The sequence below is a fragment of the Oncorhynchus clarkii genome, chromosome 2 (assembly GCF_045791955.1).
Source record: "Oncorhynchus clarkii lewisi isolate Uvic-CL-2024 chromosome 2, UVic_Ocla_1.0, whole genome shotgun sequence".
NCBI classification, from domain to species: domain Eukaryota; kingdom Metazoa; phylum Chordata; class Actinopteri; order Salmoniformes; family Salmonidae; genus Oncorhynchus; species Oncorhynchus clarkii.
The window spans coordinates 84,009,794-84,081,882 of record NC_092148.1 but is presented as its reverse complement, the minus strand read 5'-3'; the positions used below and the strand labels follow the sequence as shown (position 1 = coordinate 84,081,882).

The window sequence follows — 72,089 nt, the reverse complement described above, 5'->3', positions numbered from 1 at the left end:
GAGTCTGTACATAGTCAAAGCTTTCCTTAAGTTTGGGTCAGTCACAGTGGTCAGGTATTCTGCCACTGTGTACTCTCTGTTTAGGGCCAAATAGCATTCTAGTTTGCTCTGTTTTTTTGTTAATTCTTTCCAATGTGTCAAGTAATTATCTTTTTGTTTTCTCATGATTTGGTTGGGTCTAATTGTGTTGCTGTCCTGGGGCTCTGTGGAGTGTGTTTGTGTTTGTGAACAGAGCCCCAGGACCAGCTTGCTTAGGGGACTCTTCTCCAGGTTCATCTCTCTGTAGGTGATGGCTTTGTTATGGAAGGTTTGGGAATCGTTTCCTTTTAGGTGGTTGTAGAATTTAACGTCTCTTTCCTGGATTTTGATATTTAGTGGGTATCGGCCTAATTCTGCTCTGCATGCATTATTTGGTGTTCTACGTTGTACACAGAGGATATTTTTTGAAGAATTCTGCATGCAGAGTCTCAATTAGGTGTTTGTCCCATTTTGTGAAGTCTTGGTTGGTGAGCGGACCCCAGACCTCACAACCATATGGGCTCTATGACTGATTCAAGTATTTTTAGCCAGATCCTAATTGGTATGTTGAATTTTATGTACCTTTCGATGGCATAGAATGCCTTTCTTGCCTTGTCTCTCAGATCGTTCACAGCTTTCTGGAAGTTTCCTGTGGCCCTGATGTTTAGGCCAAGGTATGTATAGTTTTTTGTGTGCCCTAGGGCAACGGTGTCTAGATGGAATTTGTATCTGTGGTCCTGGCGACTGGACCTTTTTTGGAACACCATTATTTTGGTCTTACTGAGATTTACTGTCAGGGCCCAGGTCTGACAGAATCTGTGCATAAGATCTAGGTGCTGCTGTAGGCCCTCCTTGGTTGGTGACAGAAGCACCAGATCATCAGCAAACAGTAGACATTTGACTTCAGATTCTAGTAGGGTGAGGCCGGGTGCTGCAGACTTTTCTAGTGCCCGCGTCAATTCATTGATAAATATGTTGAAGAGGGTGGGGCTTAAGCTGCATCCCTGTCTCACCCCACGACCCTGTGGGAAGAAATTTGTGTGTTTTTTGCCAATTTTAACTGCACACGTGTTGTTTGTGTACATGGATTTTATAATGTCGTATGTTTTATCCCCAACACCACTTTCCATCAATTTGTATAGCAGACCCTCATGCCAAATTGAGTCAAAGGCTTTTTTGAAATCAACAAAGCACGAGAAGACTTTGCCTTTGTTTTAGTTTGTTTGGTTGTCAATTAGGGTGTGCAGGGTGAATACATGGTCTGTTGTACGGTAATTTGGTAAAAAGCCAATTTGACATTTGCTCAGTACATTGTTTTCATTGAGGAAATGTACGAGTCTGCTGTTAATGATAATGCAGAGGATTTTCCCAAGGTTACTGTTGACACATATCCCACGGTAGTTATTGGGGTCAAATTTGTCTCCACTTTTATGGATTGGGGTGATCAGTCCTTGGTTCCAAATATTGGGGAAGATGCCAGAGCTAAGGATGATGTTAAAGAGTTTTAGTATAGCCAATTGGAATTTGTTGTCTGTATATTTTATCATTTCATTGAGGATACCATCAACACCACAGGCCTTTTTGGGTTGGAGGGTTTTTATTTTGTCCTGTAGCTCATTCAAGGTAATTGGAGAATCCAGTGGGTTCGGGTAGTCTTTAATAGTTGATTCTAAGATTTGTATTTGATCATGTATATGTTTTTGCTCTTTATCCTTTGTTAAAGAGCCAAAAAGATTGGAGAAGTGGTTTACCCATACATCTCCATTTTGGATAGATAATTATTTGTGTTGTTGTTTGTTTAGTGTTTTCCAATTTTCCCAGAAGTGGTTAGAGTCTATGGATTCTTCAATTACATTGAGCTGATTTCTGACGTGCTGTTCCTTCTTTTTCCGTAGTGTATTTCTGTATTGTTTTAGTGATTCACCATAGTGAAGGCGTAGACTCAGGTTTTCTGGGTCTCTATAATCTCTCTCTCTCTCTCTCTCTCTCTCTCTCTCTCTCTCTCTCTTTCTATCTCTATCTATCTATCTATCTATCTATCTATCTATCTATGTATTTAGTTAGCCTAGTTAGACAGAAATTATATGAAACATCTGAAATTTTCTACAGTGAATGATGAATTTGGAATGTAGAAATCTCAAGTGAGGTTTGGGTAAGACTATGGTTCCAATCATCATTTTGGTTCCAATCATCATTTTTAAGAGCAAATTAGGCTACCTGCTCAGGACATTACACACGTCTATGGATAAAAAATATATATCAATAGTTAACAACCTCATGACTCATAATACTGCTCAATGCCCAACATCCGGGTGTGAAACCAAATGTTCTTCATTTCTAGTGGTAATTTCTGATGGTGTGCTCAATCAAAAAAGTGCTGCACATCTGTACAAGGTTGTAAAAGCAGAAGATTATATTGTTAACTCTCCAGATAGGTCTACTAGCGTAGCCTAGCAAACGTGAGTAACAACATGTAAGACGTCACACAACAATGACACATTTGCATTACATGCTACTCTACAACTAGTGTTTGATAAGGTATTATCCAGTTGTAGTAAATATTTTGCCACCAGATTGCTTTATCATTGTATGATACTCATGTTAAATCATATCTGCAGATGATTGGATGTGTTTCATGTCATCTCAGCTGCTTGTACTAAAGACGAAGGCACCTTTTGTTTCCTCTATTTTTATTGTCAGCTGGCATTCAGTCACAAGTTTTCCCTGCGAAAACACTCAAAAGGTAGCTTACCTAGAGAATAAGTGTTTTCTACGAGGGTAGACAATATGACAACACCCATCAAGTTACTTTTGTTTATACTTGTTTTGAATGAAGTACCTCTAGAGAGATCAGCTATCGTTACTACGCAAATTCATGTTAGTACGTTTTGCCAGTTCCACCTTTTTTCAGTGCTCCAATTGATGGTGAGATCAAAGCACCTGATTGTTAAGGTGCTGAAGTCTAGTAAAACTTATCACTACATTACAATCACGCTGCTAAAGACGCGTCAAGACAAGGTGTGGTCTGTGGACCACTGTTTCTCAGTACAAGAACGAGGCCACTGGGAGTATGTAACCCACATCAGCAATAATAGGAGGTGAAAGTTCAATGATTCATGTTGGAATGACACTGAACTGTATTGAGTCATGTATTCAGATGGCGTTTAGTCACACGAAAGCCAGGCTGTCAGAGACAATAGGGCTGACCGTGGAGGGATCAGATGACTGGGGCGAGAGAGATCGCCATGTTCCCCTCAGACTCTCATCTTAGCGACATGATGCTTAACTTGGGGCCAGAGTACTGATGGCTCGCTTGTCATGTCATCCCACCTCCCCTCCCTTCCCTTCCCTTCCCCTCTCTGTTCTCATCACGCCAACGCAGCCAGGGCCATCCATGCCTCTCCTCTCCACACAAGGTCTTCTCTTTCAAGAGCGATCCATCTCAGTCACACACACACTTTCTCTGTAGTCTATCCCTTCTTCTTTCACTTCTTCTCATCCTTTTCACAATGGGTCAGTTTCCCACTCTCCAGACTCCAGACTACCGTTACCCTCCCTCCCTTCCATCCCTCCCCCACCCTCTACCTGTCTCTTCCCTTCCCAGCACTTCCGAGGGGGGCCGCCGTAGTCTCCATTTCAGCCTCCTGCCCAGAAAAATAAATATTGGGAGGCGGTCTGAAAGGTCTTTCACAGGAGTATTACAGCACAGCCTGGCGCTCTGATAAGCCTCTGGTTACAACCTCTCGGGACGGGGCTGGCCTGGACCCTGCTCCCCACCTGGGGGCCAACGCATTCTCTCCTGGCCGCGGGGAAGGGCTCCATAAAGGGCAAGATGTGGAACACAAGTCTATTGGTGCAGGCTATTAGTAACCTTAAACCAGCTGACCTGTGACTAAGGACCTGTACTGATTCCCACACAAACAGAGGAGAGAGGGGGCGGAGGGATAAAAACAGTTTACATTTATAAAGACCTTTGTCACACATTCAGAGAGTGGATAATGCCTGTTTTGTTAATGTATGTGCTGTCATTGGAGCGAGGGAGCGGAGTATTCAAAACCTGGCTTTCAGGACTTTCTTTTACTCCCTCTCACTGCCTGCACTGACTCCTCGGTTGCCGACACACCCACACACACCTCCACACCCCCGCCAAACACACGCCCACATACCTGGCTCAATGAATCAGTTGAGTGGGGACGAGGACTTGTAAGAGTGAGAGTTTCACACGCTTGTGCAAGAACCATCTCCATACAGTACATTCCAGGCTGTGAGAGAAAATGATCTTCTTTCCGATATGAACAGCCTTACTAGTATAATACCAGTTTTGTATTGAAATGAATATAACGTTGTAAAGTCTCCACATTAAGTCTCCATGAGCCCGTTCTCCCCAATTAAGGTGCCACCAACCTCTTATGATGCCACTTGTTTGAAATTCTAGTGATTGGTCCAAATCATACCTGTCACTTTAAGTATGTGGTCATGTGAGTAGGAAGTGGAGAGCGAAATGGCTTTGATGGAGGAATTAATGGATCTGTTATTATGATATATTATATTGACAAGATAGTCGAGTGACCGCTCTAACAAACAAAATACATGTCCTCTAAGATGGAAGGCAGGCGGGAGGAGTCGAGATCAGGCAGGACCATTCTTGCCAATGAGAGGGCAGATACACGTGTGAAAAACAGGCACAAATCCATTAATGTTTTTTTCAAAGTTGCCGAAATGTCACATGCGTGTAATTATATCAGTACATTCGTAACAACCTAAACATTACGAAACTTATCTTAGATCAAATAAGCCTCACTTAGCAAATTAACAATTGCATTTTTTGTTGACCAAATTCAACACTCTCTCATTGACCTCCATACAAAATGTTCATGGTCAGATTTTGGGTGGAGTAACCCCTCTCGCTTTGCCTCTTCCACTCTGACTGCTCTCACATAAGTACTTCCTATCATCACCAATGGTAAGATTGGTGGTAAGTGGTAAGATTGATTTCTCCCCTGGACAATTCCATACGAGATTGGCCTAAAGACATTAATGTTTTGGATCTTCCTGAAATGGAATCTATAGAATTATCCTTTGGGGGAAGGATGTTTGGCATACCTTTGAAATCTGTATTCAAAATTATTATTGAGAAATACCTACTGTAATTCAAGTTAGGAATTTTGTGACATTTTGGCCTTACGCAGGATTTCTTTAAGACAATACAACAATGTACATGCTATAAAGTCAGTCTTCTCATTTGAAACCTTACCGTGTGTTCTGAAATATGAATAGTGCTTAGAATGAAGATACAATTTCCGTGCATTCATTTATGGATAATAACAAATATAAATGTGAATATCTCAAAACATACCCTTTTAGATTTGGTTCATTTTTAGACATGTTGTTTTAAACAATACATCACTTCCTAAAAATACAGTATCATTTTTGGGTTGGAAACGACAGCTTATGTCGCTTACGCCCAGGGCTTGTGACATCCGAAAAGTGTAATTAATAGTCAATAAATGAGAAATATATATTTTTAAATTGTCTCATGAACATGTCATAGTGTTGAACATGGGCCCAATCTCACTGCTTTGACTTTGAGATATGTGTGTTGTTATAGTTGTTCTTTCACTAACTTCTTTCTCCTCTGTTTTATCCCACTATTGATTCAGTGGAACATGTGACCTGTCTTCTCTTATGAAAATGTCTCACTCAACCTGCCGAAGGGCCTTCTTCTCCATGATATGGCACCACCGCACTATACAGGTTATGCCACACCCTTTGTGTGCGTGTTGTTCTAGTTGTGTGTATCTCTACGGCTTCTACCTCCAACACCATGTACACCCAGGGTGTTAAGGTGGACATAGTCGAGTCGTTTATGTTCCTGGGGGTCCATATAAAAAGCCGGACTAGGGCACGAATACACTTCCTTACATGTTTTATGTGGGTTAAAGTAAAATCAAATCAAATCCACATACACATGGTTAGCAGATGTTAATGTGAGTGTAGCGGAATTCTTGTGCTTCTAGATCAGACTATGCAGTAATATCTAACAAGTAATCTAACAAATTCATAACAACTACCTTATACACGCAAATACACAGAAATGTAAAGGGATGAATAGAATATGTACATACAAATATATGGATGAACGATGGCCGTGCAGCATAGGCAAGATGCAGTAGGTGGAATAGAGTACAGTATATACATATGAAATGAGTAATGTATGGTATGTAAACATGATATAAAGTGCCATTGTTTAAAGTGGCTAGTGATACATTTATTAAGTCCATTTATTTCAGTGGCCAGAGATTTGAGTCTGTATATTGGCAGCAGCCTCTCTATGTTAATGATGGCTTTTTAACAGTCTGATGGCCTTGAGATAGAAGCTGTTTTTCAGTCTCTCGGTCCCAGCTTTGATGCACCTGTACTGACCTCGCCTTCTGGATGATAGTGGGGTGAACAGAGTGGCTCGGGTGGTTGTTGTCCTTGATGATCTTTTTGGCCTTCCTGTGACATTGGGTGCTGTAGGTGACCTGGAGGGCAGGTAGTTTGCCCACGGTAATGCGTTGTGCAGACCGCACTACCCTCTGGAGAGCCTTGCGGTTGAGGGCGGTGCAATTGCAGTACCAGGCGGTGATACAGCCCGACAGGATGCTCTCTATTGTGCATCTGTAAAGGAGTGTTTTAGATGACAAGCCAAATTTCTTCAGCCTCATGAGGTTGAACTTACTTTTATTTGTGACCTTATCTAATGTTTGATTTTTGAGGCATCAAATCTGTCTCACCTCCAACAGTCTTTCTCTAAGACATGAAAAGCTGGCAGCACTATAAACAAAAGCAAGTCTGTAAGCATTTTGAAAAGGTTGATCTTGTCAGCTGGAGTTCACCCTATATTCAAATTAGCCATTAGAGCAGACATCATTTAGGGAATGACTTTACAATTATAAGCCATTATTGGAGCAGGTCAGGACGAGTCCCTCAAGTGAATTATCCATCAATTCTCAGCAGTTACAATGGACATTAAGAATTGAAGAATAAATTGAAGTTATACTTCATTTGCACGTGCTGGCTGTCTCCATACGTTTTAATGTAATTTTCTCAAGTACAGTGAAAGGCCTTTCTTGCAAGCTCTAAACCCAACAATGCAGTATTCAATATCAATATGGTAAAATAACATAAGGTAGGACAAAAACATGCAAGAAATAAGAAATAACAACACGAGAAGTGAGTAAGCTATATACAGGGTCAGTTCCAATACCATATTTACAATGTGCAGGAATACTGGGGGATAGGGATAAATATGTGTGCATGTTAAGTGTATGTTGGCGTTGTTGTCAGTCTGCGTTAGTGTGTAGAGTCCTGTGAGCGTGCGTAGAGGGAGTGCAAAAATAAAATACAACGGGCCATCTCAGATAGTCCATGTACAAATGTTAGCTATTTAGCAGTCTTATGGCTTGGGGATGGAAGCTGTTCAGGAGCCTGTTGGTGTTAGACTTGATGCACCTGTACCGCTTGATGTGCGGAAGCAGAGAGAACAGTCTATGGCTTGGTTGACTGCAGTCTTTAACGGTTTTCCGGGTCTTCCTTTTACACCACCTGATTTCGAGGTCCAGGGAGCTCGGCCCCAATGATGTACTAGGCTGTACACCACCCTCTGTAGTAGAGGTCGACCGATTAACCGGAATGGCCGATTAATTAGGGCCAATTTCAAGTTTTCATAACAATCGGAAATCGGTATTTTTGGACACCGATTTTGCCGTTTTTTTAATTTATTTTTTTACACCTTTATTTAATCTTTATTTAACTAGGCAAGTCAGTTAAGGACACATTCTTATTTTCAATGACGGCCTAGGAACGGTGGGTTAACTGCCTCGTTCAGGGGCAGAATGACAGATTTTCACCTTGTCAGCTCAGGGGATCCAATCTTGCAACCTTACAGTTAACTAGTCCAACGCAATAACGGCCTCTTGTTGCATTCCACAAGGAGTGACTGCCTGTTACGCGAATGCAGTAAGTCAAGGTAAGTTGCTAGCTAGCATTAAACTTATCTTATAAAAAACAATCAATCAATCATAATCACGAGTTAACTACACATGGTTGATGATATTACTAGGTATTATCTAGCGTGTCATGCGTTGCATATAATCTGACTGAGCATACAAGCATAAAAGTATCTGACCGAGCGGTGGTAGGCAGAAGCAGGCGCGTAAACATTCATTCAAACAGCACTGTTGTGCGTTTTGCCAGCAGCTCTTCGTTGTGCGTCAAGCATTGCGCTGTTTATGACTTCAAGCCAATCAACTCCCAAGATGAGGCTGGTGTAACCGAAGTGAAATGGCTAGCTAGTTAGTGCGCGCTAATAGCGTTTCAAACTTCACTCGCTCTGAGCCTTGGTGTGGTTGTTTCCCTTGCTCTGCATGGGTAACGCTGTTCGAGGGTGGTTGTTGTTGTTGTGTTGCTGGTTCGAGCCCAGGGAGTATCGAGGAGAGGGACGGAAGCTATACTGTTACACTGGCAATACTAAAGTGCCTATAAGAACATCCAATAGTCAAAGGTTAATGAAATACAAATTGTATAGAGAGAAATAGTCCTGTAATTCCTATAATAATTACAACCTAGAACTTCTTAGCTGGGAATATTGAAGACTCATGTTAAAAGGAACCACCAGCTTTCATATGTTCTCATGTTCTGAGCAAGGAACTTAAACGTTAGCTTTCTTACATAGCACATATTGCACTTTTACTTTCTTCTCCAACACTTTGTTTTTGCATTATTTAAACCAAATTGAACATGTTTCATTATTTATTTGAGGCTACATTGATTTTATTGATGTATTATATTAAGTTAAAATAAGTGTTCATTCAGTATTGTTGTAATTGTCATTATTACAAATAAAATAAAATAAAATTGTCCGATTAATCGGTATCGGCTTTTTTGGTCCTCCAATAATCGGTATCGGTATCGGCGTTGAAAAATCAAAATCGGTCGACCTCTAGTTTGTAGCGCCATGTGATCTAGGGCGGTGCTGTTTCTATACCAAGCAGCGATACAGCCAGTCAAGATGCTCTCAATGGTGCAGCTGTAGAACAATTTCAGGATTTGAGGTCCCATACCAAACCTTTTCAACCTCCTGAGGGGGATGTGGCGCTGTGGCACCTTCTTCACAACTACGCATGTTTGTGGACCATTTATAGTGATTTGCACATGGAGGAACTTGAAGCTCTCGATCTACTCCACTGCAGCCCCCCCAATCCTGTTTCCTGTTTCCTGTAGTCCACAATCAGCTTGTTGGTTTTACTGAAGTTGAGGGAGAGGTTGTTAAGATTACTGTTGTGTTTCAGCCCCTACAGACTATATGCTAGAATTTAGTAAGAGTTGAGCTCGTATTATTGTGCATTTTGTATTGATTTCTTCATCAGCAATCAGGTTCATACAGTACATGTTACTCCATAAAGAGTGAACCATCCATCCCTATGTCCTCCTAACCAGCCTTAATAAAAACAGTAGAAAATACATGGTTCCTTCCTGCAGCGATTTGTGCAGCTGGTGTCGGTCTGTCTGTGTGTGTGTTTGTTCCATCTGTATGCTTGTGCGTCCGTGCTGTCCATGTATGTCCGTGTGCATAGAGTGTGGGAAAGCAGCAGCTCCTACCCTGACTGTGTAGTATAATACTGCACAGAGCCCTATAGGTCGAAGTGGATCCTCCAGTCATGTTTACTGAACCCAGGGGGAGTCTTCTTCCTCCCAGGGTATTTATGGAGGTATGGTCCCCTGTCTGGGAGCTTCTGCTGGGTCAACTCATATCCTGTACAGAACTGACCTGGCCCTCGCATTCACCAGGGTGACTGGGCTACGGTAGCAGTCTACTCACATTCATTTCTGTATAGCAGTTCAAGCCCCACTGCGGTGCTACCATATATTTACAGTAGAAGTGCCCATCCAAGAAGGCTCAAGGTCATTGGCCACAGATAAAATGATGGTAAATCACGTTATAGCTTTGATTGGACTGATCATGTCATCGTCATATTTTCGAAATCTTAGCTAGCAAGCTAAATAAGCAGTCATCATGACTTACGTCAGCAATCTACTGGCAAATCCTTTTCTATCCTTGTCATAGATTTCAATTGGCTCATTTATCCCCCTCCTCTCCCCTGTAACTATTCCCCAGGTTGTTGCTGTAAATGAGAATGTGTTCTCAGTCAACTTACCTGGTAAAATAACAGATAAAAAATTAAATAAAAATAAAAATATATATATTCTATAGCTAGAGGACTCCTGATATCTCCAGGAGTGATAAGTATATCTTTTTTGGTCCTAATCTGTTGTAGCTTTGGTAACTGTGTGTTTTCTATACCTGTTTGCACCTCTCCTTTTAGGCTTTACAGATTCTCCCCACCCCTTGGCTGCAATCCTTCTAATTTAGTGAACCCTGCGCGCATGACCCATATGGAATTCCGGGTCTCTGGGCAGCGTATGGAACTACCGATCTGCAGTCAAGAACGCCAAGTACATCTCAGCATATGCTGCCCTTCAGTCTCTTGACTTTTTGGCCCTGACAGAGACATGAATCACTCCAGAAAACACTGCTACTCCAGCTGCTCTCTCTTCATCTGACTATGTTATTCTCTCATAGTCCAAGAGCATTTGGTTGTTGGGGTGGTGGTACAGGGCTACACATTTTCCCTAACTGGAGATTTTCTCATTTCTCACTCAATCACCTGTCCATCTCATTTGAATTCCATGCTGTCACTTGTCCATTAAAGCTTAACATTGTTGTCATGTTTCACCCACCAGGTGCCCTTGGAAAATTCCACAATATGCTTGACACCTTGATAAGCAAATTTCCTGACGATGGCTCACCGCTCTTCGTACTTGGCAACTTCAACCTCCCTATGTCTGCCTTCAATCATTTATTTTCAACTCTATTCCCCTCCTTGCATCTTTCGACCGCACCCTTTCCCAATCCCCTCCAACTCACAAGGCAGAGGCTGTTCACCTACTCATCTCACTGCAACCCACCCTCTAGGTTTCTGATAACTTTGTTTCCTTTTCTGTGTCCCCTCTCCTCCAACCCTAGCCACTCAGCCCCTACCCAGATGGTCATGCGCCGTCACAATTTATCGCTTTCTTCCACTTCTCTTTCCTCTTAAATCCTATCTCTCCCTTCTGCTAAATCCTTCTTCCTCCTGTCTCCTGATTCTGCCTCTTCGACCCTACTCTCCTCCCTTTCTGCAACCTATGACTCGCACTGTCTCCTTTCCTCTCAGCCATCTCGGCCCTCCCCTCCTGCTCCGTGGCTGAGTGACTCATTACAAGCTTACAGAACAGGGCTTCCTCTGTATCTGCTGTTAAAGCCACTTTCTATCACTCTAAACATAAACGCTTTTCCACCTTCTCCTCCCTCCTTAATGCGGCCCCCCCTTCTCCCTCTCTACGGATTACTTTGTCAACCATTTGTAAAGAAGGTTGATGGCATCCGCTCCTCATTCACTCAGCGTATTGAGTCCACTGGTCCCACTCACAAATCAATGGTTGATTTAAGTTTAGGGTGAAGTGCAGTGAATAGTGCCACTTTTTAGGATGCCAATATAAATGAATGTATTTATGGTTGTTTGTAATTTTGTCTTGTTTTTAATCATTATGTGTGTTTTTGTTTTTACCATCGAGGACCACTTTGGAAACAAGCGTTTTAATGAATACTTTCAAGTGATATACTCTGGGTCCACATGGTGCATTTTGTTGTATATGTCTGTTACCCAAAATAAACTCAAATCAATACACAGAACTACCATATGCCTTGACCTCTCTCTCCCTCTCTCACCAGATGAAATCCTGCGACTATTGAGGTATTGCCGCCGACAACCTACCCGCTTGATCCCAGCCTCCTCCCTTCTCCAGTCCATCTCTGGAGAACTTCTCACTTCCCTCACCAACTCATCCCTGACCCCTGGCTGCGTCCCCTCAGACTTAAAAATGTCCCGAGTTGCTTCACTCCTCAATTAACCAACATTAGACTAATCTGACATCAAACTATGGACCTGTGTCCCCCTCTCTTCTTTCCAAAACACTTGAGCGTGCCGTCTCTCAACTCTCTTATTTCTCTCAGAACGATCTTTACCCTAACCAGTCAGGCTTTAAGACTGTCACTCAACCGAGACTGCTCTTCTGTGCATGGAGGTTCTCTGCACCACCAAAGCTTACACTCCTCTGTTCTCATCCTCCTAGATCTATCTGCTGTTTTTGACACTGTTAACCATCAGATCCTCCTGTCCACCCTCTCAGGGCTGGGTGTCTCAGGCTCTGCACACTCTTGGATTGCATTCTACCTGACAGGCCGCTCCTACCAGGCGCCGTGGAGTGTCTGCACCACGAACACTCACTTCTGGTGTCCCCCAGGGCTCGGTTCTAGGCCCTCTTTTCTCAATACACCAAGTCACTCGGCAAACAAGACGGAGCTGCTCTTCCTCCCAGGGAAGGCCTGCCCGCTCAGCTCTCCATCACGGTTGACAACTCCAGTGTTGCCCTCCCGGAGTGCAAAGTACCTTGGCGTGATCCTGGACAACGCGCTGTCGTTCTCTGCAGACATCAAAGCTGTGACTGGCTCCTGCAGGTTCATGCTACAGGAAGTGCCGCAGGTGCTAATCCAGGCACTTGTCATCTTCCGTCTGGACAACTACAACTCGCTGTTGGCTGGACTTCCCACTTGTGCCATCAAACCCCTGTAACTTATCCAGAATGCTGCAGCCCGCCAGGTTTTCAACCTTCCCAAGTTCTCTCATGTCACACTGCTCCTCCACACACTCCACTGGCTTCCAGTTGAAGCTCGCATCCACTGCAAGACCATAGTGCTTGCCTACGGAGCAGCAAGAGGAACTGCCCCTCCCAACCTTCAGGCTATGCAAAAACCCTACACCCCAACCTCTGGTCTTGGTGGAGGGAGAAGTTTAGCCAGTCAGCCACCTGACCATAGAACTGTTTTTTCTAAGAGTGTATCTAAAATGTAAAAGGGTTCTTCCGCTGTCCTTATAGGAGAACCCTTTTTGGTTCCAGGTATAACTATTTTGAGTTCCATGTATAACCCTTACCACAGAGCATTCTATTTAGAACCAAAAAAGGGTTCTCCTATGGGGACAGCCAAATAATATTTTTTTCTAAGAGTGTTAACCTTAGCTGAGGTCACTTAGGTCAATCCTTTCTTCTATAGTCATGGTCAGAAAAGGTACAGTGCTGTATTGCTGTTCACAGCAGCACAATAGTGTATTCATACTGACACTGACGTTGGCTCTATTTACTCATGATGAAAACAATAGTATGAGTTCAGATGCTTTAATTTAGATGATGGCATCACCCCTCAAATTAACAGTTGTTTAAATCAAATACTTTTTTAGAGGAAGGAAAGTCAGACCCTTTTTTGAATCATTTTCTGTGTTGTATTTGTTTCTGTTACAAGGTATTTGTTTCCATCAACTTTTGTATAATTATCACAAAACACAGCTCTGCCACGCTGAATATTTGGATATGTGAACTTTATTCATATCTCATCATATACATTTGTTTACATTTATACAAAAATACAGTAGTGTTGCCCAGCGTTTGCCTGGTTCGGAATGATGTTTTCTTTTGGCACCCAGATTAACTTCCTGCCTACAAGCCTGTTTGTTGCCCCTATAAGAGTGGAACACAGAATTCCAATTCTATAATTAGAAATATGGAATTCTATTTTTATAGTGGGACACTAAGCTAGAGACCAAAACCACTGTTCAGGGATCAACTAATTTCAACCAAAATTAGTAAAATAACATATATCTGATACCAGAACAGTGCTTCAGGGCTCTTGCTCTTTTCAACATGGTAGCACCCTATTATTCCATATATAGTTCATTACTCTTGGCCAGAGCCCTATGGGCCCTGGTCAAAAGTAGTGAATTATATAGGGTAATGGGGTGCCATTTGGGACAATGACTATCTCTGTGTGTTCATAGGCTCTAAGACAGACAGGAAAATGGGGGATGCCACCACATTTCTGTTCACAGCTTAAACCATGTTTCAACTCATCACAACATTCATACAATATGTAAAACACCCGCAAAACTTCTGAAGTTGACTCTTTAGAAGCTTACATACTGTTTTTGTTGTGGCAATAAAAAATGTTGAATTTTTCAATGTATCACGATGCTTATTACAAAGTCGGGCTGTCAAACGCTAAAAATAAAAAATCAAGTTAATCGCTGGATTTGCTGTGATTAATCGTAAATTCATAATTTGCTCAATTGTTATACAAAAAGCATTGTCGTCTTGATTTTGTCCAAAATAACGGTTAGCAAAATCAAGTAACTTGATAAAGCACACTTTCTTTAACCTCATTGTCAACTTGTTTTGACATCGCATTGTTTGTTTTTAGCTGTATATATTCTGTATTTTGGACGTTTTCACTGTTTTCTGAATAATTACTGACAATGCGATTAATCATGATTTAAAAACAAATTGTGCATACATTTCATTTTTTTACTCAAGTCAAGTGATTAACTCTGACAGCCCTAATACAAAGTCATTTATTTTGGGGATAAAATAATTATCTTAAAGCTTTAATACAACAAAACAACAGTTAATCACACTAAGCGTTTTCAGCTACTCATGCTGAAATTGACACTTTTGCTCAGAATTATATGAACACCAATGTGGTATTTGTTTCACATTCACTCCATTTTGCACTATAAATACTCTTCTAAGAGAAAAGTCCAATAGGCAAATTACCCAAATATACTTGATGAAATTAACAGGTTTTACCAGTGGAACCGTTTCCTATACAAAGTACAACACCTAAAACATTACATGCAGACAAGATTGCAATTTGGAGTTTGAATGCATTCTTCTGTCACATGTTATTTAGTGTAGAATTGAATTATAAGAGCTTAGTGTTGTGGAGTATTCGTGTTCAAATGAAAAGGGTTATTGCTCTAACTAATGTGTGTCCTGATATTTAAAATGGCTTTCACTTAGGCTTAGGGTCCATTTGTTTGAATTAGAGTGACAATTATGTATTGGAATAAGGGTAATGGGTTAACGTAGTGGTGATACAAAAGCCAATATGAGTACCAGGTCATTTCCATTGGTGGGAGATCATTATAACCTGTTGGGCAATGATGCAACACTCTTCTCTAGGTTTTTAGCAGACTGGTCTATCTATCCCATTGGTTCATGGTCACTGAGAGACAACCAACACCTATTGATGAGATGGTCTCTTGTTCTCCATGTTGTTTTTTTAGTCAGTGGTTTGTCGCCCTTACTTTGTTGTCTCCTGGTGAGTTTGTGAAATGTCATACACAAAATACTGTGCATAAAATGATGATCCAACTGCACAATGATCCAACTGCACTTGGATCAAACAGCATAATGATATATTTTAATGTATCACCTGTATTCATGATGGAGTCAACAACATAAATCCAAACAAGGCACAAAACCAGGATTGTACAAGGTACAAGGGGTAAGAACGCCAAATGGCGAAAGTGAGGGAATGCATGTATTGGTACAAGTACGCTTAAGCTTGCATTGGCTAACTTAATACACAAGGTTTAAGTTCTCTCTCTTTGCCAATGTATGTCAACAATAGCAGTCCATGCTTATTTGAGAGCTTGCATTTATGCAATTGCATAATGTCATGGATTGGGCAATTTTCATCATGCCTAAGATGTCAACTGAATTGTGCAAAAATGCCAATAATTTCCTACGTACTCTTCTAATTTATATAATAGTTACAGTGATACATCTCTCAATCATCGAATGCATCCTCTCTGGATTAATTGCTAGACACTCTCCTCACAGGTCATATCACTTTTCTAAATCATGGTACATTTTAGATGCTGGTCCTCTCAAAAAACGTGGTTATATTCAGGGTTTTGTATTTAGACTTGTTTGAGAAATGAATCTCTTAGTTCACTTGCTGTATAGGCTACTGACAACTATTTGAAACACAATTCAATAGGGTGCTCTATATTTTCGTAGCTGTAACATTTGATTTGGAGTGAAAAGTAAAAACATTTTTTTTTTAACTCACCTTGAATTCATAGCTTTGAGCCACCTTAACATGTTGTTGAACCGTAATACAGTTGTTTACATGCAACATACAGAATATACCTTATGGGTGGTTAAGCTGCAATATACCAGAGCCGAGTTATACTGTAATTGATGATACATGTGGTTAATCTCAGTCTCCAGAATCTGATACCGTGCTGGTTTACTTAATGCTAGTCCACCTCTTTCTTGTGCATTGAGAGCATAGAAACACATAGAGTTATCAGACCCCTTAAACCTTTTATCTAAATCAATATGGATATGTAGTATCTACCCTTGCTTGACCATTGATTGCTATAGGGAGAATTCGTAATGTATATAATGAGTAAAATGTAAGTTAGTCAAAGCAGCAATTTTTTTGTACATTTACACCTCCAACCAAAGCCTTTTGTACAACCCATTCATAAGCAATTAACCACACCATCATACATACATATGTACATCCCTCTATGGCTGTCTTAATAATATAGATAATGCACGTGTTCATACATGCTTATGTGCTGCTTATGAGGACTTAATGCATGGCAGAAGAATGGGTTATAATGCGCCCTTGTAGACCTTTTCCTGCTCATTTAGTATTTTTATAGATAAGCTGAATCATTGTCTGTTTTGTTTTTTTCAACCGAAGCAACACGGTGCTGTCAGCATTCTGAGTAAATAAATAAATATATCACACAACCTCATCCATTCGGTACATACACGGCCAAAAACATGAAACAAAACAGATGCTTAGATCTGAGAATATTTCTAGCTAACTAATTTCAACATTTGTTCTCAGGGAATGTCCAATGGAGACCCAGATGAAGATAGAAATGGAGTAGAATGCTGCTGAGAAGAAGATTAGGAAGGTGAGGGCGACTAGAGGTAGTCATTAATTTTTCAGTCCTCTGTGGAAAAGGTTCTACATGGAACCCAAAAGAGTTCTACCTGGAATCAAAAAGGGTTATTCGAAAAAAAGAAAGCCATTTGTAGGGGTTTGTTTTCTGGCCCATTCTTGAGTAGATCTGATATCTACACTCCAGCCAAACCCACACAAAGTGCAAATGGGAGTGCTTGTGAAACCAACTTTGTCCCGTAAAGTTTACTGTGTTTTCAGCAGTTATGGGTGATTTGAGTCATATTTCGACTGTTATTGGCGCCTCTAGATGTTTCCATGACAATCCGGTCTCCTTTTCAGCTTCTTCTGACAAAATTTGATAGTAGACGACGGGTTAATATTCTTGTAAGAAAAACAAAGATGTTCTATACAATGTCATTCTCTGGTTCTAGTATGTGAGGACCGGCAGTTTCTAGACAGGAAAGAAGTCTTTCGCCTCAAAAATCCATAAGAAATGCAGTTTTATGTTTGCTTGTTTCCTTTCTCTTTCTCAGACGATTCCTCTCTACACCTAAGAGAGACAAAGAAAGAAGAAGTACATTTTTGTTACGCTTTACATACAGGTAGCTAAAACAATGTGTCCTAGTTCCATACTCTTCATTGTCAAAATATAAATATTAGGAGTTGGCTAAGATGGTTCTCTGTCTCTGTCCGAGGTCACAAATTATATGAAGAAAAATATAAATCTCACCAATTTCCAAGGATTTGAATAATTACACTGTCTCAACGATGTTCAATCTGTTCCTGTAATGTACAAAACCATTATAATTAAAAACCTATTCAAAAAAATGTATACAAATTCACTTCACCTTAAAACTAGTTGATTATTTTCAGGCACGTAAACCTTTGATACATTTTTGTGTCTGATATTAAGATGAATGATTTTATAATATTCATATGCAGGAATTGATAGATTAAATATGAGTGAATGCCTTTACTTTTCAGATGGTTCCTCTAGTGGAGGTGCCAAAGTCCCTTCTGGTCCTGTGAAAAGGCCTCCTTCCACTGAGTTCCGTTCATCTGACTGATGTTGGTTCCTCCTGGATTTCACCTGTAAGATCCGAGAGTAACACTGTTAAACACCAAGGGAACCCATGACAACCAACAAGTACAAAGTTAAATTCTGTTACAAAAATACAAAACAAAAAAGTAGAATATACTGGTAAAGAAACACCCAGACAGTCAAAGACAAAACAACCATCAAAGACAAAAAAAATACAATGACTTACAATCAAAGAGATTAACAATGAACATAAACAGTACAATGTCCACAGACAAAACAACAATCTATAGACAGAGTGGCACCAGTCACGTTTTAAGTTGCAGATCCTTACACGCTTCAAAAATGGGTTCCAAAAGAGTTCTACTTGGAACCAAAAGGGTTCTACTTGGAACACTTTAAGGTTGTAGATTGGGTCAAAGGACAGCTCACCTTCCACGCAAACAGAAATACACTGGCTGCAATAGGAATGACAAGTAGTGACAGGAGGCTTCTCTCCACTACTTCTGGCAGGAATCTCAGAGGCTCGTTCCCTGTGTGGACAGACAGGTTTCTAGTCAGTAAGAATAATGGGTGTGTTCGTAAATTCAATCTGGAGTGCAGGAGTGCACTCAGAGTGCCCTCAGAGTGCGTTTGTAAATTCAGAGCGTTTCGCTCTTGGAGTATTCAGAGCTCACCCTGGACGCTCTGGCCGAGGAGTAGGGTTGATCCGAGTGTTCTGGCCTCAACGGTAGTCAAGCACTCAAGCTAATTGGTTAACGTTGGCTAGCTACTTCCAGACACAAATGAGAGAACACCTCAATCTGACCATTTTACTCGCCCTAGCAGAGCTGGTTAGACTGTTTTCATGTTATCCAGTGCGTTGATGACTGTAACTGTGTTGCTGGCAACAATATCTTTCCGATGGTTGGTGACGTTAACTGACACTCAGACAAGAGTGCTCTGAAATTGGAGTAGATAGCCAGAGCGAATTTGTGAACGCACCCAATATTGAAATGGTGCAAACTAAGAAATCATATGTAATCAGATAATTCAAATTGTTTGTATAACAAGTTTTTGTATTTGAATGCTGACTAGTAATTGTAATATAACCCTCTCTACTTTTTACTGACTCAGTCTGGGACTTTGCCCTGAACTAAACATTTATGTCATAGATATTTGCCTGACTGGGATGTTTTTTTCCCCACATGTTAAAGGAAAATAAAAACATGATTTTCTTGTGTTTTATATGGAATGAAACCATGCAAATGATGATAGTGCCCTGTTAGTATAAGAGCTGCTTGAAAATAATCTTTTTTACCATTTTAATATATCACAATCACAGCAAGGTACTTCATTGTTACCCAGAAATGATTTGATATTGAGATAAAAACGGCTACATTGATTCAATATAGCCGTTTTTTATCTCAATATCAAAACATGTCTCCTATCCATCACATGTCTCATACTGTAGCTATGATTGATGCATGGAAAATGATTGGATACAGTAGATCGTGTTGGTCAGTGATAGGGGAGACACATAACAGCTCTGGTAGAACAACAAGACATGAGTTTAAACCCAAACTGTCATGTGGAGGAATGCAATTTGCCCTGCAGCCTCTTCATAAATCAAGTGACAAAGGCTTTTAACCAATTAGCAAATTAAGGCCAGGCACCACACCCGTATAGATATTGTTTTTCTCTTAATCATTTCACAATCAACTTTTGCCTGTTTAAAGTAGACACAAATATAATACTTTTTTGCATGACACATTTTCTTAAATGTAATGCCACATGCACAAGTATAGTCAAATATGTTTCTTGCAAGCTCCAAACCCAACAATGCAGTAATCAATATAACAAAAAATAACATTAGGTGGAAATATTGTATAAAAATATGCAAATGAGGTGATAACTCATTAAATACAGTATGTGCATATTTGCATATCCCGCAAATACATTTTTCGGGACACTTAATTAAGTCATCCTAAATATTTTGGTTTCATTTAGTTAAGACACTCCAGGACCGGACTTGCTCAGAGCAGATTGTGGATAAATATTATTTTTCACCTTTCTATCTGTAAAATACAAAAATTATTTTGGACCATTTTTCTAAAGAAAATGTTATATAGAATATAAAATGTATAACATATCAACAATTCCCTCATGGCAAGTCTCAATAATATATCTCAGGATAACCACACAACATTTGGTGAATTTTGATGATTCTGAAGCTGAGGAAAATTAGTTGGCTTGTGGGAAGAGTCTGACTTTCCAGAATTGGCAGTTAAAGACAAGTACACTGAATTTAGACTACCAAACATCTATTTACACCCAATTACAATCTCTTCAAAGTATGTTACTACATATAGTCCAAGGGGCTTTTAAATCATTCATGAAATGTTGATGATGGTAGTATGATAAATAAAAACAATATACATTTTCATTGAGATTTTTGTTTCCTTTTTGAAAATACTAAAATGAAAGGACCAAATGTAATTTCAGCCTGTGGTGGCCTTAAGGGAATGCTCTCTCTCCAGGCTATTCTGCAGTTGAGCAACAGTCAAGAATAGTAGCCATGCAGCTAGTAGGCCTACACCAGTTTGACTGGTTGCATTACATTGCTACTATTTGGACACTTTCAGCAACTAAATCTATGCCACAGTTTCTTTCTTTATTTACTTACAGGTTTCGGAGTCTGGTGCTGACATGTTGAATTCTGTTCCTATGGCAGGATAGTTGACTGGATAGAGATAGAGAGAGAGAGAGTTAATGCCCAATGATGAAAACAGTTCATTGTTGACGCCTATAAAGTCACATCACAGCCACCTTTTCTTTCCTTCGGACAAAAGATTAGATCTGTCTGCATCAGGAAAGAAAGGCCAAGCGCTTGGGAAGATCTGAAGATTGCTCTGTAATCAACACTTCCACAATTGGGGTTTCAGTCCTTTTCTTCCTTTCATGGGGTCCATCAGGGGACATCTTTCTTTGGTTCTGTGACTCAGCTGCATCACTAATGTCACAATGGACCTTCCAAACACCTGGTACATTCCATGTTTTGTCATGTGAAGTTCTTTGAACAAAAAAATTGATAGAAGATTCTGTGTAGGACAGAGATAAAAAGACACGCAACCGAAACCGACACAAGATCTCACCTATAAAAAAAGACTGTTCACAAGAGGAATAGTTTAATGGAGAGGTACCGGTGCCCATACACCAAACGAGACAGATCATAGTTTTCTACTGGGCGTAGCATATGAGCACCACAGGATATTCCACAGTAGCTAACAACGTTTAAACTGAGCGCCGACTCCTATGGCGCATCAGAATTGACCACTATCAAATGAAATCTAAATGTTATTGGTCACATACACATGGTTAGCTTATGTTAATGCGAGTGTAGCGAAATGCTTGTGCTTCTAGTTCCGACAGTGCAGTAATATCTAACAAGTAATCTAACAATTCCCCAACAGCTACCTAATACACACAGATCTAAAGGGATGGAATAAGAATATGTACATATAAATATATGGATGAGCGATGGCCGAGCGGCATAGGCAAGGTGCAATAGATGGTATAAGGTACAGTATATACATACGAGATGAGTAATGTAACATATGTTAACATTATTAAAGTGGCATTGTTTAAAGTGACTAGTGATCCATTTATTAAAGTGGCCAGTCAATTGAGTCTCAATGTTGGCAGCAGCCTCTCTGAGTTAGTGATTGCTGTTTAGCAGCCTGATGGCGTTGAGATAGAAGCTGTTTTCAGCTTGACGTTGAGTGAGAGGACCAGTTGGGGCAGTAAGCAAACTGAAGTGGGTCTAGGGTGGCAGGTAAGGTGGAGGTGATATGATCCTTGACTAGTCTCTCAAAGCACTTCATGATGACAGAAGAGAGTGCTACAGGGCGGTAGTCATTTAGTTCCATTATCTTTGCCTTCTTGAGTACAGGAACAATTGTGGCCATCTTGAAGCATGTGGGGACAGCAGACTGGGATAGGGAGCGATTGAATATGTTCGTAAACACACCAGCCAGTTGGTCTGCGTATGCTCTGAGAACGCGGCTAGGAATGCCATCTGGGCAAGCAGCCTTGCGAGGGTTAACACATTTAAATGTCTTACTCACATCAGCCACAGGGGAAAGAGAGGGGGGGGGCGCAGTCCTTGTTAGTGGGCTGTGACGTGGCACTGTGCTGTCCTCAAAGCTGGCAAAGAAGGTTTAGTTTGTCTGGAAGTGTGACGTGGCTGGTTTTCTTTTTGTAGTCCGTGATTTCCTGTAGACCCTGCCACATGCGCCTTGTGTCTGAGCCGTTTAATTGTGACTCTACTTTGTCCCTATAATGACATTTCCATTGTTTTATTGCCTTGCAGAGGGAAGGACTACACTGTTTATATTCAGCCATATTCCCAGTCCTCTTTCAAAGGTTAAATGAGGTGGTTTGCGCTTATAGTTTTGCGCGACTGCTGCCATCCATCGATGGTTTCTGGTTAGGGTAGGTTTTAATAGTCACAGTGGGTACAACATCTCCAAAGCACTACCTTATAAACTCATTGATTGAGTCAGCGTATAGATAGATGTTATTCTCTGAGGCTGCCCGGGACATTTCGCAGTCCGCGTGATCATAACATTCTTGATGCATGGATTCCGATTGGTTAGACCAGCATTGAATGGCTCTAGTCACGGGTACATCCTGATTGAGTTTCTGCCTATAAAACGGTAGGAGCAAAATGGAGTCGTGGTCGGATTTACCAGAGGGAGGGCGAGGGAGGGCATTGTGTGCATTGCGGAAGTTAGAGTAGCAATGATTGAGTGTATTGCACGCGTGAGTACTGCAATCAATATGCTGATAGCATTTGGGTAGCCTTGTTCTCAAAGTTGCTGTGTTAAAATCCCCAGCTACTATAAATGCAGCCTCAGGATATATGGTTTCCAGTTTACAAAGTCCAGGGAAGTTCCTTAAGGGCCGTCGGGGTGTCTGCTTGAAGGGGTATAAACACATCTGTGACGATAACTGACGAGAATTCTCTTGGGAGATAATATGGCACGCATTTGATTGTAAGGAATTCTAGGTCAGTGGAGCAGAAGGACTTGAGTTCCTGTGTGTTGTTATGATTACACTATGAGTCGTTAATCATGAAGCATACACCCCCACCCTTCTTCTTCCCAGAGAGGTGTATATCTCTGTCAGCGCGACGCATTAAGAAGCCCGGTGGCTGAACCAACTCCGACAACGTATCCCGAGAGAGCCATGTTTTTGTGAAAAAGAGAATGTTACAATCTCTGATGTCTCTCTGGAAGGCAACCCTTGCTCTAATTTCGTCTACCTTGTTGTCAAGAGACTGGACATTGGCGAGTAATATACTCAGAAGCGGTGGGCTGTGTGCACGCCTATGGATCCTGACCCGGAGGCCGCTCCATCTGCCTCTTATGGGGCAACGTTGTTTTGGGTCGGTTTTTGGGATTAGATCCACTGTCCTGGGTGGTGGTCCGAACAAAGGATCCGCTTTTGGAAAGTTGTATTCTGGTCGTAATGTTGGTAAGTTGACATCGCTCTTATATCCAATAGTTCTTCCCGGCTGTATGTAATAACACTTAAGATTTTCTGGGCTAACAATGTAAGAAATAATACATCAAAAAATGAAATACTGCCTAGTTTCCTAAGGACTTGAAGCGAAGTGACCATCTCTGTTGGCGCTATCTTGCATTTGAAAATGAGCGAATGCAACAATGACGCTAGATAGGCTGTATCACATCCAGCGTCGTCTGTGTTTGGCCAGGGTAGGCGGTCATTGTAAATAAGAATTTGTTCTTAACTGACTTGCCTAGTTAAATGAAGGATACATTTAAAAAATAATACAAATATATAACATTTACACTTTAAAAAAACACCTCAACATTTACCTGATGTGGGGTATTGTGTTATTATTGTTGTATCCATTGTTGCTGTGGGACAGGGAGGTGGATCACATTCTTCTGGCAAATCTCTATTCAAACGGGCCGTTTTTAAAAAATCTTCCACAAAATGAAAATAGTGTCCTGTCTGCCATTGCTCATTTCTGTAGTGGCACTCAAAATCATACGTGATCGCCTCCTGCGGAGACAAAAGGGGAATAATTATCTCAATGATGTGAAATTCAAAACATAAATGATAATGGTTTATAGCTGTTGATAGACCTTAACGTTAGCTTTAGCTTTAGTCATGCAGCAAATAGTTCAAAGAACACAGATATGTTTGAGCCCAGATTTAAGACGTTATAAGTAGTAACTTCAGTCTTGTCTCTTTATTCAGGACAAGGGGAACCTCATTAACCCTGTTGGATTCAGAAAAGTTAGCCAGAATAATACAAATAATATGCTTTAAGAAGTTATTAGGTCTACATTATGAATGTTGAATGTATGTATGAGTGACTTGCGAAAGTATTCACCCCCTTGGCATTTTTCCTATTTTGTTGCCTTACAACCTGGAATTGAAACAGATTTTTGGGGGAGTTGTATCATTTGATTTACACAACATGCCTACCACTTTGAATATGCAAAATATTTTTTATTGTGAATCAAACAAGAAATAAAACAGAAAACTTAAGTGAGCATAACTATTCACCCCCACAAAGTCAATACTTTATAGAGACACCTTTTGCAGCAATTAACACTGCAAGTCTATTGTGGTATGTCTCTATAAACTTGGCACATCTAGCCACTGGGATTTTGCCCATTCTTCAAGGCAAAACTGCTCCAGCTCCTTCAAGTTGGATGATTCCGCTGATGTAGAGCAATCTTTAAGTCATACCACAGATTCTCAATTGTATTGAGGTCTGGGCTTTGACTAAGCCATTCCAATCCATTTAAATGTTTCCCCTTAAAGGACTTAAGTGTTGCTTTAGCAGTATGCTTAGGGTCATTGTCCTGCTGGAAGGTGAACCTCCGTCCCAGTCTTACATCTCTGGAAGAATGAAACAGGTTTCCCTCAAGAATTTCCCTGTTTTTAGTGCTATCCATCATTCCTTCAATTCTGCCACCACCACGCTTCACTGGTGTTCTTGGGGTGATAAGAGGTGTTGGGTTTGCGTTTTCCTTGAAGGCCAAAAAGCTACATTTTAGTCTCATCTGACCAGATTCTTTCATATGTTTGGGGAGTCTCCCACATGCCTTTTGGCGAACACCAAACGTGTTTGCTTATTTTTTTCTTTAAGCAATGGCTTTTTCTGGCCACTCTTCTGTAAAGCCCAACTCTATGGAGTGTACGGCTTAAAGTGGTCCTATGGACAGATACTCAAATCTCCGCTGTGGAGCTTTGCAGCTCTTTCAGGGTTATCTTTGGTCTCTTTGTTGCCTCTCTCATTAATGCCCTCCTTGCCTGGTCCGTGAGTTTTGGTGGGTGGCACTCTATTGGCAGGTTTATTGTGGTGCCATATTCTTTCCATTTTTTAATAATAGATTTAATGGTGCTCCGTGGGATGTTCAAAGTTTCTGATATTTTTTTATAACCCAACCCTGATCTGTACTTCTCCACAACTTTGTCCCTGACCTGTTTGGAGAGCTCTTTGGTCCTCATAGTGCTGCTTGCTTGGTGGTGCCCCTTGCTTAGTGGTGTTGCAGACTCTGGGGCCTTTCAGAAGAGGTGTATATATCATAGATCATGTGACAGATCATGTGACACTTAGATTGCACACAGGTGGGCTTTATTTATTTATTATTTATGTGACTTCTGAAGGTAATTGTTTGCACCAGATCTTATTTAGGGGCTTCATAGCAAAGGGGGTAAATACATGTGCATGCACCACTTTTCTTTTTTTTGTGATTCTTTTTTCATTTCACTTCACCAATTTGGACTATTTTGTGTATGTCCATTACATGAAATCCAAGTAAAAATCCATTTAAATTACAGGTTGTAATGCAACAAAATAGGAAAACACCAAGGGGGATGAATACTTTTGCAAGGCACTGTACTTCTTCACTCTCATAAGACTAAGAGAGGTCCCTTTATGAATACCTGATCTACCTGATAGATGTTCCAAGTCCTCACAAGACATCATTGCAGACAACTCAGATGTGAAATGATGCGGTCACTGGTCTATTTGTGCTCAGGACTTGTGTACCATGTTCATTATTTTATTATAGTATCTTGTTTTATTCTATTTCATGTAATTGAGCCAGAAAGGATTGCATGAATGGATGTGTTATTGACCACCTCCACCAGAGGCAGCTAGGTAGTACTTCCAATCAAAGACTCTATCCAACAAGACCTTTGCCAATTCAGCCTTCAATGTTTTGAAGCAGTTGAGGCCTTTAACTGCCATGTTGCACTGTGGGTGGTATTGTTATTGTCATAATTGTAATTGGTAATGACATATTGGTATGATAAAAAAATATATGTATATTTTTTGTATTTTACCCCTTTTTCAGATTTTGTCTCATCACTGCAACTCCCAACGGACTCGGGAGGCGAAGGTTGAGTCATGCGTCCTCCGAAACATGACCCGCCAAACTGCGCTTCTTAACACACGCCCTCTTAACCCGGAAGCCAGCCGCACCAATGTGTTGGAGGAAATTCCGTTCAACTGCCGTGCAAGAGCAGCCTGCAGGCACCCGTCCCGCCATAAGGAGTCACTAGAGCACGATGAGCCAAGTAAAGCCACCCCGGCTAAACCCTCCCCTTACCAGGACGACGCTGGGCCAATTGTGCGCCGCCCTATTGGACTCTCGGTCACAGCCAGTTGTGACGCCTCTAGCCCTACAATGCAGTGCCTTAGACCACTGCGCCACTCGGGAGGCCCCATATGATAAATATTCTATGTACAGTAATGCATTTCAAAGGTGCATTTTTTTAATGTATTATTTTACATGTGTCTTCATCAAAAGAAACCTGTCATAAGAGCTATCACAGTTACAATATTAGTATTAGAATCAAAGGTGCAAACGTACCAAGTTCTTCATGTGATATCTTGTCTCTTTCAGCATTTCGATCAATATGCTGATATTATATTTGTTGGAAGAAATGCTTCCAAACTTGTCTGCTAATCCTCGTAAACTGAGTTCCAAGTGGAAAACGTTTAGCGCTACCCAACACATTCCACCCTGAAAAAGAAAATAAATCTGGAAATAACAATCATGGGTAATGGACAGTTATGATATACACTACGGTTCTAAAGTTTGGGGTCACTTTGAAATGTCCTTGTTTTTGAAAGAAAAGCAATTTTTTTTGTCCATTAAAATAACATCAAATTGATCAGAATTACAGTGTAGACACTGTTAATGTTGTAAATGACTATTGTAGCTGGAAACAGATGATTTTCAATGGAATATGTACGTAGTATGCACTTCAATGCACTTCAATGGAATATGTACGTAGTACAGAGGCCCATTATCAGCAATCATCACCCCTGTGTTCCAATGGCACTTTGTGTTAGCTAATCCAAGTTTATCATTTTCAAAGGCAAATTGATCATTAGAAAAGCCTTTTGCAATTATGTTACCACAGCTGAAAACTGTTGTCCTGATTAAAAGCAATACAAATGGCCTTCTTTAGACTAGTTGAGTATCTGGAACATCAACATTTGTGGGTTTGATTAAAGGCTCAAAATGGCCAGAAACAAATAACTTTCTTCTGACACTCGTCAGTCTATTCTTGTTCTGAGAAATGAATGTTATTCCATGTGAGAAATTGCCAAGAAACTGAAGATCTTGTACAATGCTGTGTACTACTCCTTCACAGAACAGCGCGAACTGGCTCTAACCAGAATAGAAAGAGGAGTGGGAGGCCCCGGTGCACAACTAAGCAAGAGGACAAGTACATTAGAGTGTCTAGTTTGTGAAACAGATGCCTTAAGGACTTGTGAGGCGTCTGTTTCTCAAACTAGACACTCTAATGTAATTGTCCTCTTTATCAGTTGTGCACCGGGGACTCCCACTACTCTTTTTATTCTGGTTAGAGACAGTTTGCACTGTTCTGTTACGGGAGTAGTACACAGCGTGGTACGAGATCTTCAGTTTCTTTGCAATTTCTCGCTTGGAATAGCCTTCATTTCTCAGAACAAGAATAGACTGACGAGTTTCAGAAGAAAGTTATTTGTTTCTGGTCATTTTGAGCCTGAAATCAAAACCACAAATGCTCATGTTCCAGACACTCAACTAGTCTAAAAAAGGCCCAGTTTTATTGCTTCCTTAATCACAACAACATTTTTCAGCTGTGCTAACATAATTGCAAGAGCTTTTTCTAATGATCAATTAGCCTTTTAAAATTATAAACTTGGATTAGCTAACACAATGTGCCATTGGAACTCAGGAGTGATGGTTGCTAATAATGGGCCTCTGTACACCTATGTTGATATTCCATAAAGAATCTGCTGTTTCACGCTACAATAGTCATTTACAACATTAACAATGGCTTCACTGTATTTCTGATCAATTTGATGTTATTTTAATAGACAAAAAATGGTATTTTCTTTCAAAAACAAGGGCATTTCTAAGTGACCACAAACTTTAGAACCGTAGTGTATACCGTTTTGAAATGTATCACAACAGAAAAATTATACCCTGTAAAAAAGTCAGGCAACACAGACATTCAATAATATTTTGTAAGGAACACAAACGTATTAAGTTATAATAATCGTGTAATCATGTGAAGAAGAAAACATCTCACCACTTCTTTCGGAACGTATGTCACAGGAATCTTGTAATCTTTAGGTATATTTTGTTTCTGTTAAAAACCAGACAATATCATGAAATGTTAGCAGAAATGTTTTGGGAACATTTGAGTTTGTTACCAGAACAAATCTCAGAGATTCAGCTACTGGTTTACACTAATGGTAATGCAGGATGTCCTACTGTGTGAGAGTCTCACGACAATCCCCGTCAGTGGTATTAGAAAACAATGACTGATTCTAGATGCATCAATGTATCAAAGTATACTTTCAAGTCTACAAATGTAATTGTTTGCAACTGGCATTGCAGCAATGTTCCGCATAAGCATAATGGTTGATTTTGAGAGGATTACAATGAATTGGATTGGATTGTGCAATCCACCTTTCTAAGAACTGGATAAGAATGAAACACCATGCTGGTAGTAACTGGATCGAGACAGTTAAATACAGTAAGAGCATTTTCCAAAGAGCTTTGATTTGCAGTTTTGGTGGCTTGAAGAAATAAGTACTTCCAAGGACTTTACCAATAGTGAAATTCTTGTGATGTCATCTGTTACAGTGTTTCCAAATTCACTTGACTGGACTCCAAGTGTGATGCACAGCAATAAATGGACACAGACGCGTATCCAAATCTGAAAACCAAGAAAAGACAAACACACAACATTATGAGACATTTCTACAGATTAATATTCCATTAGAGTAACTATCTGTAGCCTACAATTATACATAATCCCTTAAAGTTGACCCCTTAGGCCTGTCTTGGTTAATCAAAGGTAGCAACCTGACACTTGAATAGCATCCTAGAGCACATATCCAGACAACTTTAATTTCACCATGATGATGACACTGTTCCCTTAGAAAAAGTCTGTCTTCAAACACTAGGGTCCGTAAAATAGACGGTGACAGACCCTTAGTGCTCCAGTCCTTTCTAGACACAGTTTGGGATGACGTGGTGGTCATCAATCAACTGGGTTGCTTCTCTTTTGTTATCATTTAATTGGCTACTTCAATCAGCTGAATTGCAGCCTTGGTGTCAAGACCAGGCCTTTCATGGTCAAATGACTAATGCCTGTAGTGTTTCAGGGAGGCCTGTGTGACTAATGTCTGCCTGCCCCTCTCCAGCCACTCCCTCAGCCCTGTCACCCCCTCCACCCCATCCCCATGCCAGTCTCAGCATGTTATGCAACAGTCCGACCCGACCCACACCTTCCCCCAAACTTCCCTCCCTCTTAGCCCAGATTAGGAACAGGAACAAAAGTGGATTCCACACAAAACGTTTGCAAGGAGGTTTTATGTTGAAGATTGAAATGAAGCTAGGAAGATGAAAAATATTAGAGAAGAGCTTACTGACTGGCAGCCACTGAGCGCTGGGGGCAATTCAGACACTCTGTTAACCATGAGTGCTGTGTAAAGGAGCTCAACAACACATTGGCTGCATCTCAAATTCACCCTATTGTCTATATAGTGCACTATACCTTTGACCAGGACACATAGGGCTCTGGTCAAAAGAAATGCACTATGTATGAAAGAGGGTGCCATTCGGGACTCAGCCATAGATAATATCCTCTGTGCCCCTGCACTGTCGTCTCTTTCCTCATACGACAGCTGGAAAAGAGGTACAGAATACAAAGAACAGCCAATGAGACAACGGGGAAAATTAAGATTTAAAGAGCGAACGGAGCCTAATTCAATTCCACATAACTCTGTTTAATTAATCTAAACAAAATCATCTTTATATGAGTGGAGATGTCCGTGACGGACACAAGACTGAAGTCAGATGGAGGTTACAGGGGAGGGAGTGAGGAGGGAGATAGGCAGGGATGGAAGGAGGTGATAGATAATAGGTCCGTGTAAGATGGTATTGAATTTTGAATGTCACATTTCCTCCCTTGGAGGTCATCAGAGTCCAAAATGGTCATGCAAGTAATAGTCTGGTATGGTCACGGTGTGGCTAAAATTGCATGATATGAATAGTGGCAAATCAAATCACAGAGACAGATAAAATGCATGCAGAATACATTACACATCTGTGTATCTGTCAAACATTTAACTTATTTAAACTATTGATGCATGTACCTAACAAATTACGCTCAGTCGAAAAAACAATTTTACAGTTTTTGTCGGATAGACTCAAAAGGTTTGTCCCGCAGGGGCGTGAGCCACCATAACACCCCCAAATGTCAACATTTGACATCTGAAAGTCAATTCAGTCAATGACAAAATAGTACACTTTGACTGGGCTGCACTGCTATGCTTTAAATAAATTAAGAAAATGACTAGCTAGACCACAATTCAGCACAAGTTCAAATGGGTCACATTGGTGTCCTACTTGGTTTTAAAACATGCAGTGTGAGGCAGATAAAAATGCTAGGCCCTGGTGGACCAGCCATTGTTTCATAGATCCCTGGGGACTATTCACAGGGGCACGTTTGGACAGTGGTAAACTGTCACAGGTAAACAATTGAAACATTTGGAAACGGGTTTAACACCATTATACAGTGGCTTTGACAGATGTCTTTGGAATCTGTCTTTAGAATCTGTATTTGGAATCTGTCTTTGGTTAAACCGAGATAACATAATTATGTCACGGTCTTGTAAGGAATGTTATGAGGGCTACAGATTTATGATCTTAATTTGTTTCTGGTAATTGTTGGGTTGAAGTGGCTTTAGGTGATCGGAACCCTAATTAGCATTTTCTGGGTGACATTCTTAAACAAGATATTTCAGTAGTTTACAGACATTAAAGTGTCTGTATGACTGTGCATCTGACTAGCCACAATGGGAGCACAAACACACACACACACTCCCTCCACGGTTGGGTCCAAAATGAAAGCTTCAAACAATGCACTTAGCAACATAGACAGATGTAGTATAATTACAGTGTAAGACTACCACATTTGACTACAATTACCATTTCTTTAATGAGTTTGTAATGACACCTCACATTCAATTCTGCAAACACCTCTATGACATTTATGACTAATTTGTGTGCAATGGAAAGTACTGCAAAAAATATGGTAAAACATAATTTACCTCACTCCCTACATAAAATGAGATCCGATTATGTTAAATAATTTACTAATTTCAGATTCAATTAAACTTAAATTCAATTTCCTTTTCAACTTACATTCTTGTTTAATCACTTTTAGAACTATTCTTATTCCCTCAACTTAGAGTGAGCATCAAGTCCACATAAATACGGTCTAAATTCAATTCTGATTTGACATGATTCTTTCTATGTAATGTATCTATAAAACATTACATTACATTATAACATGTATCAAAGGTAGGGGAGCTTAATTCACATGAAGTGTGTACTTCACACACACACACACACACACACACACACACACACACACACACACACACACACACACACACACACACACACACAAACAAAGCACTGCCTTGGAATTTAACATGGTCAAACTGGCAAAGTAATAAGCACGGCAGGTGAGGAGACACTAACGTGCAACCATGGAAAGAAGCTGTGCTTCCTAGCTCTTTATGAGACAGAATCATGACCCCTGAAATCAAAGAAGTGGTTGGAGAGCGGCTACAATATGTCTGGCCAAATGCCAGTCAAACTCAGGTCATATTTTCTTCAATAAATATGAGAAAAAGGGAAAACTATAAATAAATGAATATGCTCCAGTTGTATCTAACATATTGGTTATTCATGTTATGATCTAATTCTGTCTGGTAATAATATAAATTATTGCAGCGAGCTACCACGTACGACATGCATTTAGAAATATTACAGTGCGTGTTGTATGTTGGCTGTGTTTACTGTGTTTGTTCATCAATAACATTGGTTATAAAAAATACTTGTATATGGTACTGTATGACCAATCTATAACAACTTAGAAATAACTTGTTATTAACAACTATGGTTAGAAGTGGATGTTATCATGCTGTCAGACCTACAGTACAGTAGCAGACTAAAGCCAGATCAGTTCACTGAGACTGTTCTCCTGGTGATGTCACGGCTGGGATAGTTACCAATTGCCATGGGAATCTGGAAAATAGCAGTGTAGTTCTGTCCACAGTAAAGGAGACAAAACACAGCAGTACCAGAGGCACTTTCCTGAACTATCTATGTATTTGAACTCTAAACATTGCGGTTCCATTATGAAGATAAGATACAATGTGCTCTAACATGGATGGATATCCATAGATCTTTTCACGGATAACGTCAAGGTTTTTGTTCATTATTCCCCACATGTTAGTCTCCGTTAACCCATTGCTAAAATCTCACGTAATTTGATCGTAGTCTGTCCACAAGAGATTACCCACATGTTTGAAACATCAAGCTGACCTTAAAGTCCAACGATATCCCTGCATTTTTCATACTTCTAGAAGAAATAAAAATAAAATCAAACTCTTGTAAAATGCAGCAACAGTTGGAGAGATATAGCAGGTATATTTAGGTAATAGAGGTACAGTAAATCCTGTTTAGAATATTAAATCAATGAGACGGGCTGTTAAAATGAAAATAATTTATGCAAAATAATTGGACAATTTGTTTTTCCTGAGGACATTTGCATATTATGTGTAACACGTCAAGTTTATGCCCAATGCCAGCTTGTTAACCAGCCAATACATCTGCCATAGCAAAGCAAGGTTGTTTTGAGTGATGGCATTAACCAGTTTTGGTTGCAAATCTCTCAGCACTTCTGTATCTTATGACCTAGCTGGCATCCAAGAACAGTAGGCATATTTGTTGCATAAATAAACTAACAATAATTATACAGTAATAAACCAAAATTGTGCCAGGAAGTAGTTCCCCAGCTGGTTGAGCTCTGCCACTGAATCTGGTCTCAAGGTTCTGTCTCCCCCCCACTTAGTATCATAAAAGCTATAAATATTTTAGGACAGAACATTGGCAAGCAGTCACTATAGACATTGCTAAAAGTAAAGACATTTATATAGTATTGTACATTTTGATCAGTTCACTGCCACCTTTAACAGCCCTTTCCTTTGATCAAAAGTAAAGCAAGGAAAAGAGGGAAGTAATAGTAATTAGAGATTCAATTACATTTCACGAATCAAACACCCATTTTCATAAAGAACTCAAAGCAGTGCTTCCTGGTTTCTCTCAGTAAATCATAGCACATTTTAGTGGAAAATGAACAAATAACTTAAAAGGCCCGTGTTCCCTCTTTGTTGGATGCATTACTGCTCTTGAGGTATGTTGTGTTGGTCCCACTGCACTGCCTGAAAATGATGATTACCATGTCCTCCTCCTCTACAGCTTCTTTGATCCTGACATATCATTAACCAATCAGACCCAACAGGCCCTCTAGAAAACCAGACCAGTGCCCTCCTCTCTAGCCGTCTTCAGCACATACAGTAATCTCATTGTACAAAAACACAGCGCCGTGCATAACATTAGTGCCACATGGCAGCTTTTAGGCCATCAGTTTTGCACAGGCAAGACCCTGTTCCTAATCTCATCAAAATGATTTTGGTCGAATGACAATGCATCATCTCTGCCAGTGCGCTTTCTGTTTTAATAAACACGTTCCATTATGAAGGAATAAAAAATAGACTGGATTGCAGATCAAATCTGTTTTCAAAGCCTAATTGCTGTCTCATATTAGATGGAAAAAATGACTATTGTTTTCCAGTGGACTGAAGGTCTATGACCAAGGCTGTAGAGACTAGTGCATTGTTTACTGGCTGGAAAGGAACAACAATGACTTGATCTTTGTAGGCTTCTGGCTTCTACTGGGTATAGTAACCTGTCTGATAAACAAACAAAAACATTCTGGGCAGTTTTCCCATGTATTGCTGAAATCATACTTAATGGAAATCCAAAACACTTTTGATCCAAGAATGGCAGTGTAAACATAGAATTTAGAACATTTGTTTAAAATAATAGTTCCATCATATCTGACGATAACCCAGAATAGAACACAGGCCTACAACTGACAGTGGGTAAAAGTGAAAGCATCAGGAAAAGGAAAAACAGGAAACGCGATTGATCTATTCCCGGAGTGATTCAGAAAACGGACCAGCGACTACTCAAAACATGTATTCATTTAATTTGCATCTACAAATTACATTCTACGTTTCTCTGTCCACTCAAATGCACTTACAGAGGCCCATGTTAACGAAGTAAACACTGAAACAAATACCATGGGGATTATAAAGATATAGAGGCTCATTCAATGTCATGTGGTCAACTGAAGAGCACATAGGTTGAGTGCCGGGAAAAAACATTGCTTGATAACTACATTGAGTAGTACATCTTGGGATCAATAAAGTACTTATTCTATTACTACTACGGTGTTGACACGGAGAGACTACTTCAAATCAGTCAATCATTGATGACCTCAAGACTCCATCGATCTGTCCTGATGAGGGTGCATGGTGATTAATCTTTATGGTTCTATATCACTTAGACAGGATAGTGAAAGATGTTAGCTCTGCCCTATGGTTTGACGTTAGCATGAGTGTAACACAAAACTTGAAAAGCTGTTGTAAAGGTTGTTGTAGTGTTTTGGGGTCAATTTAAGGGCCAGGTAATACCAGAACGTACACCAGAGTAACGAGGTCAGCCTTGGCAGATTAGCAGATTTTCGAAACTGGTTGAAACGGTATCAGCAGACATTTGTTTTACTTGGAGGAGAAGAACATTCCTTAATCATCCCTTCAAGACATAAAATTTAAAAAATAACTGGAAGTGCACCAAACTTTAAGGAATCCAATTTGGGTGAACTTGGAAGAGACTTGTGATATTAACAGTATGAGTTCATGTACATCCACGATTGACCCAACATACTACTGACCAATAAAAACCTTTGCTTTCCCTCTGCCTTTGTTCACTCTGGAGATCAACCAGTTCAGTTAAAGATAATAGAAAGCACAGAGATGGTGAAAGACGGAATAACATATCAGGGTTGCAAAGTCTTTTGAAGCTTGTGAAGGAAAAGTGCGTGTCAGTGTTGCAGATGGTGTTAAAGAAACAAGGGACTAACGCTTCATTTAACATGTCAAAATATCACTATCTCACTTGCATTCAATGACAAACCAGACATGTGTCTGTGACTAAGTGTGTGAGGGGTTAAAACAGGTCTGTTTGTGTGTGGGGGACAGGGGTAGTCTGATCATGGTACATTGCACTCATTTCTTCTCAACAGTCTCGCTGTTATGATATGATAGGACATGTTGCGAGTTGATCAACATCATGGTAATGCCTAAAATGAGCTGTAGTTTTGGACATGTGACAGTTAAAATATGGTTTTGCACAAATCTGATCACTAAGCCAATTCAGTTGTATCTGTGTTGAACACTGCCAAGGACAGATACATTGGACATGGTTCTGGAGGAATCTTTTTAGGGGGGCTCTCTCTCCCTAACAAAAAATTGCTTGTGAGGCCCAGCCTTCTCCAACGTCTTAATAATGCTGACTAACTATAAATATCACATGGCTCCATTCACAACATCAGTTGTACCCAAAACAGTGAACAAAATGTATTAAATAATGGGTATCATTGTAAGAACATCTATAACACATTATTATGGTATGCCAGCAGCATACCACCCTGCATACCACTGCTGGCTTGCTTCTGAAGCTAAGCAGGGTTGTTCCTGGTCAGTCCCTGGATGGGAGACCAGATCCTGCTGGAAGTGGTGTAGGAGGCACTCTTTCCTCTGGTCTAAAGAAAAATATACCAATGCCCCAGGGCAGTGACCCTACACTGCCCTGTGTAGGGTGCTGTATTTTGGATGAGACATTAAACGGGTGCCCTGACTCTCTGAGGTCATTAAAGATCCTATGGCACTTATCGTAAGAGTAGGGGTGTTAACCCCGGTGTCCTGGCTAAATTCCTAATCTGGCCCTCAAATCATCATGGTCACCTAATAATCCCCAGTTTACAATTGACTCATTCCTCTCCCCTGTATCTATTCCCCAGGTTGTTGCTGTAAATGAGAATGTGAACTTACCTGGTAAAATAACGAATTAAATATATATATTTTTTAAGAAAATGCAGAATTTTCAGTTAATCGGAATATACTTTCCCAAGAGCATCTATGTACTAAGAGGGTACCTCTGAGCAAGACAAATTAGTCGTGAAACTGCTTATAGGTAAAAAAGCATATTGCTGTGTTGCTGCCTTGTTATCACATTGGCCAGGTTTCACCTTTACACTTTTATAGCCTTGAAGTCTGTCAACTGTTAATTTGCACCATTTGTGTTCCCATCTAACTGTTTTATGCCTCTTGGTGTCTTCAGTTATGACTCATCCTCTGAAAACCCAACACATGGAACACCCTCCAACATTTCCTTGAAAATCTAAATTCACAAATTAGCTGTGTCATAGACAGTGGGGGACTTCATTTTTGCATCCTTTGCTTTCGGTTTTGTACACCAGCTTCAAACAGATGAAAATACAATATTTTTGGTTCTGGAAAATATATTTCACAGATGGTGCAATAATTTTCTTCAAAATGACTGACTGTTTTGTCTCTTAAACTGAAATTAGGCGAACTATTAGAATTTTACCAACCAGGAAATGGCAGAGTGATTTCTGCATAGTGTATCTTTAATGCAGATAACAAAATGTAAATTAAATACAGTAGGCCTACTATACATGACGAGTATATAAATGTTTAAGCACCACTCATGCATTGAAGCTATAGTTTTGTTTGGGTATGCAAACTTCGTATCTGTGCTACTGTAAGTACCTCTCAACATGCCGACCTGCCTTCACTTATTCAGATAGCTTACACTCGGCAGACTCACTGACATGTCTGTCCATCCACAGTAGGAGCTGAATCCCATTGGTTAAACACTTAATTTACTGCTCTACTTAATAACCCTGTAAATACAGTATACTGTAACTATATGTCTCTGGGCACTGCCTTCTAAATTCCACTTCCAGGTGAAAGCAGCTCATTTTAGTCTTTTTAAACCAGTCAGTGAGTCAAGACAGATATTTCTCGCTGTTGTCACTTCACAACAGCAAATTAGAAGGTAGCTCTAACTTTATGTAGTGTTGTGGTGTCTCTCTTGTCGTGATGTGTATTTTGTACATTTCTAATCCCAGCCCCCATCCCCGCAGGAGGCCTTTTGCCTTCTGGTAGGCAGGCATTGTAAATAAGAATCTGTTCTTAACTGACTTGCCTAGTTAAATAAAGGTTCAATAAAATAAAAATAATAAGTGCTAAAAATGTGAGCAAGGTAAAGGAAAGCGATTGGAGCTCATCCCAGTTAATCAGATAATCCCAACCCAGCTAATCCCAACCCAGAGACTGTTCAGAAAACCCTTTAAGGTGTCTCGTTGATGACACTTCTTCCCTAGACTAAAAGGGGTAGCTTCAGCCCAATATGGCGACCGAAGTATGGGCGAGTGGCCATGTCGAAAGGAAAGTAGTGGGCATGTGGAAAGGAGTGGGCATGTGGAAAGGAAAGTAGTGGGCATGTGGAAAAGAGTGGGCATGTGGAAAGGAAAGTAGTGGGCATGTGGAAAGGAGTGGGCATGTCGAAAGGAAAGTAGTGGGCATGTGGAAAGGAGTGGGTGTGTCGAAAAGAAAGTAGTGGGCATGTGGAAAGGAGTGGGCATGTGGAAAGGAGTGGGCATGTGGAAAGGAGTGGGCATGTGGAAAGGAAAGTAGTGGGCATGTGGAAAGGAAAGTAGTGGGCATGTGGAAAGGAAAGTAGTGGGCATGTGGAAAGGAGTAGGCATGTGGAAAGGAGTGGGCATGTGGAAAGGAAAGTAGTGGGCATGTGGAAAGGAAAGTAGTGGGCATGTGGAAAGTAGTGGGCATGTGGAAAGGAAAGTAGTGGGCATGTGGAAAGGAGTGGGCATGTCGAAAGGAAAGTAGTGGGCATGTGGAAAGGAGTGGGTGTGTCAAGTGCTCTGCTATAGGTTAGACATTTTGGATTGAGCTGTGTTTTTTTGCTTCCATTTCTTACCACGTAACTACTTGTGTTTTTAAGCCAGAGGAGAAGTCAGTCATATTTTACTGTTAGTTTTACCCAAATAATTGTACATTTTCAGTTATAAAACTGACGATTGTTTTATTTAAAAGTACTGATGATGGGTGTACTCTTGCTTCTTGCGTTATATACGAGTGCTTACTGTGACTGTCACCCTTCCCATGCCATTGTCGGACAGTAGTCCCACCGGGCACACACTGGTTGTATCAATGTTGTTTCCAAGTCATTTCAATGAAATTACATTGAACCAATGTGGAATTGATGTCCGTGCCCAGTCGGGTGCTTGGCAAGCTAGAGCGAAGTGGACTGTGTCCCAGTGTTGTTGCCTTTCATGCCCTCCTCATTGAGTAGTAGACTGTATGTATAGTATGCATCAAGGTGACATCTAGATGGTTACCAATATTAATTATTTCTTGTTTAGGCTGCTATCATGCTTAAAATAAAATAATAGTCGCTGGCTTATTGACTTGTCCTGCAGCCCAATCAGCCAAAACAGTCTTGCCCAATTAGCTGATTTGTTTCCATACACCCACAACTTTTGACACACCCACTCAGACATACTCCTGTTGCCATATTGGGCCTCAGTTACCCATACTTGCCCTAGACTGCAGTGCATCCTGCATACAGACAGGCCGTGTGCTCAAATCAAATCAAATGTTATTGGTCACATACACATAGTTAGCAGATGTTAATATGTACATATTCATATGTACATATTCATATGGATGAGCGATGGCCGAACGGCATAGACACGATGCAGTAGATGGTATAGAGTACAGTATATACATATGAGATGAGTAATGTAGGGTATGTAAACATTATATAAAGTGGCACTGTTTAAAGTGACTAGTGATACATTTATTACATCCAATTTTAAATTATTAAAGTGGCTAGAGATTTGAGTCAGTATGTTGGCAGCAGCCACTCAATGTTAGTGGTGGCTGTTTAACAGTCTGATGGCCTTGAGATAGAAGCTATTTTTCAGTCTCTCGGTCCCAGCTTTGATGCACCTGTACTGACCTCGCCTTCTGGATGATAGCGGGGTGAACAGGCAGTGGCTAGGGTGGTTGTTGGACTTGGACTTCAGGAAACAGCAGAGGGAACACCCCCCTATCCACATCGATGGAACAGTAGTGGAGAGGGTAGCAAGTTTTAAGTTCCTCGGCATACACATCACAGACAAACTGAATTGGTCCACTCACACAGACAGCATCGTGAAGAAGGCGCAGCAGCGCCTCTTCAACCTCAGGAGGCTGAAGAAATTCGGCTTGTCACCAAAAGCACTCACAAACTTCTACAGATGCACAATCGAGAGCATCCTGGCGGGCTGTATCACCGCCTGGTATGGCAACTGCACCGCCCTCAACCGTAAGGCTCTCCAGAGGGTAGTGAGGTCTGCACAACGCATCACCGGGGGCAAACTACCTGCCCTCCAGGACACCTACACCACCCGATGTCACAGGAAGGCCATAAAGATCATCAAGGACATCAACCACCCGAGCCACTGCCTGTTCACCCCGCTATCATCCAGAAGGCGAGGTCAGTACAGGTGCATCAAAGCTGGGACCGAGAGACTGAAAAACAGCTTCTATCTCAAGGCCATCAGACTGTTAAACAGCCACCACTAACACTGAGTGGCTGCTGCCAACACACTGACACTGACTCAACTCCAGCCACTTTAATAATGGGAATTGATGGGAAATGATGTAAATATATCACTAGCCACTTTAAACAATGCTACCTTATATAAATGTTACTTACCCTACATTATTCATCTCATACGCATACGTATATACTGTACTCTATATCATCGACGGTATCCTTATGTAATACATGTATCACTAGCCACTTTATACTATACTATGCCACTTTGTTTACATACTCATCTCATTTGTACATACTGTACCCGATACCATCTACTGTATCTTGCCTATGCTGCTCTGTACCATCACTCATTCATATATCCTTATGTACATATTCTTTATCCCCTTACACTGTGTACAAGACAGTAGTTTTGGAATTGTTAGTTAGATTACTTGTTATTACTGCATTGTCGGAACTAGAAGCACAAGCATTTCGCTACACTCGCATTAACATCTGCTAACCATGTGTATGTGACAAATAAAATTTGATTTGATTTGATTTGATTTGATTTGTTATCCTTGATGATCTTTTTGGCCTTCCTGTGATATCGGGTGGTGTAGGTGTCATGGAGGGCAGGTAGTTTGCTCTCTGTGATGCATTGTGCAGACCACACAACCCTCTGGAGAGCCTTGCGGTTGTGGACGGAGCAGTTGCCATACCAGGTGGTGATACAGCCCGACAGGATGCTCTCGATTGTGCATCTGTAAAATTTTGTGAGTGTTTTTGGTGACAAGCCAAATTTCTTCAGCCTCCTGAGGTTGAAGAGGTGCTGTTGCACCTTCTTCACCACGGTGTCTGTGTGGGTGGACCATTTCAGTTTGTCCGTGATGTGTACGCCGAGGAACTTAAAACTTTCTCCACTGCTGTTCCATCGATATGGATAGGGGGTTGCTCCCTCTGCTGTTTCCTGAAGTCCACAATCATCTCCTTTGATTTGTTGACGTTGCGTGTGAGGTTATTTTTCTGACACCACACTCTGAGGGCCCTCACCTCCTCCCTGTAGGCCGTCTCGTCATTGTTGGTAATCAAGCCTACCACTGTAGTGTCATCTGCAAACTTGATGATTGAGTTGGAGGCGTGCATGACCACGCAGTCATGGGTGATCAGGGAGTACAGGAGAGGGCTGAGAACGCACCATTGTGGGGCCCCAGTGTTGAGGATCAGCAGGGTGGAGATGTTGTTTCCTACTCTCACCACCTGGGGGCGTCACATCAGAAAGTCCAGGAACCGGTCGAGACGCAGTGTCTCGAGCTTAATGACGAGTTTTGAGGGGACTATGGTGTTAAATTTGTGCTGTTTGAACTATCGGTCTGTTTCTAAAACAGTGTGACGGTAATCGTCTTCCACTGTTGCGTTCCTCATAACAATACTTTTTGCTGTGACTGACAATGTTGTTTTCCCTTCCTGAAAACAGAGGCAGCCCAACCCAGTGCTAAAAGATTGTAAGAGATATGGATCTCAAATATATTGGACAAACTCAAAACCCAATGAGGCAGAGCACTACTCTATTGCTCTTAAGTAACCCTTGCGTAAGATATCTGCAGCTGCAGCAATAAACAAACTACTATCAGGAAGTTCATAAAAACTTTGATAACCATGATACTCTTATGGTACAATATTGCGCATAATTCAGAGTTCAAAGTCGCGGAGCCGCGATACACAGCTCTGAGACCACCGTACACCCCAACCGCGCACCAACCAATGCCGCTCCGTTCATTTGAATGCGGTGACAGTTGGAGAAATTGCTTGAGTTGTGTTGCAAATTCTTAAAGTATGAAAGCCAATGGTCCAATATTCTAGAACACTGCTGTGTGGATGCGTACCAATTTTGGACTCTGATAAGCGCTTTAGCCTTTAGTCTGAGCTACTGCATTTACTGCCAACAGCCAACGAGGTTGTCTGAGTATGGACTTAGTGCTATAAACAACGGCAAAATAAGTTCACGGTGATCAGAGAGCTACTGGTGAGAGGATGTAAAAAATAACTAAACCAAGCAAACCTACTGTATTCTACACAGGTAGGACCTATGTATAGCACTGAGGACGGTGGTGAGAGGAGCTATAGGTGGACGGGCTCATTGTAATGGCTGGAATATAATAAATGGAACATGTGAGTCAAACGTGGTTTCCATATGTTTCATCTGTTCCATACCGTTTCATTAATTCCATTCCAGTATTTACAATGAGCCTGTCCTTCTATAGCTCCTCCCACCAGCCTCCTCTGATGTAACACTAACACAATAGGAGATTCTTAGAGGCTGTCCCCCTGGCTTTGGCAGGGCATTACAGGCTCCTACAAACCTGCTGCTTGGTCAGTCAAGTTTTTGTTTTGCCTTAAGAAACAACTAATATTTAACTTAGTGCCGGTGCTTCACACGTACTTCAAGTCTGGTCGAAGAGTTACTTTAGCACAATAAGCCTCTCTAACACCAGTCTATATAGGTTTAAAGTATTGTCAAAAGTCATGACAATAATGCTATTAGTCTCAGCAGGGCCACAGGTTGAATTAGCATACCTGAGCTGCTTACAGATCATCCAGTCTAACCTATTTGACTAGCATTCTCAGGCATGTGGCGTCTAGAGCTCAAGGGATGTTGACTTCGTCCAAAATGGCACCCTGCTCCCTTTAACAGTGCACTACTTTTGACATATCTCACTCAATTCATTGCCTCGTTAACTCTCTCGCTGGACTACTAACTCTTCCTGAATGTGCCCACCCGGCTCTCTTCAGGGGGCGCATCGTAAAGCAGAGATGTGAACGGACTGTCAGCATGTGACCTCTCTATGCACCCCCAGTGTCTCCACAGGCCCCCAGGGCACCAACTTCTAAGGAAGCGTGTAAGCTGGGAGAATGGGTATGGATCTGGGGGTTAGGAGCACGAAAGAAAGTAAACTGATATACCCAGCCTTTTTTGTAGTCTGGGAAACCTTGACTGCTGAGGCATTGGGGACCTTTGAGGAGGTTTCATAGCACACATAAAAACAACCTAGGATGTATGTGTCGCATTTACAGTGTCTGTCGAATGTCAATGATGCTTTTTTTCATGGGAAACGCTCAAATTTACGCACCTTACCTCACACCACATTCTTTTCTTGACAGCCAAACAGAATAATATGCACATTGCACAAATCCTGCATCTTATTATCCTTTTATAGCTATGTTCAATGTTTCTATTGCAGCAGCTGCAGACTATTGCGCAATCTTTTTTTTTTTTTTAACAAGTGATTATTAGTTGACGTGATAAAAAACAAGGAAGAAGGCAATGAAAGAGTGGAATGGTTCCTGTTTTCTGTCAGGTACCATACATCTGCCAAAACTATGAGTGACTCACTGTAGTCAATACAGTTTTGTTACAGTATATTCCAAGGATTTATTTAATGATTTCATTTAACCATGTAAGTTATTGAGAAACACTGGGTACTGTATGCTGTATATCACAGGCATACCAAAGGGTGCACATTTTCACAGATAGTATGCAGAATGTATTTATCAGTTGCTGAGCAGAATTTTCTATGTGCAGAAACAGGTAGGCTAGTCTATATGTAAGAAGTTCAATTATACTAACTGGGTTAGGGAAAAGTTGTACTGGCTCAAAGAAAGATTAGGCTGCAGTTAAGTCCACACTAAGTCCACATTGTAGGCCAGTGGCGATTGGTGCCGTTTAAGATGAGGGAGGATAATTATTTATTTTATGAGCATGGCCTTATTTATTTTATATCATATTGGGTGACAGTCATTCATATTCCATTCACCCAGTTCAATGTAACATCAATAGGTTTAGGCCACTACATGACACATATATTTTCCTATACCAATCACGAGGTTGCTTTCTATGAATTAAAGTTTACAACGTAGGTGTAAAGTCGAGAGAAATTTGAGTAATCAAGGTGACGGGGTGGATCGGCTTTAATATTGCAGACAGATTGTAGTTTCCATCAATGTAATTGTCTGCATCATTTCCAATCACCCATATATTTTTGGGGGTAAATATATATATTTATATATATATGCATACATACATACACATATACATATAAGCATGCATACATATGCACATGCACTACCATTCAAAAGTTTAGGGTCACTTTGAAATGTCCTTGTTTTTGAAAGAAAAGCAAATTTTTTGTCCATTAAAATAACGTCAAATTGATCAGACATACAGTGTAGACATTGTTAATGTTGTAAAGGACTATTGTAGCGTGAAACGGCAGATTTTTTATGGATTATCTACATAGGCTTACAGAAATCCATTATCAGCAACCATCACTCCTGTGTTCCAATGGCACGTTGCGTTAGCTAATCCAAGTTTGTCATTTTAAAAGGCTAATTGATCATTAGAAAACCCTTTTTCAATTATGTTAGCACAGCTAAAAAATTTTGTCCTGATTAAAGAAGCAATAAAACTGGTCTTCTTTAGACTAGTTGAGTATCAGGAGTATCAGCATTTGTGGGTTTGATTACAGGCTCAAAACAAAGAACTTTCTTCTGAAACTTATCAGTCTATTCTTGTTCTGAGAAATTAAGGCTATTCCAAGAGAGAAATTTCCAAGGAACTGAAGATCTCGTACAATGCTGTGTACTACTCCCTTCACAGAACAGCGCAAACTGGATCTAACCAGAATAAAAAGAGGAGTGGGAGGCCCCAGGTGCACAACTGAGAAAAAAGGACAAGTACATTAGAGTGTCTAGTTTGAGAAACAGACGTCTCACAAGTCCTCAACTGGCAGCTTCATTAAATAGTACCCGCAAAACACCAGTCTCAACGTCAACAGTGAAAAGGCGACTCTGGAATGCTGGCCTTCTCGACAGAGTTCCTCTGTCCAGTGTTTGTGTTATTTTGCCCATCTTAATACTTTATTTGTATTGGCCAGTCTGAGATATGGCTTTTTCTTTGCAACTCAGCCTAGAAAGTAATAAGTAGTAGTAGTAGTAGTAGTAAGTAGTAGTAAGTCTATGGAAGGGGGTAAGAACCATGAGCCTCCTAGGTTTTGAAGTCAATGTACCCAGAGGAGGATGGAAACTAGCTGTCCTCCGGCTACAACATGGTGCTACCTTACAGAGTGCTGTTGAGGCTACAGTAGATCTTCATTGCAAAACAGTGTCTTTGAATCAATTATTTGGTGACGTGAATATATTTAGTATAGTTTTATCTAAATATTATAACTTTTTTAGTGTTTCACAATAAAAATAGAAAGGAAATGAACTGAGGAGGATGGGCCTCCCCTTCCTTCTCTGAGGAGCCTCCACTGGTGTAGGCTATGGGGCTCCCGAGTTGCGCAGTGGTCTATGGCACTGCATTCTCATTGCAAGAGGTGCCACTACAGTCCATGGTTCAAATCCATGATTGTATCACATCAGGCCGTGATTGGGACGAATTTGTTCATAACTGACTTGCCGAGTTAAATAAAGATTAAATTAAAAATACAAATAACAATTTCAAAAAGTGAGAAACACCTGATTTCAGTTACGCTTATATCCGAAAGTCTGAATAAAAGGAAAATAGGATAGGATAAGATAAGATGGGATGGGATAATATAAGATAGGATAAGATAGGATGGGATAAGATATGATGGGATAGGATCAACTTTAATGTCCCCAAGGGGAAGTGTCTTAGACACACAGTACTGCTGTATACAAAATATACACATGTACATTGCACACTCAGTATAATACATAAATTGCACATTACACATGTCATACATAGACCTAGCCTACATACACAAATAAACGAACTTAACATGCTATTCAAAATGACATCTTAAAATGCTGTGTACTACTGAAGCTTTAAGATTTTCCCCATAATTTGCTTCCAAACCCTATTCCCCTTTCATTTTCCAGTATCCAAGTCCCCGTATACCAATAGGCATACACATCAAAATACATGTACTAACAGCATCCTATGTTTATCACTGTTTATGATTTAATTAACAACCATGTCAAAGCACTTTTCACGACGAAAAGAAAACGATTAGGCGCGAAAATATTTTGTATTATTGGACATGGTTGGGACGTACTGTCATTAGTCAACATGGGCAAATACAACAGCCACAAAATGTCCATCGTGTCTTAATAATTATGATACAGTATGTCAGAAAACATAGGATGACACCCACACACAATTCCCGTTCTGTTTGACCGTATTGGAAAATGGTGATGAAGGTGCGTAACTTGACAAGCGTTTCCAAAGAAGCTGACCAGTAAAAGATGGTGCTCCGGCATCATGCCAATGATATTGAATGCAATGTACCCTACGGTCAGACATCAATCATGGTGTTTGGCATTAAAAGAGGGGTCATGTAAGTCGTGAATGACTTTCCTCGTGTATGCATACTTTTCAAAAAATCTGCGGACAGAAATAAGCAAATTCACACCATTCGTTTTCTTCTGATTTGCCACTGGATACGCACACCGCGCCAGGCGTAATAGGCGTTTATCCAAGAAAGACATGCAAATAAAAGACAGCCTATAACAAGAAAGTTAGTAAGAAAATATGCAATTCCGATGATAACTTACTTTTGGCTTCTTCATATGGAATGAGAGGAGTAAATCCAATGTAAACGAAACCCTATTTTATCTTACTTCTGCGGGGAGGAAAGGGGTTTTCATCATCCCGTGTGCACATATCCAATGCCCTAGTCAGTAGCCTAGTATCCAAGCAGGGAAAATAATCTTAAACCTTATAAAACTGCTGCAATGAGCTCTGTTGATGATAGGTATGGTATCCAAATATACACATCATAGGGAGCGCATTAACGGGTACTGCGAGATCATAGTGAGTTGGTGTTTTGTTTTTTTACAGGGAAACCCATTTTTATAGTTGCTTCAAGTACCGCCCACAAGAACCGTTCCGGTCAGTCTGCTCCAACGTCCATCATACAGTCCTCATCGACAGCCCCGATGAAAATATTGAGATAAACTCCGCTTTACGTTGTGAATGAAACCAATATTACTATAAGTAGCCTTATTATGATAACTTCCATTCGTCTGAAAATACCTGTCCACGCCTCATGTTAGACTGCCCCGTTGGCACATCGCTATGTCATTTATCGTTGGAACTTGACAGACCGACATTCGAGATGCTGGCACCCATGCTGGGTTTTGACTTTGAACGTCAGGCATGGAAGCATATCGATTTATTGTAGAGGAGTTAAAGTCGTAAAGTCAAACTGGTCCAAATGTACAACAAAGTCTATAGGAAATGCAGTGGTTGAGCAAGTCATGGTCATATAGCCGGTGAGAAGGCGGTTCTGACCGATCACAATTTATAGGTATGACCATATCAAAAGTTGTATAATATATATATTTTTTGTTTCATATTACCCACCTTGGCAAAGTCATCTTAGGGCTCACATGAACAAACCAAAAAATCATTCAGTTTAGAAAATGTTCATTTGAAAAACAATACACATTAATTAAAAAATTTCATTAGGTTATATTTGGCACCTAGCACAGTTCACTTATTGGCACCATAAGATGTATATAATCATAACTGTTTTATTGCAACAATATCCTTTAGAAAGCTTTGTCAAAATTGTAGTGACTTTACTACACCTTGTGACCTCTGAGAGGTTCAGACCACTTGGAGCAATGGCTAAACTGTTGGACTGGTAGTCACAGCAACCCAGGTCTGAGTGCTGGTCGGGCTTTTCCACCCAAATTTGCTGCACTAGTGTCAGAAGTGGGATTGCCGCCATAGATATAGAACAGATTATTGGTTTCCACTAAGCAGCGCTTGGCGTTCGCTCCGACTAGTTCCATGCAACCAAATGTCAGCAATTTAGCTGCCGATTTAAATACTCCCAACTGATGTTAATTGTTGCTAGGGGTCTTTCATTGGATGAGAATGTAAACCAGCTGCATAGAACACACGTTTATAGAGGTGCCAAAGAACTGCAGAATGTAAGGTAATTGCATGGAGCAGTGTTTGTTAATCCTGAATTACAATTAAGAAATAAAGGGGTGCACATTTTTGTTTTCGCCTGGGCGCTGCACACCTGATTCACATCAAATGTAATGATGAGTTAAAGCGGTAATCCTTAGTTGAAACCACAACAAATAGACGCCTTTGTTCTGGTGCTGACCGAGACATGGATAATCCCAAAGAACACTGACACTCCAGCTGCTCTCTCTTCATCTGACTGTGTTCTCTCATAGTCTGGGAGCATCTGGTCGTCGCATAGTATCCCTGCGGCACAGGGATACTAATTTCTCCTAACTGGAGATTTTCTCTTTTCTCCTTCAATCACTTGTCCATCTCCTCATTTGAATTCCATACTGTCACTGTCACTTGTCCACTCAAGCTTAACATTGTTGTCTTCCACGTCTTTCTTTCTTTCTTTCTTTCTTTCTTTCTTTCTTTCTTTCTTTCTTTCTTTCCACTCCTTTCCTCTTTTGACATCACCCTTTCCCAGTCACCAAACACTTACAAGACAGGCAATATGCTTGACATCTTTACTAGAGACTGTTCACCTACTAATCTCACTGCAACCTTCCTTCAGGTCTCTGATCACTACTTTGTTTCCTTTTCTGTCTCCTCCAACTCTAGCCACTCAACCTGTTACGGTGCGTGAATGAGGACCCAAAAGCGAATTAACTTAAACAGAGCTTCTTTAATTACCAAACATAGGTAGGCTCAGACGGACCGGCAGATTCCGACAGGACAAGACAAGGTTACAGCAAACATGACGACAGTCTGGTTCAGGCATGAAACACAACAAACAAGAATCCGACAAGGACAGGAACAAAAACAGAGAGAGATATAGGGGACTAATCAGAGGGAAAAGGGGAACAGGTGGGAGAAGGGGTGACGAGGTAGTCAAGAGGAGACAAGGAACAGCTGGGGGAAAGCGGGGGAGCAAAGGTAACCTAACAACGACCAGCAGAGGGAGACAGGGTGAAGGGAAAGGACAGAGACAAGACACAACATGACAGTACATGACAGTACCCCCCCACTCACCGAGCGCCTCCTGGCGCACTCGAGGAGGAAACCTGGCGGCAACGGAGGAAATCCTCGATCAGCGCACGGTCCAGCACGTCCCGAGAGGGAACCCAACTCCTCTCCTCAGGACCGTACCCCTCCCAATCTACGAGGTACTGGTGACCACGGCCCCGAGGGCGCATGTCCAAAATTCTACGGACCCTGTAGATGGGTGCGCCCTCGACAAGGATGGGGGGGGGGGGGGGGGAAGACGAGCGGGGGCGCGAAGGACGGGCTTGATGCAGGAGACATGGAAGACCGGGTGGACGCGACGAAGGTATCGCGGAAGAAGAAGTCGAACTGCGACAGGATTAATGACCCGAGAAATACGGAACGGACCAATGAACCGCGGGGTCAACTTGCGAGAAGCCGTCTTAAGGGGAAGGTTCTGAGTGGAGAGCCAAACTCTCTGACCGCGACAATATCTAGGACTCTTAGTTCTACGCTTATTAGCAGCCCTCACAGTCTGCGTCCTATAACGGCAAAGTGCAGACCTGACCCTCTTCCAGGTGCGCTCGCAACGTTGGACAAAAGCCTGAGCGGAGGGGACGCTGGACTCGGCGAACTGAGATGAGAACAGCGGAGGCTGGTACCCGAGGCTACTCTGAAAAGGAGATAGCCCGGTCGCAGACGAAGGAAGCGAGTTGTGGGCGTATTCTGCCCAGGGGAGCTGTTCTGACCAAGACGCAGGGTTGCGAAAAGAAAGACTGCGTAAGATGCGACCAATAGTCTGATTGGCCCGTTCTGCTTGACCGTTAGACTGGGGGTGAAAGCCGGAAGAGAGACTGACGGAAGCCCCAATCAAACGGCAAAACTCCCTCCAAAATTGAGACGTGAATTGCGGACCTCTGTCCGAAACGACGTCTGACGGAAGGCCATGAATTCTGAAAACATTCTCGATGATGATTTGTGCCGTCTCTTTAGCAGAAGGAAGCTTAGCAAGGGGAATGAAATGAGCCGCCTTAGAGAACCTATCGACAACCGTAAGAATAACAGTCTTCCCCGCTGACGAAGGCAGTCCGGTGACAAAATCTAAGGCGATGTGAGACCACGGTCGAGAGGGAATAGGAAGCGGCCTGAGACGGCCGGCAGGAGGAGAGTTACCGGACTTAGTCTGCGCGCAGACCGAACAAGCAGCCACGAAACGACGCGTGTCATGCTCCCGGGTGGGCCACCAAAAACGCTGGCGAATGGAAGCAAGCGTACCCCGAACGCCAGGGTGGCCGGCTAACTTGGCAGAGTGAGCCCACTGAAGAACGGCCAGACGAGTAGGAACGGGAACGAAAAGAAGGTTCCTAGGACAAGCGCGCGGCGACGGAGTGTGAGTGAGCGCTTGTTTTACCTGCCTCTCAATTCCCCAGACAGTCAACCCGACAACACGCCCCTCAGGGAGAATCCCCTCGGGGTCAGTGGAGGCTACTGAAGAACTGAAGAGACGAGACAAAGCATCAGGCTTGGTGTTCTTAGAGCCCGGACGATAAGAAATCACGAACTCGAAACGAGCGAAAAACAGCGCCCAACGCGCCTGACGCGCATTAAGTCGTTTGGCAGAACGGATGTACTCAAGGTTCCTATGGTCAGTCCAAACGACAAAAGGAACGGTCGCCCCCTCCAACCACTGTCGCCATTCGCCTAGGGCTAACCGGATGGCGAGCAGTTCGCGGTTACCCACATCATAGTTACGTTCCGACGGCGACAGGCGATGAGAAAAATACGCGCATGGGTGGACCTTGTCGTCAGAGAGGGAGCGCTGAGAAAGAATGGCTCCCACGCCCACCTCTGACGCGTCAACCTCGACAACGAACTGTCTAGAGACGTCAGGTGTAACAAGGATGGGAGCGGATGTAAAACGATTCTTGAGGAGATCAAAAGCTCCCTGGGCGGAAACGGACCACTTAAAGCACGTCTTGACAGAAGTAAGGGCTGTGAGAGGAGCTGCCACCTGACCGAAATTACGGATGAAACGACGATAGAAGTTTGCGAAGCCGAGAAAGCGCTGCAGCTCGACGCGTGACTTAGGGACGGGCCAATCAATGACAGCTTGGACCTTAGCGGGATCCATCTTAATGCCTTCAGCGGAAATAACAAAACCGAGAAATGTGACGGAGGAGGCATGAAAAGTGCACTTCTCAGCCTTCACAAAAAGACAATTCTCTAAAAGGCGCTGGAGGACACGTCGAACGTGCTGAACATGAATCTGGAGTGACGGTGAAAAAATCAGGATATCGTCAAGGTAAACGAAAACAAAGATGTTCAGCATGTCTCTCAGGACATCATTGACTAATGCCTGAAAGACAGCTGGAGCGTTAGCGAGGCCGAAAGGAAGAACCCGGTATTCAAAGTGCCCTAACGGAGTGTTAAACGCCGTCTTCCACTCGTCCCCCTCCCTGATGCGCACGAGATGGTAAGCGTTACGAAGGTCCAACTTAGTGAAAAACCTGGCTCCCTGCAGGATCTCGAAGGCTGAAGACATAAGAGGAAGCGGATAACGATTCTTCACTGTTATGTCATTCAGCCCTCGATAATCTATGCAGGGGCGCAGAGACCCGTCCTTCTTCTTGACAAAAAAAAAACCCCGCTCCGGCGGGAGAGGAGGAGGGGACTATGGTACCGGCGTCAAGAGCTACAGACAAATAATCTTCAAGAGCCTTACGTTCGGGAGCCGACAGAGAGTATAGTCTACCCCGGGGGGGGGTGGTTCCCGGAAGGAGATCAATACTACAATCATACGACCGGTGTGGAGGAAGAGAGGTGGCCCTGGACCGACTGAACACCGTGCGCAGATCGTGATATTCCTCCGGCACCCCTGTCAAATCACCAGGCTCCTCCTGTGAAGAAGAGACAGAGGAAACAGGAGGGATAGCAGACATTAAACATTTCACATGACAAGAGACGTTCCAGGAGAGGATAGAATTACTAGACCAATTAATGGAAGGATTATGACAAACTAGCCAGGGATGGCCCAAAACAACAGGTGTAAAAGGTGAACGAAAAATTAAAAAAGAAATGGTTTCACTATGATTACCAGAAACAGTGAGGGTTAAAGGTAGCGTCTCACGCTGAATCCTGGGGAGAGGACTACCATCCAGGGCGAACAAGGCCGTGGGCTCCTTTAACTGTCTGAGAGGAATGTCATGTTCCCGAGCCCAGGTCTCGTCCATAAAACAGCCCTCCGCCCCAGAGTCTATTAAGGCACTGCAGGAAGCTGACGAACCGGTCCAGCGTAGATGGACCGACAAGGTAGTGCAGGATCTTGAAGGAGAGACAGGAGTAGTAGCGCTCACCAGTAGCCCTCCGCTTACTGACGAGCTCTGGCCTTTTACTGGACATGAAGTGACAAAATGACCAGCGGAACCGCAATAGAGACAGAGGCGGTTGGTGATTCTCCGTTCCCTCTCCTTAGTCGAGATGCGGATACCTCCCAGCTGCATGGGCTCAGCACCCGAGCCGGCAGAGGAAGATGGTAGTGATGCGGAGAGGGGGGCGACGGAGAGCGCGAGCTCCTTTCCACGAGCTCGGTGACGAAGATCAACCCGTCGCTCAATGCGAATAGCGAGTTCAATCAAGGAATCCACGCTGGAAGGAACCTCCCGGGAGAGAATCTCATCCTTTACCTCTGCGCGGAGACCCTCCAGAAGACGAGCGAGCAAGGCCGGCTCGTTCCAGCCACTGGAGACAGCAAGAGTGCGAAACTCAATAGAGTAGTCTGTTATGGATCGATTGCCTTGACATAGGGAAGACAGGGCCCTGGAAGCCTCCTCCCCAAAAACAGATCGATCAAAAACCCGTATCATCTCCTCCTTAAAGTCCTGATACTGGTTAGTACACTCAGCCCTTGCCTCCCAGATTGCCGTGCCCCACTCACGAGCCCGTCCAATAAGGAGAGATATGACGTAGGCGACACGAGCAGTGCTCCTGGAGTAAGTGTTGGGCTGGAGAGAAAACACAATATCACACTGGGTGAGGAACGAGCGGCATTCAGTGGGCTCCCCAGAGTAACACGGCGGGTTATTGATTCTGGGCTCCGGAGATTCGAAAGCCCTGGAAGTGGCCGGTGGATCGAGGCGGAGATGGTGAACCTGTTCTGTGAGGTTGGAGACTTGGGTGGCCAGGGTCTCAACGGCATGTCGAGCAGCAGACACTTCCTGCTCGTGTCTGCCTAGCATCGCTCCCTGGATCCCGACGGCTGAGTGGAGAGGATCCGAAGTCGCTGGGTCCATTCTTGGTCGGATTCTTCTGTTACGGTGCGTGAATGAGGACCCAAAAGCGAATTAACTTAAACAGAGCTTCTTTAATTACCAAACATAGGTAGGCTCAGACGGACCGGCAGATTCCGACAGGACAAGACAAGGTTACAGCAAACATGACGACAGTCTGGTTCAGGCATGAAACACAACAAACAAGAATCCGACAAGGACAGGAACAAAAACAGAGAGAGATATAGGGGACTAATCAGAGGGAAAAGGGGAACAGGTGGGAGAAGGGGTGACGAGGTAGTCAAGAGGAGACAAGGAACAGCTGGGGGAAAGCGGGGGAGCAAAGGTAACCTAACAACGACCAGCAGAGGGAGACAGGGTGAAGGGAAAGGACAGAGACAAGACACAACATGACAGTACATGACACAACCCCTACCCAGATGGTCATGTGCCGTCACAATCTTCGCGCTCTCTCTCTCCCATTACTTTCTCCTCTTCTATCCTATCATCTCTTCCTTCTGCTAAATCCTTCTTCCTCCTGTCTCCAGATTCTGCCTCTTTGACCCTACTTTTCTCCCTTTCCACATCCTATGATTCTCACTGTCCCCTTTCCTACCGGCCGGCTCGGCCTGCCCCGACTGCTTTGTGGCGGAATGACTCATTGCGAGCTTACAGAAATGGGCTGCGGGTAGCTGTGAGAAAATGGAGGAAAACGTCAGGAGGACCTATCATCCTTTCACTCCCTCATCTCTACCTTTTTCTGCCTCTGTACGCACTGCTAAAGCCACTTTCTATCACTTTAATTTTCAAAATTCTGCCTCTAACCCTTCTGTCACCTTGTCCTCCCTCCTTAATCTTCCACCCCCTCCCCCCTCCCTCTCTGTGGATGACTTTGTCAACCACTTTGAAAATAAGGTTGACGTCATCCTCTCCTCATTCACTCAGCCTACCCCACAGAACTACCCTACGTCTTGGCCTCTTTCTCGCTTATCTCTCTAGATTAAATCCTGTCACTAGGGATGTCCAGCCGCTCGACAACCTGCCCGCTTGACCCTATCCCCTCCTCCCTTCTCCAGACCGTCTCTAGAGACCTTCTCCCATTCCTCACTTCCCTCATCAACTCATCCCTGACCACTGGTCGTGTTCTCTCTTACTTCAAAATGGCCAGAGTCGCTCCCCTCCTCAAGAAACTAACACCTGACCCCTCTGATATCAAAAACGACAGTCCGGTATCCCTTCTTTCTTTTCTTTCCAAAACAATTGAGTGTGCTTTCTCTGACCAACTCTCTCGCTATCTCTTTCAGAACTACCGTCTTGACCCTAACCAGGGTCACTAAACCGAGACTGCTCTTCTCTGTGTCACGGAGGCTCTTTGCACTGCCAAAGCTGACTCTCTCTATCTGCTGCCTTCGACACCGTGAACAATCAGATCCTCCTTTCCATCCTCTCAGGCCTGGGTGTCTCAGGCTCTGCATACTCTTGGATTGCATCCTATCTGGCAGGCCACTCCTACCAGGTGACGTGGAGAGGATCTGTGTCTGCACCACATTCTCTCACTACTGGTGTCCCCCAGGGCTCGGTTCTAGGCCCTCTCCTCTTCTCTCTATACACCAAGTCACTCGGCTCTGTCATATCCTCACATGGTCTCTCCTATCCTTGCTATGTGGATGACACTCAACTACTTTTATCCTACCCCTCTTCTGACACCCAGGTGGCGACACTCATATCTGCGTTCCTGGAAGATATCTCAGCTTGGATGTCGGCCACCACAACACGATCAACCTCGACAAGACGGAGCTGCTCTTCCTACCGGGAAAGGCCTGCCCGCTCCAAGACCTTTCCATCTAGACTGATAATGCCCAGGGTGCAAAGATCCCTAGCGTGACCCTGGACAACACCCTGTCATTCTCTGCAAACATCAAAGCACCGACTTGTCCCTGCAGGTTCATGCTCAACAACATCCACAAAGTACGCCCTACCTCACAAAGAAAGTGGCACAGCTCCTAATCCAGGCACTTGTCATTGCCCGTCTGGACTACTGCAACTTGCTGTTGGCTGGGCTCCCTGCTTGTGCCATCAAACCCCTGCAGCCCGCCTGGTGTTCAATCTTCCATGTTCACCTAGTTCACCCCACTCCTCTGCACACTCCACTGGCTTCCAGTCAAAGTCCGCATCCACTACAAGACCATGGTACTTGCCTACGGAGCAGAAGTAGGAACTGCCCATCTCTACCTTCAGGCTATGCTCAAACTCTACAACCAAACCAGAGTACTCCGTTCGGCCACCTCTGGTCTCTTGGTCTACGGCAGCTCCCGCTCAGCCCAGCCAAAGCTCTTCTCTGTCCTGGCACCCCAATAGTGGAACCAGCTTCCCCCTGAAGATAGGACAGCAGATTCCCTTACCATCTCCCGAAAACATCTGAAACCCTACCTCTTCAAAGAGTATCTTAAACAATCCCACAGTCTGTAGAGAATCTACAGATGGACTATCCAAATAAACTCGCACTTGACTTTCCCCCCACTACTGGCACTGACTTGGCTGATAGCTACTTTACTGAGGAAAAATATACTTACAATGGCTGAGATATGTGACTGTCCCACCTAGCGATCTTAAGACATAACTGTAAGTCGCTCTGGATAAGAGCGTATGCTAAATGACTAACATGTAAATGTTTTGGTAAAACACTGAGGGATGGGCCTGGAGAAATGTAACCACTCTCAAATTCATAGACAGCTATAGATGCAAGGACTGACCATGCAAATATATAATAATTATAATTTTAAGCATGTTTTGAGGCTCTACAATGTTTGTTTATATTTAGAATAATTACAAGCACTGGAGTAAAACAAGCAAATATTTGGGGTTTTGATGGTGTTTGACAGTTGAACTAAACTCATGAGACATTTCTAAGTTATATTCTTCAAGAATCAATTAGTATATATAATTCATTTATAAGTAAAACAATGATTGTAGCAACTGCATATTGCATCTTTTCTAATGAAATCCACCCCATCAAGTGGAGGAGATTGAGTATTGCAGAGTGTGTGACTCAGTTATATAGGAGACACAGAAAATAAATCGATACATCTGAGGGCTGTATAGACTCCCTTCCTCATAGAGGGACAATTCTTGAAAACATTATATTGCAGGTTCTGTAAAACATAATGTTGCAGGTTCTGTAAAACATTATGTTGCAGGTTCTGTAAAACATTATGTTGCAGATTCTGTAAAACATTATATTGCAGGTTCTGTAAAACATTATGTTGCAGGTTCTGTAAAACATTATATTGCAGGTTCTGTAAAACATTACGTTACAGGTTCTGTAAAACATTATGTTGCAGGTTCTGTAAAACATTATGTTGCAGGTTCTGTAAAACATTATGTTGCAGGTTCTGTAAAACATTATGTTGCAGGTTCTGTAAAACATTATGTTGCAGGTTCTGTAAAACATTATGTTACAGGTTCTGTAAAACATTACGTTGCAGGTTCTGTAAAACATTATGTTGCAGGTTCTGTAAAACATTATGTTGCAGGTTCTGTAAAACATTATGTTGCAGGTTCTGTAAAACATTATGTTACAGGTTCTGTAAAACATTATGTTGCAGGTTCTGTAAAACATTATGTTACAGGTTCTGTAAAACATTATGTTGCAGGTTCTGTAAAACATTATGTTGCAGGTTCTGTAAAACATTATGTTGCAGGTTCTGTAAAACATTATGTTACAGGTTCTGTAAAACATTATGTTGCTGGTTCTGTAAAACATTATGTTGCAGGTTCTGTAAAACATTACGTTGCAGGTTCTGGAAAACATTATGTTGCAGGTTCTGTAAAACATTATGTTGCAGGTTCTGTAAAACATTATGTTGCAGGTTCTGTAAAACATTATGTTGCAGGTTCTGTAAAACATTACGTTGCAGGTTCTGTAAAACATTACGTTGCAGGTTCTGTAAAACATTACGTTGCAGGTTCTGTAAAACATTATATTGCAGGTTCTGTAAAACATTACGTTGCAGGTTCTGTAAAACATTATATTGCAGGTTCTGTAAAACATTACGTTGCAGGTTCTGTAAAACATTACGTTGCAGGTTCTGTAAAACATTACGTTGCAGGTTCTGTAAAACATTATGTTGCAGGTTCTGTAAAACATTATGTTACAGGTTCTGTAAAACATTATGTTGCAGGTTCTGTAAAACATTATGTTGCAGGTTCTGTAAAACATTATGTTACAGGTTCTGTAAAACATTACGTTGCAGGTTCTGTAAAACATTACGTTGCAGGTTCTGGAAAACATTACGTTGCAGGTTCTGTAAAACATTATGTTGCAGGTTCTGTAAAACATTACGTTACAGGTTCTGTAAAACATTATGTTGCAGGTTCTGTAAAACATTACGTTACAGGTTCTGTAAAACATTATGTTGCAGGTTCTGTAAAACATTATATTGCAGGTTCTGTAAAACATTACGTTGCAGGTTCTGTAAAACATTATATTGCAGGTTCTGTAAAACATTACGTTGCAGGTTCTGTAAAACATTATATTGCAGGTTCTGGAAAACATTACGTTGCAGGTTCTGTAAAACATTATGTTGCAGGTTCTGTAAAACATTACGTTGCAGGTTCTGTAAAACATTACGTTGCAGGTTCTGTAAAACATTATGTTGCAGGCTCTGTAAAACATTATGTTACAGGTTCTGTAAAACATTATGTTACAGGTTCTGTAAAAGATTATGTTGCAGTCCTGCAGCTGAGGCACTAAGGCATTAGCCTTGGCATTAGCTCTGAGAACTACCGCAAGTCTTCAGGTCTCAGGCACTGTTAGTCATCACACAAGCATGATTCACCAAACCACCCATTTGACATTATCGTTGGTAGATTGTCTTTCTCCATAATGGCAAAGTAGTGAGCCTTGGGCACTGAGGGACATGTAACTCTATTTATCGCATTGATTGATGGAGAGAATTAAAAATACATTTAGTACAACATTTATCATCAAATAAAGTATAATTGTTGTTGTCTGCTTAACGTCACATGATGTTTTTATCTTTGGATTGACAGTAATTAATATATTGTTCATAAGGAAGAGAGTGTCACGCCTCAACTTCTGATGCTTATGGCAAAAGTAAATGAGTCACTACTATAGTAAAATGTCTTTGTCAATTTTATCACTAAAACCCCAGGTTAAGACATCCATGGTATTCATGTGACATGCTTGTTGTGGCCTTGTGCATTGCACAATGTGTTACCGCACAGCATATTGATTTGATTTTATTAATAAAAGTTGATGCCAAGTGTTTGACGTTGCACCGGTGTGGTGCCAGTGTTGACATTGCTGTGTAGCCTGTGTTTGCAAGGGGCTCTAAGAACCCTGATTGCATGGAGAACAACTGTTGCTGGTCATGAAGTGAACGTAGGCTACAAAGCTTATTACAAACCACAGTGGTTTCAGCACAAGACTTTTCCGTCTGAAGTTTCTAAATAAAAACGGTCTGCAATGCATGAATCCCTCTCCTTGGCATTGTAATAGACAGAAACACATACTTGGTCTACCCATAATCAGGGTTGGAGCTTGTTTTGATTATGTAATAATAGTGGTTGGGAAATCACTCTAACATAATAGTTTCATGGAGGTTTGAAACACATCAAAGACATTAGAAAAGATTTCTCACGCTCAAAGCCAACTGGGGAAATTAAAACATTTGACACTAGATAATACACAATTTGACACTGTGTATAAATGTGTAAACTATAGTAGTACTTTGCTAACATTCAGTAAAAAAGTACATAGGCTACTGTTGGCTACTGTCTCTGCCTGGCTGGCTCCCGTAACTCTACTGAGATTCTCTGCCTTCTGACCCCATTACGGGGGCTGAGTCACTGGCTTACTAGTGCGCTTCCATAACTTCCCTAGGAGGGGTGCGGTCACTTGAGTAGTTTGAGTCACTGACATGGTCTTCCTGTCCGGTTTTACTTCCCCTCAGGCTTGTGCAGTGGAGGAGATCTTTGTGGACTATACTCAGCCTTGTCTCAGGGTAGTAAGTTGGTGGTCTGTTGATATCATTCTAGTGGTGAGGGCTGTGCTTTGGCAAAGTGGGTGGGGCTTTATCCTGCCTGGTCCTGCCTGGTTGGCCCTGTCAGGGGGTATCGGACCATGACTCCGGACTACCTGGCCTGATGACTCCTGGCTGTCCCCAGTACACCTGGTTGTGCTGCTGCTCCAGTTGCAACTGTTCTGCCTGCGGCTATGGAACCCTGACATGTAAACCCAGACGTGCTTACTTGTCCCAGACCTGCTGTTTCGACTCTTTCTCTCTCTACCGCACCTGCTGTCTCGACCGCTGAATGGTTGGCTATGAAAAGCCCAACTGACATTTAATCCTGGGAAATCCTGTCGCCCACTCTAAAACTATTGTGATTATTATTTGACCCTGCTGGTCAACTATGAACATTTGAACATCATGAAGAACAATCTGGCCTTAATGGCCATGTACAGCCAGAAGAGAACTGGCCACCCCTCAGAGCCTGGTTCAGAGCCTGGTTCCTCTCTAGGTTTCTTCCTAGGTTCCTGCTTTTCTAGGGAGTTTTTCCTAGCCACCGTGCTTCTACATCAGCATTGCTTGCTGTTTGAGGTTTTAGGCTGGGTTTCTGTAAAGCACTTTGTGACATCTGCTGATGTTAAAGGGTCTTTATGAATACATTTGATTGATTGATTGATCAATTGTTTACGGATTACATAACATGCCTAACAATTGTTTTCCTTATTATAAGTTATAATTTATTATAATGCATTATGAATAGCTCAAGGCATTATAAATGTGCTTATAATGTATTATGATGAGGATATTGATACTAGTAGGGCATTAGAAAAATGGCACCTGCTCATGATGTCTTCCACATTATAACAACATAATTATGCATTATACCTGTTGAAACAAAATTAAACCATGCCAACCCAGTGTGAATGCACCCATAGTCAGAGTCTTGTGAACTCTCTCACAATCACAATCAGTCAAAACAAGATAAACATAGTTCTACAACTCTGCACGGGCAGACTTAAGACAACCGACTCTTTGAGGATAACCTAAGAGGATAACCTGTAGCAGTCTGGTCTGTTTTTTAGGGGGTGGCTAAGACATCGTACGTTGGCTTCTGTAGACCCAGCTGTTGTTTGAGAAAACAAATGTCAGGGCCTATAATCCCCATTACATAACATTATATAACCAAAGGTGTTACCACAGGACAATTCTTCAAAACTGTTTAGATTCTAACCCACCTTAGTTGGTGCCAACAGGAAGCAATCTCATCTTGTTGCAGGCAACTTAAAGGTTAACAGAGGAGACCCAGGGGATTAGACATATAGGAATACACTGAACTCACTGCCTTGAATTTGGGTCGATTTTAATATAACAATAGCATTAAGCAGCGTCAGCCTCACCATTTCCAGTAAGTATTAGCCTTGCTAGCAGACTGACTGCAGCCGATAATTGGCACAACAGATTTACTCATAAGTAGGTTAATCAAAGCCCTGGACTGAAATGGAAACCTGACTTGCTCTCTCTCTGAGGCTCCTTTCAATGAACTTTGGCCAACTGGGTGGTGGATTTGCACCTATTATTAGTAACAAGTGATCCAGATCAACGTGAAAAGACTTGAATAAGTAGAGTGAGAGTGAATGGAGCCATTTGTTGTCAAAATCTAAAATGGGAATAAGACAAGCAGCTTAGCAGTTCGGTAGAATGGAGCTACACTACTGTTCAAAAGTTTGGGGTCACTTAGAAATGTCCTTGTTTTTGAAAGAAAAGCAAATTTTTTGTCCATTAAAATAACATAAAATTGATCAGAAATACAGTGTATAAATTGTTAATGTTGTAAATGACTATTGTAGCTGGAAACTGATGATTTTCAATTGAATATCTACATTGGCGTACAGAAACCCATTATCAGCAACCATCACTCTCATCAGTCTATTCTTGTTCTGAGAAATGAAGGCTATTCCATGTGAGAAATTGCCAGGAAACTGAAGATCTCGTACAACGCTGTGTACTACTCCCTTCACAGGACAGCGCAAACGGGTTCTAACCAGAATAGAAAGAGTAGTCGGAGGCCCCGGTGCACAACTGAGCAAGAGGACAAGTACATTAGCGCGTCTAGTTTGAGAAACAAACGCTTCACAAGTCCTCAACTGGCATCTTCATTAAATAGTTCCCACAAAACACCAGTCTCAACGTCAACAGTGAAGAGGCGACTCAGGAATGCTGGCCTTCTAGGCAGAGTTCCTCTTTCCAGTGTCTGTGTTTTTCTGCCCATCTTAATCTTTTATTTTTCTGTCCAGTCTGGCTTTTTCTTTGCAACTCAGCCTAGAAGGCCAGCATCCCGGAGTCACCTCTTCACTGTTGACATTAAGACGGGTGTATTGAGGCCATGTGAGGCGTCTGCTTTTCAAATCAGACACTCTAATGAGTTCAAATTTGAGATTTTTGGTTCCAAGCGCTGTGTCTTTCTGAGACGCAGAGTAAGTGAACAGATTATCTCCGTATGTGTGGTTCCCACCGTAAAGCATGGATGAGGAGGTGTGATGGTGTGATGGTGTGGGGTGCTGGTGACACTGTCAGTGTTTTGTTTAGAATTCAAGGCACACTTATTAACCGTCATGGCTACCACAGCATTCTGCAGCGATACGCCATCCCATCTGATTTGCGCTTAGTGGGACTATCATTTGTTTTCAACAGGACAATGACCCAACACACCTCCAGGCTGTGTAAGGGCTATTTGACCAAGAAGGAGAGTGTTGGAGTGCTGCATCAGATGACCTGGCCTCCACAATCATCCGACCCAACCCAGTTGAGATGGTTTTGGATGAGTTGGACCGCAGAGTGAAGGAAAAGCAACCAACAAGTTCTCAGCAAATGTGGGAACCCCTTCAAGACTGTTGGAAAAGCATTCCTCATGAAGCTGGTTGAGAGAAAGCCAAGAGTGTGCAAAGCAGTCATCAAGGCAAAGGGTGACTGGTTTGAAGAATCTCAAATATAAAATATTTGGTTGCTACATCATTCTGTATGTGTTATTTAATAGTTTTAATGTCTTCACTATTATTCTACAATGTAGAAAATAATAAAATAAGGAAAAACCCTTGAATGAGTAGGTTTGTCCAAACGTTTGACTGGTACTGTATATAATGCAGAGTTGACAACTAAATCTAACCTGTCCCCCATATCAACCTGTTTGCACTAAGTGAAAAAAAGTGTTTCTGCAGTTCAAGGGAAAGCTTTTACAGAATGTAAAATGTAAGATAAAGTCGACACCTGAGCCCATAGGTCAATGCCCTGACATATTCAGTGCTCAAATCTCTTACAGCTGAACCGTGAGGTGGACAATTACTGTTTCAGGAAAGTAGCCTAACCCTGTTTTTAATGACACGTAAATGTGGCTAATTTGGCCAATATCCCTCGTTTCTTGATAGCGCTGGCTGCGCCAGGTTGGATCTGAATGCATAAAGATATTCATAAAATGTCTGAAATGTCCGGTAAATTAAAATGTTCCCGGTCATGTTGTCCGTCGACACATTTTCGTAAAGCAAACTCTGAAATTGTATATTGTTTTATGAAGATTTTAGAATATTCCCAAGGAAATATGCTGGCAATTGGATGGAAACCTAGCTATAGTGGGGCAAACAAGTATTTAGTCAGCCACCAATTGTGCAAGTTCTCCCACTTAAAAAGATGAGAGAGGCCTGTAATTTTCATCATAGGTACACTTCAACTACGACAGAAAATAACTTATTTTCCACCATCATTTGCAAATAAATTCATAAAAAATCCTACAATGTGATTTTCTGGATTTTTTTTCTCATTTTGTCTGTCATAGTTGAAGTGTACCTATGATGAAAATTACAGGCCTCTCTCATCTTTTTAAGTGGGAGAACTTGCACAATTGGTGGCTGACTAAATACTTTTTTGCCCCACTGTATAGACACCATAAATACTCTGGCAAGTGCGCTAGTCTAGTGTCACTTTGATTATGCACATCATGGATCACCAGCAGCCCTAAACATCTAAAGAATAGGCTTCCAGCCAAACAAGCTTGTAAGAATTGTACTTAAACTTCCCACTCATACTCATCTGGAGGTTGAGAATTGTTTTGTCTATCTCTGCAATGTGTCTGTATCTATGTAATGTGTCTGTATCTCTGTACTGTGTCTGTATCTATGTAATGTGTCTGTATCTCTGTAATGTGTCTGTATCTATGTAATGTGTCTGTATCTCTGTAATGTGTCTGTATCTCTGTAATGTGTCTGTATCTCTGTAATGTGTCTGTATCTCTGTAATGTGTCTGTATCTCTGTAATGTGTCTGTATCTCTGTAATGTGTCTGTATCTCTGTAATGTGTCTGTATCTCTGTAATGTGTCTGTATCTCTGTAATGTGTCTGTATCTCTGTAATGTGTCTGTATATATGTAATGTGTCTGTATCTCTGTAATGTGTCTGTATCTCTGTAATGTGTCTGTATCTATGTAATGTGTCTGTATCTATGTAATGTGTCTGTATCTATGTAATGTGTCTGTATCTCTGTAATGTGTCTGTATCTCTGTAATGTGTCTGTATATATGTAATTGTATTTTTATTTATTTTACCTTTATTTAACCAGGTAGGCAAGGTCAGAAAAAGTTCTCATATACAATTGCGACCTGGCCAAGATAAAGCAGAGCATTTAGACACATACAACAACACAGAGTTACTCATGGAGTAAAATAAACATACCGTCAATAATACAGTAGAAAAATAAGTCTATATACAATGTGAGGGATAAGGGATGTAAAGGCAAAAAAAGGCCATGGTGGCGAAGTAAATACAATATAGCAAGTAAAACAAGGGAATGGTTGATTTGCAGTGGAAGAATGTGCAAAGTAGAGATAGAAATAATGGGGTGCAAAGGAGCAAAATAAATAAATAAATAAATGCAGTAGGGAAAGAGGTAGTTGTTCGGGCTAAATTATAGATGGGCTATGTACAGGTGCAGTAATCTGTGAGCTGCTCTGACAGCTGGTGCTTAAAGCTAGTGAGGGAGATAAGTGTTTCCAGTTTTAGAGATTTTTGTAGTTTGTTCCAGTCATTGGCAGCAGAGAACTGGAAGGAGAGGAGACCAAAGGAAGAATTGGTTTTGGGGGTGACCAGAGAGATATACCTGCTGGAGCGTCTGCTACAGGTGGGTGCTGCTATAGCGACCAGCGATCTGAGATAAGGGGGGACTTTACCTAGCAGGGTCTTGTAGATGACCTGGAGCCAGTGGGTTTGGCGACGAGTATGAAGCGAGGGCCAGCCAACGAGAGAGTACAGGTCGCAATGGTGGGTAGTATATGTGGCTTTGGTGACAAAACCGATGGCACTGTGATAGACTGCATCCAATTTATTGAGTAGGGTGTTGGAGGCGATTTTGTAAATGACATCGCCGAAGTCGAGGATCGGTAGGATGGTCAGCTTTACAAGGGTATGTTTGCTTTGTTGTAAAACAGGAAGCCAATTCTAGATTTAACTTTGAATTGGAGATGTTTGATGTGAGTCTGGAAGGAGAGTTTACAGTCTAACCAGACACCTAGGTATTTGTAGTTGTCCACATATTCTAAGTCAGAGCCGTCCAGAGTAGTGATGTTGGACAGGCGGGCAGGTGCAGTCAGCGATCGGTTGAAGAGCATGCATTTAGTTTTACTTGTATTTAAGAGCAATTGGAGGCCACGGAAGGAGAGTTGTATGGCATTGAAGCTCGCCTGGAGAGTTGTTAACACAGTGTCCAAAGAAGGGCCAGAAGTATACAGAATGGTGTCGTCTGCGTAGAGGTGGATCAGAGACTCACCAGCAGCAAGAGCGACATCATTGATGTATACAGAGAAGAGAGTCGGTCCAAGAATTGAACCCTGTGGCACTCCCATAGAGACTGCCAGAGGCCCCTGACAACAGACCCTCCGATTTGACACACTGAACTCTATCAGAGAAGTATTTGGTGAACCAGGCAAGGCAATCATTTGAGAAACCAAGGCTGTCGAGTCTGTCGATGAGGATGTGGTGATTGACAGAGTCGAAAGCCTTGGCCAGGTCAATGAATACGGCTGCACAGCATTGTTTCTTATCAATGGCGGTTAAGATATCGTTTAGGACCTTGAGCATGGCTGAGGTGCACCCATGACCAGCTCTGAAACCAGATTGCATAGTGGAGAAGGTATGGTGGGATTCAAAATGGTCAGTAATCTGTTTGTTGACTCGGCTTTTGAAGACCTTAGAAAGGCAGGGTAGGATAGATATAGGTCTGTAGCAGTTTGGGTCAAGAGTGTCCACCCCCTTTGAAGAGGGGGATGACCGCAGCTGCTTTCCAATCTTTGGAAATCTCAGACGACACGAAGGAGAGGTTGAACAGGCGTGGCAACAATTTCGGCAGATCATTTTTTAGAAAGAAAGGGTCCAGATTGTCTTGCCCGGCTGATTTGTATGGGTCCAGATTTTGCAGCTCTTTCAGAACATCAGCTGACTGGATTTGGGAGAAGGAAAAATAGGGAAGGCTTGGGCGAGTTGCTGTGGGGGGTGCAGTGCTGTTGACCGGGGTAGGGGTAAGCAGGTGGAAAGCATGCCGTAGAAAAATGCTTATTAAAATCCTCAATTATCGTGGATTTATCGGTGGTGAAGGTGTTTCCTATCTTCAGTGCAGTGGGCAGCTGGGAGGAGGTGTTCTTATTCTCCATGGACTTTACAGTGTCCCAGAGCTTTTTTGAGTTTGTGTTGCAGGAAGCAAATTTCTGCTTGATAAAGCTAGCCTTGGCTTTTCTAACTGCCTGTGTACCTTGGTTTCTAGCTTCCCTGAAAAGTTGCATATCACGGGGGCTGTTCGATGCTAATGCAGAACGCCATAGGATGTTTTTGTGTTGGTTAAGGACAGTCAGGTCTGGAGAGAAACAAGGGCTATATCTGTTCCTGGTTCTACATTTCTTGAATGGGGCATGCTTATTTAAGATGGTGAGGAAGGAATAAAAAATAAAAAAACTAGGCATCCTCTACTGACGGGATGAGATCAATATCCTTCCAGGATACCCCGGCCAGGTCGATTAGAAAGGCCTGCTCGCTGAAGTGTTTCAGGGAGTGTTTGACAGTGATGAGTGGAGGTCATTTGACCACTGACCCATTACGGATGCAGGCAATGAGGCAGTGATCGCTGAGATCTTGGTTGAAAACAGCAGAGGTGTATTTAGAGGGCAAGTTGGTTAGGATGATATCTATGAGGGTGCCCGTATTTACGGCTTTGGGGTGATACCTGGTAGGTTCATTGATAATTTGATTGAGGTTATCAAGCTTATATTGTAGGATGGATGGGGTGTTAAGCATGTTCCAGTTTAGGTCGCCTAGCAGCACGAGCTCTGAAGATAGATGGGCGGCAATCATTTCAAATATGGTGTCCAGAGCACAGCTGGGGGCAGATGGTGGTCTATTGCAGGATATAGAGAGCATATGTAGCAGAGTATATGTATCTCTATAATGTGTCTATGTCTATGTAATGTGTCTATATCTATGTAATTGTATATGTATCTATGTATTGTGTCTGTATCTCTGTAATGTGTCTATATCTATGTAATGTGTCTATATCTATGTAATGTGTCTGTATCTATGTAATGTGTCTGTATCTATGTAATGTGTCTATATCTATGTAATTGTATATGTATCTCTGTAATGTGTCTGTATCTCTGTAATGTGTCTGTATCTATGTAATGTATCTATGTAATTGTATATGTATCTCTGCAATGTGTCTGTTTCTATGTAATGTGTCTGTATCTATGTAATGTGTCTGTATCTATGTAATGTGTCTGTATCTCTGTAATGTGTCGGTATCTCTGTAATGTGTCTGTATCTATGTAATTGCATATGTATCTATGTAATGTGTCTGTATCTATGTAATGTATCTATGTAATGTGTATGCATCTATGTAATGTGTCTGTATCTATGTAATGTGTCTATTTCTATGTAATGTGTCTGTATCTATGTAATGTGTCTGTATCAATGTAATGTGTCTGTATCTATGTAATGTGTCTGTGTCTATGTAATGTGTCTGTATCTGTGTAATGCGTCTATATCTATGTAATTGGATGTGTATCTATGTAATGTGTCTGTATCTATGTAATGTGTCTATGTAATTGTATATGTATCAATGTCATGTGTCTGCATCTATGTAATGTGTCTGTATCTATGTAATGTGTCTATATCTATGTAATTGTATATGTATCTATGTAATGTGTCTATATCTATGTAATGTGTCTGTATCTATGTAATGTGTCTGTATCTATGTAATGTGTCTATATCTATGTAATTGTATATATATCTATGTAATGTGTCTATATCTATGTAATGTGTCTATATCTATGTAATGTGTCTATATCGATGTAATTGTATATGTATCTATGTAATGTGTCTATATCTATGTAATGTGTCTGTATCTATGTAATGTGTCTGTATCTATGTAATGTGTCTATATCTATGTAATTGTATATGTATCTCTGTAATGTGTCTGTATCTCTGTAATGTGTCTGTATCTATGTAATGTATCTATGTAATTGTATATGTATCTCTGCAATGTGTCTGTTTCTATGTAATGTGTCTGTATCTATGTAATGTGTCTGTATCTCTGTAATGTGTCGGTATCTCTGTAATGTGTCTGTATCTATGTAATTGCATATGTATCTATGTAATGTGTCTGTATCTATGTAATGAATCTATGTAATGTGTATGCATCTATGTAATGTGTCTGTATCTATGTAATGTGTCTATTTCTATGTAATGTGTCTGTATCTATGTAATGTGTCTATATCTATGTAATGTGTCTGTATCTATGTAATGTGTCTGTATCTATGTGATGTGTCTATTTCTATGTAATGTGTCTGTATCTATGTAATGTGTCTGTATCTCTGTATTGTGTCTGTATCTATGCAATCTGTCTGTATCAATGTAATGTGTCTGTATCTATGTAATGTGTCTGTCTCTATGTAATGTGTCTGTATCTGTGTAATGCGTCTATATCTATGTAATTGGATGTGTATCTATGTAATGTGTCTGTATCTATGTAATGTGTCTATGTAATTGTATATGTATCAATGTCATGTGTCTGCATCTATGTAATGTGTCTGTATCTATGTAATGTGTCTATATCTATGTAATGTGTCTGTATCTATGTAATTGTATATGTATCTATGTCATGTGTCTGTATCTATGTAATGTGTCTATTTAATTGTATATGTATCTCTGTAATGTGTCTTTATCTATGTAATTGTATATGTATCTATGTAATGCGTCTGTATCTATGTAATTGTATATGTATCTATGTAATGTGTCTGTATCTATGTAATGTGTCTATATCTATGTAATGTGTCTGTATCTATGTAATTCTATGTAATGTGTCTGTATCTATGTAATGTGTCTATTTAATTGTATATGTATCTCTGTAATGTGTCTTTATCTACAGTGCCTTGCGAAAGTATTCGGCCCCCTTGAACTTTGCGACCTTTTGCCACATTTCAGGCTTCAAACATAAAGATATAAAACTGTATTTTTTTGTGAAGAATCAACAACAAGTGGGACAAAATCATGAAGTGGAACGACATTTATTGGATATTTCAAACTTTTTTAACAAATCAAAAACCTAAAAAATTCGGCGTGCAAAATGTTTCAGCCCCTTTACTTTCAGTGCAGCAAACTCTCTCCAGAAGTTCAGTGAGGATCTCTGAATGATCCAATGTTGACCTAAATGACTAATGATGATAAATACAATCCACCTGTGTGTAATCAAGTCTCCGTATAAATGCACCTGCACTGTGATAGTCTCAGAGGTCCGTTAAAAGCGCAGAGAGCATCATGAAGAACAAGGAACACACCAGGCAGGTCCGAGATACTGTTGTGAAGAAGTTTAAAGCCGGATTTGAATACAAAAAGATTTCCCAAGCTTTAAACATCCCAAGGAGCACTGTGCAAGCGATAATATTGAAATGGAAGGAGTATCAGACCACTGCAAATCTACCAAGACCTGGCCGTCCCTCTAAACTTTCAGCTCATACAAGGAGAAGACTGATCAGAGATGCAGCCAAGAGGCCCATGATCACTCTGGATGAACTGCATAGATCTACAGCTGAGGTGGGAGACTCGGTCCATAGGACAACAATCAGTCGTATATTGCACAAATCTGGCCTTTATGGAAGAGTGGCAAGAAGAAAGCCATTTCTTAAAGATATCCATAAAAAGTGTTGTTTAAAGTTTGCCACAAGCCACCTGGGAGACACACCAAACATGTGGAAGAAGGTGCTCTGGTCAGATGAAACCAAAATTGAACTTTTTGGCAACAATGCAAAACGTTATGTTTGGCGTAAAAGCAACACAGCTCATCACCCTGAACACACCATCTCCACTGTCAAACATGGTGGTGGCAGCATCATGGTTTGGGCCTGCTTTTCTTCAGCAGGGACAGGGAAGATGGTTCAAATTGATGGGAAGATGGATGGAGCCAAATACAGGACCATTCTGGAAGAAAACCTGATGGAGTCTGCAAAAGACCTGAGACTGGGACGGAGATTTGTCGTCCAACAAGACAATGATCCAAAACATAAAGCAAAATCTACAATGGAATGGTTCAAAAATAAACATATCCAGGTGTTAGAATAGCCAAGTCAAAGTCCAGACCTGAATCCAATCGAGAATCTGTGGAAAGAACTGAAAACTGCTGTTCACAAATGCTCTCCATCCAACCTCACTGAGCTCGAGCTGTTTTGCAAGGAGGAATGGGAAAAAATGTCAGTCTCTCGATGTGCAAAACTGATAGAGACATACCCCAAGCGACTTACAGCTGTAATCGCAGCAAAAGGTGGCGCTACAAAGTATTAACTTAAGGGGGCTGAATAATTTTGCACGCCCAATTTTTCAGTTTTTGATTTGTTAAAAAAGTTTGAAATATCCAATAAATGTCGTTCCACTTCATGATTGTGTCCCACTTGTTGTTGATTCTTCAAAAAAAATACAGTTTTATATATTTATGTTTGAAGCCTGAAATGTGGCAAAAGGTCGCAAAGTTCAAAGGGGCCGAATACTTTCGCAAGGCACTGTATGTAATTGTATATGTATCTATGTAATGTGTCTATCTATGTAATGCGTCTGTATCTATGTAATTGTATATGTATCTTTGTAGTGTGTCTGTATCTATGTAATGTGTCTATGTAATTGTATATGTATCATTGTAATGTGTCTGTATCTATGTAATTGTATATGTATCTATGTAATGTGTCTGTATCTATGTAATTGTATATGTATCTCTGTAATGTGTCTGTATCTATGTAATGTGCCTGTATCTATGTAACTGAATATGTATCTATGTAATGTGTCTGTATCTATGTAATGTGTCTGTATCTATGTAATTGTATATGTATCTCTGAAATGTGTCTGTATCTATGTAATGCGTCTGTATCTATGTAATGTGTCTATATCTATGTAATGTGTCTATATCTATGTAATGCGTCTTTATCTATGTAATATGTCTATATCTAAGTAATGTATCTATGTAATATGTCTATATCTATGTAATGTATCTATATCTATGTAATGTGTCTGTATCTCTGTAATGTGTCTGTATGTCTGTAATGTGTCTGTATCTATGTAATGTGTCTGTATCTATGTAATGTGTCTATATCTATGTAATGTATCTATGTAATTGTATATATATCTATGTGATTGTATATGTATCTATATCTATGTAATGTGTCTACATCTATGTAATGTGTCTGTATCTCTGTAATGTGTCTATATGTCTGTAATGTGTCTGTATGTCTGTAATGTGTCTGTCATGTAATTGCACATGTATCTATGTAATTTGTCTGTACCATGTAATCTGTCTGTATCTCTGTAATGTGTCTATAAGTATGTAATTGCATATGTATCTATGTAATGTGTCTATATCTATGTAATGTATCTATGTAATGTGTCTGCATCCATGTAATGTGTCTGTATCTACGTAATGTGTCTATATCTATGTAATGTGTCTGTATCTCTGTAATGTGTCTATATCTATTTAATTATATATGTATCTCTGTAATGTGTCTGTATCTATGTAATGTGTCTGCATCTCTGTAATGTGTCTATATCTATGTAATGCGTCTATATAAATGTAATTGTAAATGTATCTATGTAATGTGTCTGTATCTATGTAATGTGTCTATGTAATTGTATATGTATCGATGTAATGTGTCTATATCTATGTAATGTGTCTGTATCTACGTAACTGTATATGTATCTACGTAATGTGTCTGTATATATGTGATTGTATATGTATCTATGTAATTGTATATGTATCATTGTAATGTGTCTGTATCTATGTAATTGTATATGTATCTATTTAATGTGTCTGTATATATGTGATTGTTTATGTATCTATGTAATGTTTCTGTATCTATGTAATGTGTCTGTATCTATGTAATTGTATATGTATCTTTGTAGTGTGTCTGTATCTATGTAATGTGTCTATGTAATTGTATATGTATCATTGTAATGTGTCTGTATCTATGTAATTGTATATGTATCTATGTAATGTGTCTGTATCTATGTAATTGTATATGTATCTCTGTAATGTGTCTGTATCTATGTAATGTGCCTGTATCTATGTAACTGAATATGTATCTATGTAATGTGTCTGTATCTATGTAATGTGTCTGTATCTATGTAATTGTATATGTATCTCTGAAATG

At 41.3% G+C, this 72,089-nt stretch overlaps 1 protein-coding gene across 1 annotated transcript; it reads right to left on the bottom strand.

The window, feature by feature from the left end:
- Positions 1–13,520: 13,520 nt before the first annotated feature.
- Positions 13,521–46,961, bottom strand: LOC139375263 (kit ligand a). Its single transcript, XM_071116880.1, has 10 exons — positions 46,688–46,961; positions 29,106–29,213; positions 28,581–28,637; positions 26,864–27,016; positions 23,843–24,032; positions 20,626–20,682; positions 18,393–18,493; positions 17,899–18,011; positions 17,652–17,704; positions 13,521–17,471 (listed from the first exon to the last, which is right to left on the bottom strand). The coding sequence occupies exons 1-9, from the start codon at positions 46,700–46,702 to the stop codon at positions 17,674–17,676; spliced, it is 825 nt and encodes a 274-aa protein (XP_070972981.1). The 5' UTR covers positions 46,703–46,961; the 3' UTR covers positions 13,521–17,471; positions 17,652–17,673.
- Positions 46,962–72,089: the final 25,128 nt, after the last annotated feature.

Bases quoted from the DNA above. Each gene is read 5' to 3' on its own strand.
- LOC139375263 (XM_071116880.1), bottom strand. The intron at 28,638-29,105 runs GTAAAGTCCTTG...GGTTTTTAACAG, and splicing joins TCACAAGAATTTCACTATTG to AAACAAAATATACCTAAAGA. The intron at 17,705-17,898 runs GTAAAGGCATTC...TGTACATTACAG, and splicing joins CTAGAGGAACCATCTGAAAA to GAACAGATTGAACATCGTTG.